Source organism: Microchirus variegatus, assembly GCF_963457635.1.
Source record: "Microchirus variegatus genome assembly, chromosome: 3".
Classification (NCBI taxonomy): Eukaryota; Metazoa; Chordata; class Actinopteri; order Pleuronectiformes; family Soleidae; genus Microchirus; species Microchirus variegatus.
In genome coordinates this window covers 14,101,224-14,162,171 of record NC_139804.1, presented here as the reverse complement: position 1 = coordinate 14,162,171, position 60,948 = coordinate 14,101,224, and the positions used below count along the sequence as shown (strand labels likewise).

The following is a 60,948-nucleotide window of genomic DNA, read 5'->3' as shown; positions in this document are numbered from 1 at the left end:
TTAAACGACTTGAGGCAAATGTCAAAATTAAACACAATACAGAGACATTTTGAGCCACGAGCACCGGACACACCGAAGAGGCTGTGTGACGTAAGCCGGGCTACGTATTATCGCAGTCCATTCACACATGTAGCTATTTTAGTCGAGATCAAAATGATGATGATGATTGAGTGATGTTGCTTTCATCACTCAATCATCATTTTGGGCTGTATGTTAACACCTGCACAGGGATCATCTGCATGTACAATGGTGGTGGCCATGGTAGATGGAGACATGGAACTCACACAGACCATAGCTTGATCTTGAGTGTGCCGGCCTTTTGATTGTTATGTAACTGTCAGTTGGCTAAAGCAAATATTAAATCCCAAAAGAACAAATGAATGACTGTATTGTGGTTGTTCTTCACAAACTCCTTTTCTTGAAGTTTGCAGATGGGATAAGACTCTATCCCTTCTTTTTCTTCCATCTACATCTCAGTGCCTGAACATGTTGCTGACAACAGCGAGGCAACAGATCAGATTTGAATTCCACAGTGATGATGACAGCAGCTACATAATTTAAATACAAAACTATTCCACAACATATGACTATCAAATCAAATGTTGTGTCACCACAGGCTGAGCTAATCCTGTATTATATTCCCAGCTTTCTACATTTAGAAGTATTTGACCTATTAGCACTGAGCCACAGCTCATGGCTATAAAAGCTGTGGATTAGTTAGATGTATATGGATTTGTTAGAAGGGATAGCATCAGCTAATGTGAGGTAAAAGTAATAATGTTATGATGTTAATAATATCAGAGCCCTGTTTCTGAGCTGAAAACCACAAGAAGGATTCCATACAGCAGATGCTGTATATGAGATCAGTTGTTTTTATCATTTAAGGATCATGCTGCCGTCAGATGGTAGTGGTGATTGTCTTTTTGTCACTTTTATTCTATTTTGTTGACACAATAACGATATGTCATTAATTTTGCTTCCCGATTCATTCTTATTGGCCACAACGCAAATACACTCAACTGGCACGTGCTCAGTGGTCACAGTATACTTACTGATACAGAGGTGAAACACATGTTTTCAAAGGAAAACATTGTGGAATTCAACATTATACTCCTTACTCTGTCACGACTGTTGCTTTACTGCAGTTTACCACTGCAGTGACCTAGACAGGGGTGATGGGGGGGTCACAAGAATGTGACGGCACTTGGAGCATCAAGTTACACTGTTGTCCATGGACACAAAGAATGCCTTGTCTGCACTAAATATAGTGTTGGGGTTGAAACTAACTGTTATTTTCTTTATCAGTCTGTTGATTATTATTATTCTCACTTCATTGATTTGTAGTGTTGGCCCATATTGAGTTTACTGTCAGAGGAACTGAAATCATTCAGGTGAATTGAATTGCTTTAGAAAATGACGATTAATGCATGAATCAGTTATTCATCAATTGTTGTACCCATCTGTTAAAGGCAACAGGTCTCTTTCTATTTCAGAGGAAATGACGAGGAAGAGGATGGTGATGCCCTGATTACACAGAGATTGAACCGTTTTTGTCTTGATGACTTAACACAGAGATAACAGTGTGGTAAGGATGAGTGCATGGGCCTGTGCTCTCTCTACCACCTGTCTGTCAACCCCTACTTGCTTCCATAAATGCAATGCTTACATTAAAAGTGAAATATTTGTCATGCTCTGCAATCACCTCACCTGTGTCAGGAGCAAACCTGCTCTCAATCTCCTCATCACAGCAGCCGTCTTATTCCCTGGCTCTGCGCTCACTCGTCGCCACATGGTTACAATCTAACATCGCCGAGTTTAACTCTACCGTCTGCTCGTCGGTGGTGTTTTTGCCAGTTAACTCCCGTGTCCTCGTTTGCATGCTGCCTCTGACGCTTATCTTCACCACCGCTTGGGGCTGATTGCATCGTCACATTATTTGCAGGTCAAAATCAGCTATATTTATGGCCAATAATGAAGCTGCAAGTATTGGATTCACAGATAATCTGTCCTGTGATCTCTATACGTACATCTCTGAAACTCTCTGCTGATAAGGACACGTCAGATTGTGTTCATTATCTGACTCTCCTTTGGGCCGAGCTCATGTTTCTCACAAAGCATATCTGCAAAAAGCAACTTCTCCACACCACCACGGTTCCATTCATAGTCTATCTACAGTATATACTCGATCTCATATTCCGTTCCAATAGCAGGTTTGCAGTGTTGTTGCTGATGCTGGAGTAGCAGTCATTACACCAGGGCTGTCAAACATAGGATGAATTTTCTTTATTTTTCACGTCCAGTGAATGTTGTGTGTTTCTGTTGTCGTTCCACTGTGATCGGTAAGTTGTAACGCACATGTGTCGGTGCTAAACCTAGGCATAATATTGTTGAAATTGCACTTGTTTTTCCTCAAGAGATGTCAGGTTGTTCATGATACGATATTCAGTGTTCTTGTTTTTTAAATATATATTATGATGCTATTATTTTACTGGTCTGGCCCACTTGAGATTGTGTGTGGCACCTGGACTGAAATGAGTCTGACAGCCTTGCATTACTCCAAAGCAGGGATTCTTAAAGTTTTGATACCTGAGGGCCAATTTAGGAACCCAACATTGGACTGAGGGCCGCCAAAGGAAAAAAAACAGAAAGAAATCCCATTTGTAATAATTTTAATTACCAGATTGCAGTTCTACAGTTTAGAGTTAACTAATATAAGCGTTAATATAATGTAATTTAAAGGTGCCATATGTAAGAATGTGGCCAAAAACGGTTACTACATTCAAATTCAAAATACAGAGGTCTTTTAGGTTTCGTTTTCTGGCGTAACTGGCAACCCGTGGTTGCTCGGCAGCTGAGACTCTACTGACTGCAATGATTGCTAGACGGTGGTAGGTGGCGCCACATGTCAAAACATGATTTCAAAACATAAACATCATTTGCAGTTTGCAAAAAAAATGTTTTTAATGCAAAATAATTTGTCTGTACTGTTGTTGTTGGTGAGTTCAGTTTGTTATATGAACATTATTCCTGAGTCTCTGTGACATATTAGGAGGATTTTATGACCAGTTGATTTAGATTTATTACATAATGCACATTTAAGCATTAATATAATAACGCTTTATAATTTACAGGGTAATTACCCAATATTTTGGCCATTGTTCTTACCTTCTAATTACAGGTTAATACCAATTAACACATTTCTGTTACCATATTTACTAGCTACCTACTTATTACCAGCTTATAACCCAATAATACACTAAAATTCACCATATAGTAACCAGGTAAATACCCAGTATTTTTGTTTACACTTATTGGTCTGTATCCAGTAATGTCCAATAAACATTTAACAAGCTTAGTAGCTCCTGGATTAAAACTATCAACTGTAATTCATTGCGGGGCTGCCAGAAATGTGTCTGCGGGCCGCCATTGGCCCCTGGGCCGCACTTTGAGAACCAATGCTCCAAAGGGAATTATAGTAGAGCAGCAGCAACAGGAGTGAATGTTCTCTCTCTCTGAACTGTGACTGCTTCATGCCTCCTGTGATGGGACAGATGGTGGGAAACACCATTCTGCAGGTAGTCATGACTCCTGCAGGATCAAGATCCACATCTTATATATGAATAATAATAAAAAGAACACATATACATAAATTTTTCTTTATAGCCCAACTGAAGCCGATGCTGCACATGCTGAAATTCTTCTCTTCTCTCTATATGATATTGCAAGGTTTAGATGATGTATGCTATGATTTGGCAAATAAGGAATGAAAAGGGCACGTGTCTCTGGTTTGATCGGAGACCTAATGTTCAGGAAGCTCATCATCAGTCTCAGGAAAGGAATCTTGTTTTTGATATAATGTCTGAGAAGTAAGTTCATCTGGCATCATCTGCATTCTGGTATGAAGTGTGCAGATGATTTTCACGGATTGCAGGTGATTATTTCAGTGGTCATTCAGCCAGGGACGATCATTAGATTTTGGCTTTTTTTTAGTCGTAGTGTGGCAATCTGGTAAATCTGCTCAGTGATCACTGAAAAGGTGAGTAAGTCATTTGGGAGACAAAATAGTGGAGGCATACAATAAACATGCTGCTATAGTAGTTTGTATTTGAATTGTATTTGTGAAGATTGCACTGCCACTGACAATACTGCTACACCTCAAACTAAAATACTGCCTGTGTTACTCTTTATTCTAAATTTGGACTCTTGTTTATAATATTGACACTTATATGACTGTTAAATTACAGTATGCATCAAAACAACCTTTATTACATATGGAATTGAAGATCATTTGCTTAAAGAATAATTCCTCTTGTTTTTCTCTCACCCGTGAAATCAGTGTGATGGGTGTTGTGTTGGTGCTGTGCCCACCCACAGGAGGAAGATTTCAGGCAGGGAGGGAGGGACTTTGCCTGACAACATTTAACCAGTGAGCAGCCTGGTCCCGGTGACACAGAGAGGGCTTTTTAAAAGGAGAAACTCACAAACCCAAGCAGACCTGTACTGTGATCCCAGTGATGCTCGGGGTTTTTCTTTTAAACTGGATAATTTATCCAGTGGTGCTGCGCTGCGCGGACCTCTCCACGAGCTGTGCGCCCTGCAGTCAGCTGGATCAGGAGCTTTGAGAGTAGACAACTGCAGTATAGACACCGTGTTACTGTGGATGGACAGCGCACAAGTGCATTTATCTCTGGATTTATACTCAAGGATTATCTGCCTCACCAATCCGCTTCGTGGTCGGATGACATTTCTTTAAAAAAGGAGAATGTATGGAATAAACCAGCGCTGTATTTACATGTAAGGCCACGAGTTAAAGGAGTGTGACTGCAACTCTTTGATTGAAACTTCATTCATTCATTCATTCATTCATTCATTCATTATTATTTGTTGTTCCTCCTGCAGATCGTTCCATTTTTTCGTGCTGTGGTGTCATGCTCAGGTAAGTGCAGAATTTGACACAATAGATTTGTTTTGGATAAAATAGGAACAATAGAAATAAATGATTTGTTTTCAATTCTAAGACGAGTGAATTGGCTTATACACATTGACACATTCCTTAATCCCAGTTTAGAAAGGAAAAACATTACATATTTCATTTTTCCCATCACATAAAAAAGGGGGAGAATCACCCGTCTCCTAATTTTAAGCAGTATGTGAGGACGCAGGGCGCAGTGACGGACCAGCTGAGCCGCAGACAGATCCGGGTCTACCAGCTCTACAGCCGCACCAGCGGGAAACACGTCCAGATCCAGGGCAAGCGGGTCACCGCCACAGCTGAGGACGGAAACATGTACGGTAAGAGCTCAACTTTAACTTTATTATTAGAACAGTATAACATACCGTTAGTGTTTAGTCAAAAATATTGGTCTAAATATAACCATCTTCTTTTGGGATGTCACAAACAATATGCAGTTATAGCCTATGTGTTTAAAGTTTGGTTTATTTATGTAAATAATACACCTAAACAAACATCAAGTGAAAAGATTGTAGTTTTCTTTGTTTCTCAGTTAATACAAATAATTTTGTGGACAAAACCATTATATTTGTAATTGTAATTAGAAACAAAGAATAAATAACTAATTTACTGACAATGAGCCCTACTGTATATGTCATTCTAAGCATTATACTTGTTTGGGTTTGGAAATCTGATCAAAACGAAAACTGGCATTGTGATTCTTATGTTTTAGTCTTCTGAAGAATGTTGTTAAACCTCACTAGAACTAGTTCTGTGACTTGTTATTTGAAAGGCTATGACACACAGTGTTTTTTTTAAATTATTATTTCTTCTTGGTGAACAGTGGATAGGGCCGCAAACAAAACATGTCTCATTAGGAAGTTTTGTCTGCAACAAATGGTCAAAAAATGTGAATGTTGAGCTTTTCTTCATGGTTTGGTCTCTGACACAAAGTCTCTGCGGGAGATTGACTGACGTCCTCAGGCACCAGCAGCAGTTTCACCTCTCGCCTGCTTGTCCCTCTCTCTGTGAGGTGTTTTCAGGTCTATATGCTAATTCAGCCTCCCTGCTGTATCCATGAATCCATCGTCTGGCAAATTAGCGGCTGATTAGAACAAGTCCTTTGTCTCTTCAGCCCCAATACACACGGCTGTTGTAATGCCCAGTGGCCATAATTAACTGCAAGACAAATTCAGCTGAGGATGTTTATTCTGCTGCCAATACAGCACTTTAATGTCCAGCAATTCAGTGAAGGAATGGTGGTGATTATTGTTCAATTATTAATTGGGTCACTTACTGACTGATAATAGTGCCGTGATAAGAGCAGATAAGTGTCTAGTTTCAGTTTAGCAGATGAAAGAATCTGTTAACTCCAGGAGGAAACAAATACATGTTTATTTTTTAAGTCAGATCATCATATTATAGAGAGAAGAGAAAGCCAACAACAGGCCACACAATGAACAAGCACTATAGGTGTCAGTGGAGAAAAAATCTCTGACAGACCCAGACTATATATTTTCTGTGTAATATATTAATACACACTGATCTTTTCCGTGCAGCTCGCCTGTTTGTTGAGACAGACACCTTTGGCAGTCGAGTGAGGATAAGAGGAGCAGAAAGCAGGCGTTACCTCTGCATGAACCGGAAGGGGAAACTCGTTGGAAAGGTACAATACACACGCATTCTTCTTCTTTTGTCTGCACATAATACACATTTACACCAATGTTTGTTAGCGTTGAACAATGTAGAGTCCATGCTTTGACAAAATGAAGTCAAAGAGAGACATTGCACAGAGTGGCCATATTTGCAGTGTGTCACAGAAATGGAATAGAATATTAATATTGTGTTTTCATTCATTCAGTATTACCTGAACTTAAGAAGTGTTGTGGTTTTGTCTGCCATGTTGTTACATGTTTGTAAAGTATAGCCTGGGTTAAATAAAGTGTGTTGCAATACATAGCTTCATCCTTAGATGCAACTAAACCCTTCATACTGTTTATTGAAATATATCTAAATTCAACCAGGGTTCGGCCCAGTTTCTATTAAGGAACAACTTTATAAAAAAGTGTGCTTTTGAGGATTAACTAAAAACATTTTGTTAAAATAAAGAAACTTACCCACAACATATTTACTGCAGAGAGATCCTCCTGCCTGCAGGTGTGGAGACTTGCATCATTTTCAAGTGTTTTTCTTAATATTTTGTGATATTTGCAGTGCGTTTTTCTTAATGTATTGTGTTGTGATATTTGCACCGCATTGTTCTTAATGTATTGTGTTGTGATATTTGCACCGCATTGTTCTTAATGTGTTGTGTTGTGATATTTGCTGCATGTTTTTCTGAATGTGTTGTGATATTTGCAGTGCGGTTTTCTTAATGTGATGTGAATTTTGCAGTGCGTTTTTCTTAATGTGTGGTGTTGTGATATTTGCAGCACCCTGACCTCTCAGGGCCACCGTAGTAATCTAATCTAATACATTTTGATTCACTAGTGAAGTGCCTGTAGGAAGTATGTATTCCTATAGTGGTAGCTGAAGAAGATCTTTCAGTTATGGTAATGCGTGATAAGGAACGTAAAAGGCTAACATTATACAAACACTGTGCAACCTCAATAGGCACAACGCAAATGTTTTCATTTTCGATTAGCATTAGCGTAGCTAGACGTGACAGTCACAAAACAGCTAACATAATGAGGTTGCATAGTGTTTGTATTATGTTAGCCTTACCCTAATGCTTATCGTAGCCATGCTAGCTTACCTTTGGAAACAGGTTCACCAAGTTAGCCGCAAAGTAGTAGCATGCTAATGCTAAATAAATATGTGCTCACGTATTGGTGAATGGACACCTCGTCGTTTCAGTATAACACCATGTTCTGCGGTGAACCGTGTGAAAATGTCTCACCCATCGTGAGGACAGCCTTTTCACTCCCACCTCCCTGCTCCAGACAGCGCAGCTGCTGCTGATGAGCCACTGCCTGCCTGGTGTAGCGTGATAAATCAGCGAAAGTGCAGTGTGATAAATCAGTGAATATTAAAATTGATCCAAAACATTTGAAAATCAATGATGCACACCATCGGGCCATGCTCAACCCATATTCACAGTCTTAGGGCAAAATGACTAACAGTCAGCAAGATATGCCTGTCACAGACAGACAACCACACAGCATGCTTTATAGATAGATTAGAGTGGTCGGCTTTATTAGCTCATCTTCACCGTTCATATATTTCACTCCCCATGAGATGATTCACGTTTTTACCTGATGCCTTTTATCAGCCAAAGTGTGCAGACATGGATCAGTTGTCATTCGTCTGAGAGCTAGATTCTTCTCAGTTGACCACTAACATACACACTGAAGCTACTGGATGAATACTTCAATCTACTGTCATTGTTTATTATAAGTTGTCAGTCACCACAGGATATTATGTGCTGGGAACAAAAGGCAGATCCTCACAGTCATAGTTGACAGGGATGAAGGGAAAGTACCATCCCATCATGCATTGCTCGCCTCTGTGTTTGGTCAGAAGTCAACTCTCTACTTCCTTCATGGAAATGGAACAGATGGGCCCACACATCTGGCTGATTGTGGCTGCTCTTGGTTCAGAGGTGTTGAAGGTGTGGCTGCTGTAATCTGTGACAGAGACATAAAGTTGTTTTTTTCTCTGATGAGCATTTACTCATTTCAAAGTATTGTGAAAGTAACTTTTTAAGATGCCTGTTAACAACTACACACTTTAAAGACCACACATAGAGAAAATCTGCATTTTTAGCTTCCAGGGTCACAGGAGCAGCTGGTCTACAACTCATGTGTGTCATGACGTAAAATCACAGTTTTTCTCAATGGACTTTGGTGGGGGAGTTAACAGTATACATAACAACGAGATGAGGCAGCACACATATTCATTAAGCGCAGGATAGATTTCATTAAGGGAGTCGCGCATGTGTCAGTACCTCATACAACCTCACACTCAAAAACTGAAATAGAATTGACCAATGGCTGGACCCGGATCAGGTGATTTACACATGTCGATGATATAGTTACATAGCTATGCGTTTTTTGTGTGATGTATGTGTGAACGACAACTTATATATTCAGTGTGAGTCTGTCTTGCTCTAACATGATCAACCTTTTCTGTTTCCTCACGCAGCCCAATGGCCGGAGCAGGGATTGCATCTTCACAGAAATAGTGCTGGAGAACAATTATACAGCGTTCCAGAATGCCAAGTATGAGGGCTGGTATGTGGCTTTCACCAGGAAAGGGAGGCCTATCAAAGCCTCCAGGACGAGGGAGAACCAGAGAGAAGTCCATTTCATTAAGAGGCTCCACACAGGTCCGCCTCCCTTCCCCAACACAGACCAAAGCAAACACTTTGAGTTTATCCGATTTCCATCCCCACGTCGAGCGAAAAGGAACAGGAAATCACATACTTCTTCCTAACATGCAGCTACAGAAATGAACTGATGGAAGAAACAGATGCTATTTTATTTTTGTACATTTTGATAGATAAGCAAAGGTTAAAATGCCATAAATCTAAAGTAATATTGCTGTAAAATGGTCATGTGTAAATACTGAAAAAGAGTAAAGCAGATGGATTATTTAATTCTGGCCTGTGTGTATGTGTTGACTGGTGGGGAACTGACGAGAGACACACAAAAAAAAGGATTTCATAATCTGCATGAACAACAAGGCAAATTCACTGGTACGTAGTGTAAGTTTCCAGCTTGTATTACTATTATTTCCAAATAATACAGCCCATATTATTATCATTATTATAACAGTGGTAGAACAACAGATTTGATTATTAAATGATCAACCTTAAAAACAAATAATCTGAGCAATTTCAATAGGTTCCTCGCCACCTTTGTGTGCGAGGTCCCTAAATATATTGATGTATTCCTCCAGCATCCGATACAATTGCATACATTATGCAAATTAGATGATGCCGTCATTTAGCAAACTTCTAGCGACCTTTAGGACAGCCTCCAATTGCTACTTTCCTGACTGACAAGTTGGCGACACTGGTTTCACAGTGTTCCATTTGAGAACTCATATCTATTTTTACGTAATGGGTCACAGAGGTTGTTTATGCACTTCTACCTCCATTAGTAAATTATTTCAGTGTTAAGTGTTTCAAACAGCAGATTCTGTGTCCCTCTAAGCTCAAAGCAGTGATTTTCTCTGTGGACTTTCTCTGGATGTCTTCTCTGAGCATGACTCCTGCAGGTTCTCGGCACAGAGAGCATGCACAGTGCAGTCAACACATGATACACATGAAATGAGTTTGCATGTGGGTTTTCTCTGAGAACAAAATCATGCAGATTAGGTGAAGTGGGCACTCCAAATTGAGCGTAGATGTGAGTGTGAGGGTGAATGGTCGTTCGTCTCTGTAAGTTGGCGACTGGCAACCGGTCCAGGTTATCCCACCCCCATACTCCAGCTCCCAGCGACCCTCATGTGGAGGACAAAATGGTAGACGATGAATGAATGAACAGTCTCCTTCTTGGTGCTATAAAGAATCTGGAGTCAGGGGAAGATTCATGTGACTCCAAAACATCCACCATCTACCGCTTTATCCTCCACCGGAGGGTCGCAGAGGGTGCTGTGCCTATCTCAGCTGACATAGGGCGATAGGCGGGGTACACCCTGGACAGTTCGCCAGTCCATCGCAGGTCCACATATAGAGACAAACCATTCACTCACACTATCATGCCAACAGTCAATTTCCTCACATTTGCATGTTGTTGGGGTGTGGGAGGAAGCCGGAGAACCCGGAGAAAACCCACGCACACATGGGGAGAACATGCAAACTCCTTGCAGAAAGGCCTGTGTTCCAACCCGGGGCTCGAACCCAGGAACCTGGGTCTTCTTGCCATTCCATTGAAAAGTTGTCGAGGTTCAAATACTTCAGAATGTTGTGATGACGTGTTTGATAGCCTTGTCACATGTTTTTCTTGTACACATGTAACTTTTCCCATGGTTTGCTGGAGACCAGGGTGCTCTCAGAGCCAGGGCTGACAAAAATATGAGAAAACAATAGATGATGATGTTTTGCTCAGGACCAGCTTGAGACATGGGAACAGTCAGTGGAAAAAAAGACATGGGCAGGATGAGAGGATGAGTCGCTGTCTTACAGCAGTTGTGGAGTGTTAGAAAAAAGCTAACTAACAGATACAGAGGGGGGACAACATATGTGGTCCCAAACAAATCAAAAAACAAACAATGAATATGTGAAGTAAACATAATAATAGTTGCCACACTTTATAATGATGAATCTTTTGTTAAAATTGTGTAGTAATCATGATATTACATGCACGACTAAATATTTATTTCTGTTATCATACCTTTAATGAATGTGCACAACATTATCTTTAATTTCATATCCAAGCCTCTCTCGGATCAACAACGCATTAATCATCGCCCTCTCGTGGTCATGATGGAAACTAACACCGGGTCATGTGGAAAGTCAGCTGATTCCACCACAAACAGGAAGTGGCGTTCAACACACTAAGAAACACCCGAGTGTCCTTGTTGAAGAATAAATCGGCTTCGAGCTGAAGAAGAACAAGAAGGAGAAGCAGAATGTTCGGCGGAGACGACGAAGATAGAGATTTCTTGTCTCCATCAGGAGGGTGAGGACGTGTTTACGTGGGGTTTGTCCATCAAGCAGCTATAACTCTCTTAGCATGGGAGCTAACTAGCTTGCACAGTGCAGCAATGGTTATAAGGTGTGCTCGTTCATGAGCTACATGTCACACAAAATATATGATAAGAAAAGTCCCGGGCGACTTAGTGCAGCCTGTTCGCTTGTGTTTTAAATGTTAAACCACTGCAGAATGACGACATCTCTCATGATGTGCACCTGCTTGCTGTCAAGTCATTGTGTACTTATTGTCCCGCTGGATATGAATGGAAGAGAGTTTAGAGACAATGGTTGTCGAAGTTAGGACTGATCAAATCACTACTACTGTAGAACAGTTTCAAATCACTGTCTATATTTTAAATGGCTGCTGCTAATGAAGATGTGATGAACACAAATGTTTTTGTTTCGTTTCAAGTTCCTGTTGCTCTGATGTATTATTACTTGCGTGCTTCCATTTGTCCATTGAATCTGTTGTGAGACATGCATTTTATTTATTTATTTTACAAATGAAGCTACCTGATATAATAGTTAAAGGGGTTCCATCCTTAACAGATGAGAGATTGTTGAGAGAGGTTGTTATACAATTATACAAATACAAATGTTCCTCACCTGGATGAACCCACACATAGTCAAACACCCACTGCATATGTACATGGAAATGAAGAGGGGTTTGTCCATGACAATCCTAAATCACACGGAAACTGCATTTTTGGAGCATTGAAATGTCATTTTTTGAATTTTCATGTCGAGAACAAATATGCTACTTTGGGAAAATTATGATGTTATGACCTCTTGCACCTCATTTGCTATCACTTTTCTTCGTGCATGCATTGCTCAACCTTATTCTTCTCTGTACTACTGTGAGTGTTCAGAGTCATTTTGGGATGAAGACCTTGGCTGAAACAATGCCATGTTGTTTACAGAAAAGAAAAAGACAGGGCCTAAAGCTCATCACAAAGTAGATGGAGATGAATGGTCCACTTCTTTAGAGTGATCTCTTAAATCTGTAGATTCATGTGTAAAATTCCATTTGAGAATTCCCACCAGACGGCTACATAATAAAAGTGTTAAAGACTTCATTTTTCTGAAACAATAATATTGTGAAACTCAACCCTTTGTCTCAGGGTTATGGGTTCTCTGTTCTGTTTGCACGTTAACTTCTCTTGAGGGAAAGGGCAAACTGTTCTCACACTGCTTTGCTGACTTGACTGTCACAAGGTTGTTATGCATCCTGATGTAATTAACAAGCCTCAGTTTACTGCAGTCCTCATCGCTGAGATTTAACTGGACCAAAGTAGTAAAATATGTGTACTTTGTTATATTGCCTACATGGAAAGCAGCCTTTGTGATGGACATTTGTGTTTTTTTATGAAATGAAACTAAGGAGCTATGGAGTTGTGTTTTGTGCCACTGCACGACTTAGTAGCCAGTGTAGGTCCTGGGTCAGAGGGAGGAGGAGTGATCTGGCAGCTGATTCCGCTCACATGCTCTTTGTTAAAGGAGTAAGGTTCTCTGCCCAGTAGGGTCTGAGCACCTCACTGTTTTCTGCTATGCTGCTGAATGTAACACCGTGGTATGACTTCAGCCGACGGATCAGAGGTCAGCGTTGGCTTAGGGTAGGAGCATTGGATTTTAAATAACGCATGCAAACCGGTGGCTCCTGCTCATCCCGCGTCCTTACAACTGGAGATGAGGGCCTTACTGTAAGGCCTTCAACATGTCCATTCAAGGAGATGCCAGTGATTACCAGTGGAGGGAGTTCCAGGGGTTAGTACAAGGCAGCAGGGCACTTTTCCACAAATATTGCTCTTGACTTCAATGTTACTATGATGCCAATGCCTTATTTTTCAGTGGATGAAGTTTGTTTGTTTGAAAGACAAAATTCACCGTTGAAAGTTTTAGCAGTTTAAATTTTGTATTTTATTAGATGTTATTCTGCTTGTGTTTGGTCTTTCTGAACAAAAACAATGTACAATTATTTGTATGCCACATCCATCCTTTGTGTCGAGCAATACTGTCAGATCTGACTGAGGGAGCCTTTGTGTGTATACAGCAGCAGAGCAGGAGCGGGTGGGGTCAAGAAGCAGTTGTGGCAGTAGAATTCACTTGTGAAAGTGTTGAGGACGCGTTCTTTGTGTTCACACATGGCTACACGAGCCGCTCACTTTGAGTTATCATCAGCAATAATCACATTTCTGACTGAATGATAGCATTCACAGTGGATGGCTTTAATAACCTGTGCATTGTGTTCAATATGCCATTCTAAATTGTAGAGCTGAAACAATTCATTGATTACTAAATTAATCGTCAACTAGTATTTTGATAATCGATCCATCGGTTTGAAGCTTTTTTCATGAATAAAGATTTCTGATTATTTTAGCTTCTTAAATGTGAATATTGTCTTGATTTCTTTGCTCCACATAACAAAGAAATCATTAAAACTGAATCATTTTCGTTTATGGACAAAATAAAGACATTCAAGAACATCGTCATTTCCCGTTTTAACGTTTTCTGACATTTTATGGACCAAACGATTAATCGAGAAATTAATTGACTGATCAATCGATTACGAAAATAATGGTCAGCTCTACTTAATTGTAAATCCTGGTTCCAAAAAGAAACATTTTGTCCATTTAATGTCTCTTTGAGATAAAGACATCCCCAAATGTCTTTTTTTGTTCACAAACCCAGTTCTATTCGATTTAATGACGTAATAATAGAAAGTGTTTCACAGAACATGCTTTATTTTATCAGACCCACACAAAAACGAATGATTCATTGATTTATTAAAATAGAAAGGTTCTATGCACGCCTGCAATGGACTGTTCAGGGTGTACCCTGCCTATCGCCCTATGTCAGCTGAGATAGGCACAGTACCCCCCCGCAACACTCTGGTGGAGTATAAAACGGAAGATAATGGATGATAACCCAGACTTCTCTTTGCAGGGCTAAGTTGGCGTCTTTGTTTGGCCTGGACCAGGAGGCCAATCAGGGGAATGAGTCATTTCAGTATACAGCTCCCAAACAGCCCAGAAAGAGCTCCAACTCAGGTAAGAGCATTACAACGTGAGGCAACAATTAAGATGGCATGTTGATGTGGAAATGCACAAGTGCATAATAACTGTATGTATTTACAGCACCAGCCTCACAGAAACAACCTCCTCCTCCATCCAGAGCTCCAGCAGTGTTATTCGCCACAGCAGTCCAAGCCTTCAGATAGTGAGCACAGTGTCTTATCAAGTACTTTTTGACCTTATTTAAAAACCAGCATGAAGAAAACGTTTCTGCTCGGCATTAAAAGGAATAGTTCACATATTTTGAAGTGTGGTTATGTGAGGTACTCTGACATATATTGATATTTTTAGGCTATATCCCCTGTATTCGAGATATATCTATATATATATATATAGATATATCTATATATATATAGATATATATATATATATATCTATATATATATGATATTAAGCTGCACACAGGTTGTTTTTCTGAGCTCATGAGCTGTTTGTGCTTCAACAAAGGTGTTCAACAATATGTTGTAAATACACAATACATCGACTGTTTATGATCTATATTAGATGCTTAAATTACAGTTATTACCTTTCATTAAAGATAATACCTGGCTCATTTCCTTGGCTTTTTAATGTTAACGGAAACAATGTAATTGCCTACCCAGCTCATTAGGGGAAAGGGACGCAACACAAAGAACAAGATGGTCATTTGTTAAACTATAATTTAAATCTAAATAAAATTAAAAGTAAATCAGTGAAACAAAATCATAAATAAAATAAAATAAGCCTAGAAAACCAAAATACACTCGAACACTCATGCCACCACACTTCAATAAACCCAAACTATTACATAAAAAACAAATATGCTAATCCACAATCGACCAAATCATCTCATGGTCCTAAAGTCCATGTTTGTCTCGCAGCATTAACGGACAGTATGTGAAGCAGGGGAAGCTGGGAGCAGCCACACTGGGGAGCCACACAACTAAAGAGGTACGAGCTGTGCTCACTGGTCACTGAGAAGAACCATGCAGACTTCTGATGCTTTTTTATGAATAAAAGTCCTCTTTTTTTTTGCAGTACAAGCTGCTCCTGTACTTGAGCCAACAGAAACAAGTGGCCACTGCCAAGATTCATACAGGCTTTGTTCTCACAGTGAGTACAGACAAACATCAGAGCATCACAGCACTGTCTACATAAGTCCACATAAGAGTCATAGGGGGGCACTGGTACCAATCCCAGCTGACATAGAGCAAAAGGCAGAGACCAATATCGAATTAAAAAAAAAAAAATGTATCCATGATTTATAATGAAGGGGAAATTGAATTGCCTTTGGATAATGACGTTTATTGTGTTTGCTGTGTCAGGGACCATGTGGCCATGGCCATTACTGTCTCGACAGCTGGGCTTACGTTATCCAGTCCTTCCAGGATTTTGTGTGTTGTTTTTGTGGCTCTTGTGATCAAAAAATATTTTTATGGCAGTTCAATCAGTCATCTGTCAAGAAGTGAGCCAAGGCTGCCATAGATAGTCAGATAATCTCAATGTTGTATATGAGGGCTTCTCATGAAGTTTGTAGAGCTGTTCTTTGTTTTGTTGTTAACACATCAACAGGAACATTATACCAACGGTCATCACAATATTTATTGTGTTTGGGAGTACAGCCTATAGACTTTAGGAAAAAAAAGGAAATGTTCACGTTTAAGATGCTGAAATAAATGTTTTTTTATGAATAAAAATTCATTTAATACTCGGTTATTAATCAATAAATCCTCATAGCCTGTGTGAACAGAGAATAGATAACTGGTGACAGTCAATGCACTGATTGTTCCTTCACTCCCACAGGTACAACCAAACTATTACTGCACTTTTTATGATGACCAGAGGCAGAATTGGTCCCTGATGTTCGAATCAGAGAAAGCTTCATCGGACTTCTGCAAAGAGGTGAGTCACACTGATACTGGTTGATATACTAAACCTCTTTATCAGCCTGACCTTTATGACTTTGACTTTGTGCCTCAGGTGTGCTTGGCAAGAGTGAACAGTGCAGCGTGTTTAGATTGTGTGGTGGTTCAGGATCTGAGTCCTGGGGAAGGCCAGGGGGTGGAGCATGGAGACTCTCTGGAGGTGGTGTACACAGGCTGGCTTTTGCAGAACCATACCCTTGGACAGGTCAGAGAACACCTTCGCTGTTACTCATCCATGTCATTGTTTTTCTCAAGTTCTGAAAGTTCTTGGTGTGCAACACAAAACACATGAGATCTCACTTCCCACTGCAGATGTTTGACTCCAACCAGAACAAAGACAAGCTGTTGCGACTGAAAATTGGAGCTGGAAAAGTGATCAAGGTGAGCACAGTATACACACACGTATAAGCAAGCTGTTGACTCTCAGAAACTTGTCTTCTGATTCTGTTGTGGCTTTGGGTCTGTATAGAATTGTTGTGTATATATATATATATATATATATATATATATACATATATATACATATATATATATATATATATATATATATATACATATATATATATATATATATATACATATATATATATATATATATATATATATATATATACATATATATATATATATATATATATATACATATATATGTATATATATGTATATATATGTATATATATATATACATATATATATATATACATATATATATATATATGTATATATATACATATATATATATATACATATATATATATATGTATATATATGTATATATATGTATATATATATATACATATATATATATATATATATGTATATATATGTATATATATGTATATATATATATACATATATATATATATATATATGTATATATATGTATATATATGTATATATATATATACATATATATATATATATATATATATATATATATATATGTATATATATGTATATATATGTATATATATATATACATATATATATATATATATATATATTTTCTTGCGCTCATGTTTCATACTCACTCACAAACACTACGATAGTCACACACACTGACTATCATACACTCACACAAACACCAGTATAGTCACACACACTTATTTCTATAGTCACGCACACATACTATCATACTCTCCCACATACACTAATGTACTCATTACTAAAACAGGAAGTTAGTTTGTTTAAAAAGGAAATCGTATAAAGCCTCATTTGTCTATTGGTGCACAGCTCTAGGAGCTTACTGCTAGCTGAATGGAAGCTGTGAGGGAGAACTAAAATCAAGGAGGCAACTTTAGTATTTGTAAGTACAACTTAATAATTTCATAAGTAGCTGCTAAGTTTAAGGGCTGTATCGCCCTCAATATTGAGATTTTCCGAGACCACCCTTGGGAGCAAGGACTACCCAGAATGCATTGCGTGTTTTGAAAAAACAAAGATGGCGCCGAAAGCAGCGAAACGAGTATGCTACAAATTAAGTATTTTCTTTGTTAATAGAGATATAAAAATGATGTTATCTTAGTTTAGGCCCATATTATGGATTACTGACGTAATTGTTGCATAACATTTATTTTTATTTTACAATCTTTTGTCAATAGCCGGCCGGTGCGGACAAGCGATCGTTTGCTATCGTTTACTTTTCAATAAGCCGTGGTGTGTGGTAACTGTCAGCTGAATATGTCCGTGGTTGTGGTATTTGTATGAGTATCATCTTATAACTGACTGACAACTTAATAACTTGACTGACAAACGGATCGTGATGAATAATCGTGACGTAAATGTGTTCTTCTTCTTTTTTGGAGTTGACAGACTGGACGCAACTTTCACGTTATTCTGCCCCCTACAGTCTGAAGACGTATCTGCATTTAAGGGGTGTCCCATTTCTAAGTGAGAAAATAACCCTCAACACTTGATTTTGAGGGCCAGTTAAGATTAAGGGTTGAGCCATGAGGGTTAAGGTTGAAGGTTAAGATAGGCATTGGAATTGGCCCCAAGTGTGCATGACTATAGTAGTGTTTGTGAGAGAGTATGATGGTAAGTGTTCATGACTAAAGTAGTGTGAGAGAGTATAATGGTAAGTATGTGTGTTTAACTATAGTAGTAACTGTGTGTGACTATTGTAGTGTTTGTGAGAGAGTACGATGTAACGTGAGCGCAAGACTGAATTATTTCTCAAACGGTCTCTCATAAAATAGACTAAACAGTGACTGCAACATGTTGTAACATCATGTTATTTCCTCATTTTCCTGCTGTGTGTGAGCAGGGCTGGGAGGAGGGGATGCTGGGGATGAAGAAGTCAGGCCACCGCCTCATTGTCATCCCACCACACTTAGCTTATGGATCTAAAGGAGTCCCCAACCGTGTCCCGCCTGATAGCACTCTTGTTTTTCAAGCAGAACTTCGGCGGGTACACTCATTTTATTTCATCATCAGATCTTTGTCACATGAATACGTCAGTTATTTCTTTGCTTTTTGGGAAGTGAAGATTGTTGTGCTCATTTTGTGCGATAGGTGAAGTTTTCCAAGGACAGTGGTTCTGAGCGGGCCAGTGTCAGCTCTGCTGCTCCTTCTCCCTCGCCTGCTCCGTCCCCAGCCCCCAGTGTGGAGAATGTGACCCCAGAACCTGCAGCACAGACCAGTGCACAAGGTCAAGGCAGACCAGGGTAAGTTATAATAACATTAACATGTAATAACATTGTCCTTACTTTTAGACACCAGTGTTATCTTTTGCAGGGAGCCTCCACTCCGTGCAAAGTCAAACTCTCTCAGTGAGCAGCTGGCAGTAAGCACCCTCACTGCATCTTACTTCTACATAATGTAGAATGTTTAAAGCTATGAAGCCTCATGTGTGGTCTGATTTTTTTCTTTTCAACCTTCAGAATCCAGATGCCACGAAAGCCAAGCTGATTTCTCGCATGGCAAAAATGGGACAGCCCATGTTGCCCTTTCTGACAGGAGTGAGCAGCCAGCCTGAATCCAGTGACTCTGAGCTCGAGGTGGGATTTTCAACAATGTTTTCTCTCTTTAGACGTTTATATGCATGGACTGTCACTTACAACTTCCGCTGTTAGTTTACTTTTTAAGCCAGCCTCAGAGGATTTATCTGTCCAGTGGATGCATGTTATATATGACGACAATGTGCCTGCTAGAGCCTGCAATCACTTTTCCAAATGCTAACTGCTGTTAGCTCCCAGTAGCTTCTGTGGCTGATGTCATTTCATGTCCCTTAAGTTTCATTTTTACTTTTTTTTTTTTTTTAAGCTGGACTTAAAGAGATACTAAACCGAGCATTATGACCAGGGCTGTTTTGGCAGGGTGATTGAACTGCTGTGGCGCTTCATCCTTATGGTATTTTTGACCAAATCATGTCTGGACTCCTTTAAAAATAAAAAATCTGGGTTTGTATATAAGCGTTGATATTGAGAACTAACTAAATGACAACATGGTCTTTTCATGTTGTTATTTAGTTAAAACAGAGGTGGGAGACCCGTCATTGCTGATTAAGCTCTGCCTCTTTGCTGACGAAATATTCAAAATAATGCTGTGAAACTGTTATTTGTGCATGGATCTCCAGGACACCACTGGTAGCAGAGTGAAGGATCAGCCTGTTGCATCATCTCCAGTGCAGATCTCTACTGCTCCTCCTGCTGCAGCACAGGGTTAGTCAGCTTCTTCTACCTCTTCATATCGACATTCTTTGTGAATTACAGCGGACACGGTGACTGTTGACACTTCTATTGTGTTGTTTCTCGTGCAGTACATCCTCATCCTCACACTGTGCCACCTTCCACCTTACTTCCGGTCATGACCACTGTGGCTGCACTACCTGGGTTGTCAGGAAACTGCCATGCTTTTCAGGTAAGTTTTCCCCAGCACATGGTCATTGTGTATGTTTAACATGACAAAGCAAACCTGGTAATCGGTGAGTGCATGATGTTTTTTTCCACAGCCCTACTCCTACACACAGAGCTCTGTGGCTCCATCTCAGCTGCAGCCTGTTGGACAGGTGTACCCTGCTCAAACTGTCCCATACATGGGTAAGAATTATAGTCATAAACTCTTTGATAGCAATTCTAAATAGTGGAACTGTTTGATTGTTTATGGTTGTGCTGTTTATTTACCAGGCTCCAGTGATGTGAATTCCTTCTTAATGACGGAAGCACGACAGCACAGCACAGAAATCCGCTTAGCTGTCGGTAAAGTCACAGATAAAGTGGATCAACTGGCCTCAAAGGTATAAATCACATGGACAAGAATGTGTTTGTCAAGCACCTTTAAAACAAAGGACTTATTGTAATAATAATAATGTTTTTTATTTTTTATTTTTTTCGACAGATAGATGATCTTCAAAGACAAGGAAGTCTTTCCATGGGCGTGTCTAATATGTCCATGGAAACCTCCATGATCATGCACAGCATCCAAAGAATCATGCAGGTAAACATTGGAATAATTATATTATAATAATAATCATATTAATATGTCATTTAAATCCCATGGTTGTGTTGCTGTACTTCTTTATTTAGATTTTTTTATTAAAACTGTAAATGAATTACAATTGTAGTAATTTCTAAAGATCTTCCATGCCCACCAAGGGCTACATACTGTTTTTTTTACTGTTGTTTACATGCTGTCCAAGACAATTTTAGTTGAGTCATCTGTTTAATGAAGTAAAAATTGAGAGAAAATTGTTCTGTGTTTGTGTTTTTAGGAAAATGAATGTCTAAAAAAGGAAATGTTTGAGAAAAGCTCTCGCATTGAGGAGCAAAACCGCAAGATTGGGGATCTTATTAACCAGAACCAGAGGTGAGTCAGAAAATCCAAAACATAACGGAGACAGTGTTGAGTTTGTGGGTGTTTGAGGTGGACACAGTGTGGAAGTGTTCTGCTTGTCCAGATATGTGGAGCAGAGTAACCTGCTGCAGGAGCAGAGGAATGACTCCTTAAAGTCCACCAGTGAACACAACCAGGCCAGATTACTGCAGGCTGAACAGGACAAGGTGAGTGACATTAGAATATGTAATATCATTATAATATAATAATAGAAGACCTTGCTTCCTCCAGCAATATACAAACAAAGATGGAACTGTGAATGGAGGAAAAGGCTGAGAACACAAGCAGACAAGTAAAAGACTGACATTCAGATTTGATCTGCTGGTGTAAGTCAGTCACAGATGGGGATGGTACATTTGGGTTGTCCCTGAAATATTTTCTTTCTTGTAAAAATTTCGATCCCCTCATTTAACCGACCAGTGTGTAGGCGGCACCTAGTGGTGAAGTTGCATACTGCAACGAACCACATACCAAACATGGTGGTTTATGTCAAGGACCTGGGTTATATTAAAGGCTCATTCTGAGGTCATGAAAAACAAATAAAGAAGACATTTAAATATATATTTACACCCCTCAACCTTTTTTTAATAAAAGAGATAAAGAATACTTTTTAATAAGTAATAAACCGGCTGTATGATTGGATGAGAAGATATTCCCTTTCATTCAGATTCTCTGGAATTTACTGCTCTCTCTTCTCAGCCTGCTCTGTCTCAGGACCTGGGCTCTGGCCAGGTGAGCTTGTATTCTTTGTGCACTGCTGCCAGTTCAGGGTCAAAGAGTATCTGCAGAATAAGGACAATTATTAGCACATTAGCATATTTGGTTTTGAGGCAAGCAAGTCCAACATTGCTCCTGAGTTTTTTTTTTTTTTTAATGAAACGTTGGAAGATAAAGCTGCTCTCACAATGATCACTTTAGTTCAAGTCACATGACTGACAAAATCTGGAAATAAACAAGTGATGTGATAATCTCTTCGTCATAGTTACCGACTTGAAAATGATGTGTGCAACTACTATTTGACCCAACTCTAAGTGGAATAATATCACACTTCATTGACCTCATTGTAACAAGCTGTCCTCATTTTTCCATTTCTCTTTCTATCTCCATCAGTTAAGCTTAGTCGTCATTCTTCTTCCTGCACAGGGCCATGCTGTTCACACCAGTGTCACCCAGGCTGTGTCTGTTATGTTCCACTGTCTGTCTGTGTCCTGGCCTTTGTTGCAACATATATTCCACACTGTGTCCTCTTTTGCCCCTGAAGGTTCGTCTGACAGAGGATTTGGCTTCGTCCACAGCACGGCTGTCTGAGCTGCAGCTCGAGGCAACGTCTCACCAACAGAAGGCTGTGGAGTTGCAGAGTAAACTGAGTTCAGTGCTGCAGGACAGTGAGAACCATTGCCAATGCATCACCTCCTTAGAAACACAGCTGGAAGGTTTGTTTTCATGTGCTTTTACTAGGAATATTATATTGTTTTTTTAATTGTACAAAAAGACATACTTTGTGTTTTATTATTTTGTTGATTCATTATTCTTTCAGTGTTAGATTTGACGTGATATATTCAGTTCACATCAGATGCAACTTTAATATCATCCATATTTAGGGAAAACATCGTACCTCATACTCTCTTTCTGACTAGTGTTGCATAAATTTTTCACGAATATCTTGTATTGATGAGTCATGGGTCCACTGTTCAAAGTGTTCTCCAGCACATCCCTAAGATTCTCAATGGGGTGATCTGGAATGGTGTGAAAATTATGTCTCATGCTCCCTGAACCACCAATGAATCCTCGCATTTTCATCTTGGAATATGCAAAACTCCATTGATGGAATAATCGGGTCATTCAGTAGGTTATTCAGGTTGTAAGCTGACCTCATTCTTTGCACATGTGATGTTGCTGAACCTAGACCTGACCAACCCCTCACCTGTTTGCCTAGTTAAATCAAGGTGACGACTGTTTTTTTGGGGCCAGGCAGTGTATTTTCCCATGTGTAAACTGAATGTAAAGGACACAGTTTCACAGGGAACTGAAAGTCCTTTTACACCTCAGGTCTGAATGTAGTCTGTTTGTGTTCATTGTAACCATGTCATTTTAAAACATAATTGGGCTCTTATTTCTAAAGCCTTTTTGATAACATCTGCATTTTTAGGTCGTTCAGGTATGAGGCTCAGAATAGACCTGTGGTTCATAGACCTTACATGCTCGGAAATGTATGCTGCCACATGTTCTCATCTGTGGTTGGTTATTTGAATGCATAACAGGTCGTTATAAATGGTTCAAAAATGAAATGACAAATCCTTGTCATACAGGGCTGCAGCAATGAATCCATTACGTTATTATTACTAAATTAAACGACAAAATTAATTATTATTCCATTTATTCTCACAATTATTTATAACCAAAACAAACTGAATATGCTTGTTTTGTCTAAACATTGGTGTCCACAAGTCACATTTTGCAATAAACATAACAAAAATAGTATCCATGTAGTCCATGTACATGTTGTATTTCTGTATGCATATCTTTCTAGAAAAACTACTCAAACTAGTGAATTCAAATGTTAATGCTGTCAAAATAGAACAATGCATTTACAAAAACTTTGACATTTTGTCACCCCCCCCCACGACACTCACCTGGAGGATAAAGTGGTAGAATTGGCAAAATAACTGTCGGATTAATCAATAATAAAAATAATCCATCCATCATCTACCGCTTTATCCTCCACCAGAAGGTCGCGGGGGCTGCTGTGCCTATCTCAGCTGACATTGGGCGATAGGCGGGGTACACCCTGGACAGTTTGCCAGTCCATCGCAGGGCCACATATAGACAAACAACCATTCACTCACACTCTCACACCTACGGTCAATTTGATGAGTGTCCCCATATCACATGTTTTTGGACTGTGGGAGGAAGCCGGAGAACCCGGGGAGAACATGCAAACTCCTTGCAAACAGGCCCTTGTTCCGGAGTTGTTCCAAACGGGGCTCGAACCCAGGAACCCAGGTCTTCTTGCTGCAAAGGCAAGAGTGCTCACCACTACACCAACCGTGGGCCCGAATAAAAATATATAGTTCCATATAATCAACCATCGAATCCAGGTAACTCCGTGATGGAAAAAAACATTATCCTGCAAAATAAAGGGCCACATCCATTGGTCAAAACTGAAACGGAATGATGTATTCAAACAAACTGATGTTGTTTGAGTTGGTGTTAACATCAAATAAACAAAGCTGTGTTTCTGTGATCCAGAGCTGAAGGAGACGGCAGAGAGGGCTCAGGCTCAGTACCGCTCTGAGAAGCAGAGACGCAAAGAGGTGGAGCTGAGGCTCAACGGCATGGATGAAGAGCTGCAGGACATGAAGACTGATAAAGAAGCTCTGGAACGAGTATGTACTTGTTTTTGTCCCCTCTGTCATTGAAAGGCCACTGAACAAAAGATTTATGCTTAAAAGTGCATTAAATGTTCTTTTGCTGTGATTTTCCCAGAATGAAAGACTAATAAATAATATATATAAAATAAATAAATAAAAAAAAAAAATAACTTTTATATATTGTCTTGTCAACAGTATTAACCTGAGAACATTTATTTTCTCCTGCTTTTTACCAGTAAGCTTTTCTTTTTAAGCCACTGCGCCCCCATGTGGCCCACATATGACATTACAGTTCGTGATAAATTGACAGTGATATTCTTTCTCTTGAAGACACTTTTGGAGAGGAAGAAAAAGTGGCAGGCTGAGCGCCAGCATCGGGACGAGGAGGTGGAGGAGATTCGCAAGAGTAACCAGCAGGAGGTGACCAACCTGCGAAGTCAACTACGCAAGGCCAGGGCCAGCACTGACAATGCTGCATCTGAACAGGTTCAGAGTCATATCAGACAATCATTTTCTCTTTGGTATATCTATTGAATTAGAGGTGTTCAGAATTTATGAGCTCTAAAGATGACCTGTATGATTTGTGTGTGTGTGTGTGGCAGTTGTCTCAGCTGCAAGCAGAGCTCGAGGAGGACTGGAAGAGGAAGTGTGAGCAGACGTTGATGACGGCCAAAGAGCAGCACAGGAGAGAATTGTCTGAGCTCACAGAGCAGAGAGATGCACTGCACGACAAGCTCAACCAACTCCAGGAAAAGGTATGCGCACTCTTGAAGAGGAAATGCAGTGCATATTCATACATATACATACAGTTGGGTACATACATGGACAAAGATACACAGTTTGTCATTTTGCCTCTGTAACGATCAAGATGTAATTGAAGTGTGGACTCTCGGCTTTAATTTGAGGGATTGCACAAAAAATCGCTCTGAGGAATTATCAGCATTTTTTATACTGTATTATTCGATTATTGTCCATTTTAATGGCCAGGTGCAGCCTGTTACCGCACTAGCAGATAAAGGTCTGCAGAATGATTGATGACTGTTGAGGTCCAAAGAAGACTGAGAAAACACAATAAACTATCAGAGAACAGTGGCCAATCAAGAGTTGTGTATATTCTTAAAAAAAAAGCAATTCAAAGAAAATGCCTCAGACAGAGGTACAGCTGTGAGTAATATGTACATGTAATTTCCTTCATCTGATTCTTTTAGAATCCTTATATTGGACATGACATGGATTTGATTTTAATATACTGAGGTAGTTATTTTCGTTCCTGTTCAATGAGGTAAAAGACATCGTAGAAATGGATTTGGAAGCATCTTTTTTATTTAATGTAGTCAATTTGATAATAGAGTGCACAAACTCAAGGCCCGGGGGCCAGATTTGTCCCACGACATCCTTTTACGTGGCCCACTAGGTCTATGCTACTTTAAGGCGTGTGTTGACCATAAACTGCATTCCCACAATGCATGGCGATTGTGTTACCCGTGAAGTGACGGCATCCCGCCACTAGTTTGCAGTGTATCATGGGAAGAGTGTGAATAATGTAGTGTGGTTTCCTGATTTTGGCCTTGTTTCCTCTCAACAGTTTACGACTGTAAAGCAGTCGAGAGAATCGGAGGAGCAGCGTTTGTTACAGCAGCGTGGGCACACGGAAGAATTGCAGGCACTTCAGGATAAAGTAAGATAGATGTCCAGCCATCATTCTGAAGTGATGTCACTTCACCTGAATTTACTCAATTGTTCTTCATTCCTGAGACAAACACTTTGTTCTCTTTAAGTACGCAGCACTGGAGCAGCAAAAATTAACGGAAAGAGAGGCGCTCCAAGGAAAAGTGACTGAACTGGAGAAGAAAGTGACAGAGCAGGAGAGCTCAGGAGACACTGCAGCAGAGGTACACACACACACACACACACACACACACACACACATCCTAACCATACAACTGTTGCAACCTTCTTCACTCTTTTATGAAGAAAAACAAATATATCATGTAGATAAATACATAATATATTATGATAAATATAATATATCCTGAGAACAATAATATAATTATTTCTTCCTGAGAATGCGTATCACACCACAAACGTATTTAATAATTACAACATTCTTGCAATAACAGATAGGTCCTATCAGTCTGCAAAGTGTGAAAAAGATGACTCACTCATGTTTTTGTGGTCTTCCTCAGTCTAAGTGCAGGAGATAAAACATGCGATGTTGACTTCCGCACTCACTGCTACGTCACAATGCGCTAAATTCCTGCAATTGCTGTCTCACGTAGCTCCACTTTGTCCGTAAAACACGCGAGAGTGCTGACGAGGGCAACGGAAGTCCGCGAAGTCTGCGTAAAAGCGTAAAATTTCCTGTCCCTTAAGTTTTTTTTTTTTTTAAAGAGATACTACTAAACAGAGCGTTCTGAACAGGGCTGTTTTGGCAGGGTGATTGAACTGCTGTGGTGCTTCATCCTTTAGGTATTTTGACCAAAGCATGTCACAGACATGTTCATTAGGACACCAGGGAACTAGGTTAACTTGGAGAAATAGGGTATAATGAGTCCATTAAACAGTTTTTATTGCCATCAGAGTCGCAGGTTCACCTGTCCTGTTTATGTGTGTCTTCCATGAGGTTTTTATAAATCCTAAACTTTGCATAGAAACTTGTTTTGTGCATAAGCAAGCTTCATACATAAGGCCCCAAGATTTGGGGAAAACACTGTTTTAAGAACATATACAACTTAATTAACACACATGATAGAAGTACAGTACGGTAAGCAAGTTACCTATCCAGGAAAAAACATAGTGTGTGTGCTCTGTGCACCAAATGTCCAGATTATTTGTGTAAATTCATGACTCTGACCTCTGACAACTGCTCATGATCTTTATTTTTATGACTCATCTTTTCTCAGCTTGACATTGAGAAAACTGCTGCATGTCATTGCAGGTGAAGCGCGTGATGAATGGAGTGTTTCATTCGCTGCGTGGGGAGTTTGACCTGAATGAGTCGTACTCTGGCCAGGCCGTGCTGGCACTCATCGTCACCACCATTAAAGTAAGTCAACTATGAACATCTATAGAACAGCAGTCACACAGTGTTGAGTTTGTATTGATATATAATTTTTTTTTCAACAACAAAATATGTGAAGCAAATTTTGGGTGAATTTCTTAATCATATAGATGGTTCTTCTTTTCCCAAGAATGTAACACTAGAGCTGCTCAGTGACACGAGCGCATCTTCATCCCTGCCTCAGAGGGAAGAGGAGGAGGAGGAAGAAGAAAAGGAGGAAGAGGAAAGGGATAGTGTAACACACAGAGAGGAGCAACCTGATGGAAATGTACATGTGAACGGAGAGGGAGAAAAAGAAGAGGAGGAGGGAGAGCGTGTGGTCGAGTTGGATTCTCATCACAACACTGAGAGCCAGAGGAATCAGGAAGTATTGGAGGAAAAGGAGGAAGAGATGGTAACTGAGTTAACAGGTGAAGAGACAGTAACTGAGTCAAGAGAAGAAGAGACCGCTGTTGAGACAGAGACACAAATCCAGACAGGGGTGTTAGGATCCACTGATCTCCACTCAGCTTTCTCCAGCGAGTTTCCGACACAGCAGGACGCAGCAGCAGCAGCAGACTATGACACACAACAGCAGCAGGAAGGCTGTTCCAAGACGATGTCCAGCGACGCTGATGAGTCTGCACACACACAGCAGAGTTTACCTCCTGTGGATGGACAAGAAAGCGCTGCAGTGAGCAGCGAGGTGGACGACAAGAAGAGCGCAGATCATGTAGAGCCTGAAGAGCAGATGGATGATGCCTCTCAGAACATTTTTGGACCTCCAGCCAACCCACCTCCACCACCTGATCCACTGCAGAACAGCTCACGGTGAGTATTCATGGTCTTTAGAAAGTTCAGCCGTTTCCAGCCACGAGCAAACCAGAAACATGTCGGCCCAGCACAAATCCTTTAAACAAAGAAAAATGTTTTTACAGAATATGCAAAGTGAATTTTTTGAAAAAGACACTACATGCTTCAAACACAGTATTATGGGTCTTAAAACCATAAAATTCTAATGGTCTAAAAGACCTCTGTATTTTGAATTTGAATGTAGTAACCGTTTTTGGCCACATTCTTATATATGGCACCTTTAAGAAAGCACCCCAAACCTCATATTAACCTTCTGTCTTCTTATGGGGTGAGTTTTCATTAAAGCAGACCTTGACCGGAAGTTCCAATTTATGCTATTTTTTAGTGTGTATCTGTGTCCTTACCTTGTTTAAGAAGCCCTGAAGGTTCTAAACAAACAGTTTAGCCACTGCTGTAATCTCGGGTTCAGCGAGATCTCTGAAAATACCCGGTAAACAGCAGATCTTCCTGCTCCGGCCTCTAGTCCGGGCACATCCGGTTGCGTACATTGAACCACAGAAGAAGAAGAATGTCCGTTGTGAAGGTGTTTCACGAGCGACAGTGTCTTCTGACTCTGCGTCTGACTCCGGGTCAAACACATCAAAGGGACTGCGGCTGGGAGTCGTGAAGAAGCTATTTTTAAACATTGTTAAAACAATGTTTTGATAATGAGTAGCAGTGCATCCACCGTTCCAGAGGGGGTGTGCTGAATATGTCACTTCCGGGAACTGGCCAATCACAACACAGTCTGTCTCCTGGGTGTGAGAGTTGAGTCTGAAATATCCTGGCTGGGCAACAGCGTCAGAAAAGAGGATTTCTATCGGCTTGCTACAGCAACTAGGAGTCTTTGACCATAAAAACAAGTTAATGTATGTAAGTAGACCTCCATAACTAACATATGTGCAACAGGACCACTCTATGTGAGCTTTAACGTCATTAATGCCTGTTACATTAGTGTTCATTCGAAGTCACATACAACCCTAACCACTAAAAATGCCCCTCGACCAACTTGTTCCTGGTTTTCTGGTGACTGGGCACATGCCACAACAATAGTAGGGCTGCCACCATTCATTGATTATTAAAACATTGCTAAAGACAAAACACTTTTTGGATCAAATCATCAAGTCATGATGAGCAGCCCTATCACACAGTATATGTCCCCACACACACACCTGTGTTTCTGTGAACTAACCACCTGTTGCTTCAACCACCCTCCTTGTTTGTGCCCCCTCCCCTCTCCCTCTGCTATTCTCTCAGCTTGACTGGGGGGATTAGTGAGGAAAATGGTACTGAGCCATTTTTCCAGATCACTTCTCCCGTCAAATGTCCCACAGCAGCCAGCGAGGAGGAGGCGGAGGAGGAGGATGAGGAGGAGCTGGTAAGGAAGGATCTGTAGAGTCCAATCACAACTCTCAGATTAGATTCATCATCTGCCTCACCCCCCCCCCACACTCCCATCTTTTGTCTCCATGTCTACTTTGTCAATAAAAAGGTTTACATATGCATCAATACAACACTGATGTTCCCGTCTGTGTGTGCAGAGTTTGAAGGGCCGCCCCCCTCCTGCCCCTTTGTTTGGTGATGACGAGGATGAAGATGATCTGGACTGGCTCAACTGAGATGGAACCAGAATCATATCAATCTGCATCTTGACTTTGGACTGTAAAACAAACACAAAAACAAAGGTGTAGTCTCTGCTGAAGCCTGGTGGAGCTGTGACAAACAGTTTTCATTGATGATGCAGTTTGACACATTTTACACGACACTGGATCAGCAGTACACAGTGATTTCAGAGACTTTACCATGAGTTTTAATCATTCATTTGCTCGGGTGGAACTTTTACACATGATTTGTTAGCCTGAAATTAGTTTCCAGAAAATAAATAGTACTTCTCTTTTCCTCCTTGTGTCCAATCAGTTCATTGTTTCTGTCAAGATTTGCATTTCTTTCACAGAGTTTTGAGACAACCAATAGTGTGTATAAAGGGGAAGTTCAGCTACTGACACACAATACTGTGACAACACCGGTACTGAAACAGATAAAAGCATGACTGCAAAGCACACCTATTCAATGTTATGCCTGCTTAATTCTTAGATGTGTGTATGCAGCTCACTCTCCTGCACCAAAGTCCATAGAGAAAATCAGTGCTTTTGGCCTGTGTATATCCACACATTGACTGTATAATAATAATAATATGGTATTTATAGGTATTAAGGTTCTCAGTAAACCAAAAATTTGGGTAGCTTCAGATATAGCCGCAAGAATGTCCACAGCCAAAACTTCAGGTTTCAAAGAGCCCTTTGAATCTATGACCTCAGTTCAGCTGAATATCAACACAAACACTGCTGCCTAATTTTGGATGCGAGTAACACTGTGAATGTTTGTCATGGTGGATAAGGGTGCTGAGAAAACACATGAAACGGCGAGTGGAGGAAAAACGCTGAGTGTTAGCAGACCTGTGTCTCCCTCACTGATACAATAGAGCCTGATCAAAGGTGGCTTCATTTCCATTTTAGTCGACATTTTTAGGTACAGTGAGCTTTATGTGTTTGTGTTCCACTTCCCTGTACAGAAGCTGTGGAAGGTTTTCTGTTGACGTCTTTACTGTGATAACATTTTCCCCTCTGAATCACAGGCACCTCTCTGTGTCGTGGTGCTGCCTCGCTCCTGACCACTAACAGGACACTCTCTGTCCGAGAGTGGCTGCACGTCCAGCTCCCACACTAAAGGCCCTTTGAAATACCACTTTGCTTATTCTTGTGTACAAAAATGTGCGTTGAGACTCCTCGGATTCACCAGAGTGGAATGGCAGCATCTCTGACCTCTGTCACCTTCTTCTACTGTACTGAACCCATGTCCACTCGCAGTGGTACAACAGTGCAAATGTAAAATAACCTTAGTTTCTCCCACAATGACTGTAAACACTGTAGAACATGACAGGCCTGTAATATCCAGTTAAAACACAGGGACGTTGAAAAGCTTTAGTGCATTGCTCTCAACTTCTTTCACAATGAGCCCCATGCAGCCCTCCCATTGATGTCATGTGACCCGCCACTTAATATCAGGTTATTTATGTATCATTTTATTAAAATAGATTAGAGGATTCATATTATACCCTATTTCTCCAAGTTAGCCTAGTTCCCTGGTGTCCTACTGAACATTTCTGTGACATGCTTTGGTCAAAATACCATAAGTATGAAGCACCACAGCAGTTTAATCACCCTGCCAAAACAGCCCTGTTCAGAAAGCTCTGTTCCGTAGTATCTTTTTTGGTCCACCTTAAAAAAAAAGTAAAACAAACTTAAGGGACAGGAAATGACATCAGCCACAGAGGCTACTGGGAGCTAACAGCAGTTAGCATTTGGAAAAGTGATCATTTGCAGGCTCTAGCAGCACATTGCTGGCATATATAACATGTATCCACTGGACAGATAAATCCTCTGAGGCTGGAAGTTTGTGTAGGACTCTGTGCTGCACTGTGGAGCCAAGAATAGAACTTTTTGCGGACTTCCGGTTTTTAAATACCGTTGCACCCGCCAGCACTCTCGCGTGTTTTACAGACAAAGCAGAGCTCCGCGAGACAACAATTCCAGGAATTTAGCGCATTGTGACGTCCCAGTGAGTGCGGAAGTCAACATCGTGTGTTTTATCTTAGACTTATACTTAGACTGAGGAGGACCACAAATACATGTCATCTTTTTTCCCACTTTGCCGACTGACAGGGCCTCCAGAGTCCCAGATATAAGGATTTAAATGATTATAAAGTTGATTTTGCATAATATGGGACCTTTAATGTTGCCTCATAAATACTATGTTAATGCAAACTATGCAACCTCAACTGTTTTGTGTGCACAGTCCCTCATGGTCGGTGTAATGGTTAGCACACTTAGGCCTGGGTTCACAACCCACTCACAACAAGCGCCTTTCTTCATGGAGTTGGCATGTTCTCCCTGTCACCCTATCGTGAGTTTAGATTGGCACCAGCACCCTGTGACCCTCATGTGGAGGATAAAGTGGTAGAAGATGGATGGATGGAGTCCCTGAGATGATATTAAAACTGTACAGATTGAGAGGTCAGAGCCAAAGTGTACGCATGTGTATGGGTGACCTCACCCTCCCCTGCTGCACACCTGCTCATGCCAGAGCCACGGTGGTCAGGTTATTGCCAGTGCGGTCAGTGATTGTCGCTCTGTGATGCCATCACTCCTATTAGATGCAGTGGAGGAATGTGCATGCTTCCCCACGGTCCTGTGAGCTGGCTGCTGCTGCAGAGCAGCCACAGCTGCTGCATCAACATTCAACATACAACATATAACATACATACTCAACATTTGAGCGAACACATTTATTGGAAACATTTTGTGGAACTGCCTCTTGCAGATCAGTGAAAGACTTTCAGTGGCATTGTGGCAGAGATTATCAAGATTAGATAAGATTATCAAACATATATATGCAGTCAATCTCATCCAAGCTTTTCCAGCTGTCTTAATTTTTTCTAAAGCCCTCGGAATTTGTCATTAATTGTAATTAATTAATTAATTGTAAATCACCTGTAGGTCTTAGTGTGAGTGAATGGTTTGTCTGTCTCTGTGTGGTGGCCCTTATGATAGACCTATGATGGACCGATGACCTGTGACCCTCATGTGGAGGAGAATGTGACAACGACACCATCTTTAGCCAGGTATGTTTGTATGTATGTGCTCAGTGAAGTTAATTTTTGCTGCAGCTTCGGCTCATTTTCAAGTCCATTTCTCCAGGTTTGAGAAACTAATGGTAAAACTGACAGCGTAAATGATTCTGGTTACGAACAAATCAGTTTTATCGCAGAGCTGCCGTGTGATAAAGGAGGAGCGAGCGCATGAGTGCAGAGGACGGTGGACAAAGTCTTCATACCTGAGAACAGCACATTCCTGCTGCTGCTCACGGGGAACCACATGCACCGCAGCTCATGACATAATCTGCTCACACTTATCTATGAAATGTAATCCTCAGCGTCACTGTGCACGATATATGAACACATGGAGGCCCTTCACAAAACAATGGCATGAGTGATGGCTGCAGTGGAGCAGAAGGCGTTTAAGGACACTGGTATGAGGAATGTTGCAGAAACCCTAACCCTAATCATGAGGTTATAGGCCCTGTGGAGTGTGAAAAGCCTATGTTTGCTCCCGTACTTTTACACAGAATATAATACACTCAGTGCTGTGGGTCTTGTCTGACTTCCTGTTGTGTCTACCCATATCTCAGTGTTGGACCCAGGCGTTTTACTTCCTGCACGCTGCACACACACTTCCTGTTTAACGTGAGAATTGCTGTGATGAGTGTGAAGCTAATATTGAAAGCATGCAACTGTGCCGCCATTGGTACAAGCTGCTGTGAATGTCCTCATAAATATGTTGATATATATGTCGAGGGAGGACCCAGAGCAAATCAATAAAGGTGAAATTCACAACCAGAGGTTTCCCTCTCAGACAACAACAGTGTGATGACTCTTGACCTCCATGTATTTGGAAACGTTTGCCTGGCTGACAAACAATGGCTGGCACATGGCCATGCAGGACGCTGCAGAACGGGCATCACACACACACACACACACACTCCTCCATCAGTGTGTGACGCAGCATGGCCAATACACACATCCTGCCTTTGTAGGCCAGGAATGCTACGAATCCAGACTGTGGCCCTCGTCTCCTCCCCACCACCGGCCAAAAAAGGTGCTCTTCCCCTCATGTTCCATCTCACACACGGACACATTCTCTCATTTACAGGACATAATAATGACAAATCCCTAGAAGTCATAGATATATTTTGTTCAAACCAAAATTGTAATGCTACTTATGAGGACATTAGCTATGTTTACATGGACACAAGTCATCAGAATAAAAGCCTGCCATGCCAGTCTGAAAACTCTGATCTAATTCAGTCCATTTGGAAACAAATGTCATTCTGAACAAGAAGGCTGGTACATGCCGATCATCATCCAGGACAGTGTTGATCCCATGGTCACTTCCTGGTTTGGCGCCCTCAGGTGCCTGATCCATGCTAAAGTCACGGACGTGAAAGAAGAGGAAAATAAGACGTGGACAACAAGAGGACGAGCAGGCATGTGTGAAGCCAACGTGAAGATTCAGAATAGTCCATTCTGACTGATACTGCATGTGTACGCACACCGGAATCAGATCATTTAAGTCTGAATTGTAAATTGTAATCAGAACAAACCTTTTTGGATGAATGTAAACATAGCTCATATCAGGTTTATGTGACATAACATCACACACTCTTATTTCATGTTTTGTTGAAGTGAACTGTGAAACCCATAGTTACACACAATGTGTTCAACATTATGTGACTTATAAAAGGGGACCGTATCTATGTTCCCCGGGTCCTATGTTCCCCGCTTTGTATGTGACCGGGGAACATAGGACGCTTTCTCTAAAAAAGGGTCCTATGTTCCCCGCAGTTCACCCAAAGGGTTCTATGTTCCCCGCTGTTCACCCAAAAGGAGCCGGTGAACATAGGACCCTACCCCTTACCCTAACCCCAACCCGACCCCAACCCCAACCCCAACCCCAACCCTTACCCTAACCCTAACCCTAACCCTACCCTACCCTAACCTAACCTAACCCTAACCCTTTACCCTGGAGCTCCACACCCAGGCTTCCACAAAGTGGGGAACATAGGACCCTTTTTTTAAAAAAAGGTCTGATGCTCCCTGATCAGGGAACATAGGACCCGAGGAACATAGGTACGACCCCCTTATAAAGACCTGGTAAGGATGAATGCTATAGATGTATAATAGTCATGCTAACCAATCAGGTAACCTATAAATATCAGATATTCACAGCAAAAGTGAGCTGTATTGGTGACTTAAAAGGGCATTTAAGTTGAAGTGTTGCATTTATGAATTTAGCAGTGCACATTCAAGTGAACCTGGGAACATGTTGCTTTTTTAAAATGGAAATGTAAACAACACCCAGATTAGATAACTGTGCAACTCAGTATTCCAGAATCTTGCCCTCCTCCCCACTGCTGTTACCCTCATGCTCCATCTCACAAACTCCAGCGACATACACTTGAATATTATTCTCTTGAATATGATTCAAGTGTGATGAAGTTTACAGGGTCAGGGCCAGGCTGTGGCGTGGCACTAAGGTTACCCTGTAACCTTCATTTCAAGGGAAACCTTCAGCAGCTGTGTTTTCCCGTGTTCCATGACACTGTGGGCCAACACTTAATGTGAGGACTTTCCTGCTCTCCAACAAAGCCCCCGAGGATGACAATGGGAATGCAGAGTTTTTCACACACCAATCATGGGAACCTGAAGATTGGTCTGTATTTCCTGGAATGTGGCCCATGAGGAAAGCGATGGAGGGAACACAGAATGTCCTGAGCACACAGAGTTGTTGATTTTCTCCACATTACCACTTCCCCTTTTATATGGAGTGGGATTCCCGTGTCAGGTTTTCCATTACACTTGTCCTCCACAGCTTTTTTCTTGCAGATGCCTGTTATATACACTCTGACCAGACTTGTGTTAAACCTTGAGGTATGTGCCACAGGGTTACTGTTACCATTAAAGGGATAGTACAGTTTTTTTATGTGACGGCATGAGGTACTGACACCCAGGCCTCACCAGAGGTAATATGTTTGCATTTTTTATTACACAATATGTTTGCAAAGAAAATGTCTTTCTTTTGCTACACACAATGTGACATTTGGAACTTAGTAAAGGAGGTGGCAGTGGATCACAAACTGCTGTGTGCTGATGATATAAAATCACTGATATAAAAGCACTCATTTTGAGCCGGAGAGGTTTATTAACATCTGTCTTCAGTGATCTGGTCAAATGTGGGCAACCCTAAATTCAGGTCTGAATGCTCCCAATCCATCTCAAATGCATACTCATGTCCAGTTGGAAAATTTTTTAGAGGTTTACTGTAAAACGTGCTCATGTGGAATTTAAAGCGGACCTAGACCGGAAGTTCCAATTAACGCTGTTTTTTCGTTTTTTTTTTCGTGATGAAGCTATTTTTAAACATTGTTAAAACAATGTTTTGATAATGAGTAGCAGTGCATCCACCGTTCCAGAGGGGGGAGCTGCGCTTCTGAGAGCTGGTGTGCTAATGATGTCACTTCCGGTTATTGGCCAATCACAAGACAATTGGGAAGGCTCTACGCTGGCTGGCCAATCACAACACACTCTGTCTTCTGGGTGTGAGAGTTCAGTCTAAAACACCGCGGCTGAGGAGAGCGTCAGTAAGGAGAGATTTCTATTGGCTCATTTACAGAGACTAGGAGGTTTTTGACCATAAAAACAAGTTAATATATGTAAGTAGACCTCCATAACTCACACATAATATATGTGAGTATGTGCAACAGGATCACTCTATGGGAGCTTTAATACCAGAAAACTCAGAATTCATGGATGGGGAAGCCAGATCTGATGATGCATCCGAGCCAGATTTTAGTAGCAGATCACGGAGGACTTTTAATTTAATTTGAATGTTTGAGTCAGAGTTGACTCTGTCAGTAACTCACTGAACCACACTTAAAAACATTCACTACCCCGTGAAGATCAAAGTGGAATATTCTTTGAATCACTGCTATGTCGCCTGGAAATATGAAATAATGACACATATTTTGATTCCTTGAAGTCCCAAAAGTCCACAAAAGTCCACAGTGTGTGAGTGTTTCACAGCCGTATACCTGCCACCTCCTCCCCCCTGGATGAGAGTCAGTGATGTGACAGAGTGGGCGGTGGCCTGTGTGTCTATAAGTACACACACACACACACACACACACACACACACACAGAGACACACAGAGAGACCTGAGCTGTGCTGCTCACACTAAAACACTGCTGATGAGCAAACAGTCAGCACATGGATTTCAATGGTGGATACATTTTCCTCCTGGAGCTTAATTTCTTTGATGGATGCCAGACATTTGATGTGATCATCAGCCTCTGACTTTTTTAAAAATTAATTTGGAAGTTTTTCCTTCTTCTTTGTTGCTCTGCTGTGATCAGGATGCTCATTCCTGTGACTGCGCAGCAGCAGATCATCTCCACCCTGTTTGTGCTCGGCAGTGCTGTGGTGATGGTGAGTTGTGTGACCTGTGACCTGTGACCTGTGACCAGAGGCAACAGGAAGCTGCCTGAGCTGAGAGAGGTGCACCTGTCAATGTGATAGTTCAGGTTTTTTTGAGATGTGCTTATACAAGGAACTAGAAGCAGCCTCTGACCCACTGTAGTTTCACAGCTTTCTGTACTGTAACCATAAGCTACTTTTAGCCACCACCACTACATCAACATTATATCAGCCTGAGAAAATCTGTTTAAGTATATGATAAATTAAGAACATGTCTCACTGCTCACTGTAACACAGCCTTTTACTTTTAGCTAAACTTAGGACTCTCCTGCACCAACTTAGTCCAAACAGAAAACCAGGCCCAGTTATTTATACATAACTTCTTCAACGAACAACTAGAATGAGGAAATGCTATAATGGTGTAATTTATTTACATGTACTGTATATGATCAAACAAAAATGGGCTATATTAACACCACAGATGTATATACACGAGCAGCTATTTGTCGACACACTTCCCTCACAGAGTCCACACAGGACTAAGGCAGAAAAGGCTCTCTCTTGTATGTTTCATAACTGGTTCCACCTTTCAGACAGTTCCTCCAATCATCATGCAGAAGCTCAGCATCTGTGCCCGCTCACTGCTCCATTGACTTCGAGAGAAGCTGAGCTTCCGCGGAAGTGATGTTTTGCTGCCTTTGTCCAATCACCGTCGAGTTGCACTGAACCACACTGAGAAAAAACTCTGTGCTGTGCTGGTTATGAAAATCACAGAAGACGAACAAACAAATAGTGACACGTTCTAATCGCGTTCTAGCGCATGTTTAGCATTGAAATGTAAAGACATTTCTGAGGGAAAGCTGAGCTGCCCTTGCTGTCTTAGAGCAGTCGCCACCCTAATCCTAACCCTAAATCTTAAAGTAACACATTTGAATTTCCTGATGAAGGCAGCAATGGATCTGATCTGTTCTGTTTTAAAGGCGCCATATGTAAGAATGTGGCCAAAAACGGTTACTACACTCAAATTCAAAATACCGTGGTCTTTTAGGTTTCGTTTTCTCCGCCATTGACGCTCAGATGTAACTGGCAACTCTACTGACTGCAATGATTGGTAGACGGCGGTAGGTGGCGCCACATGCCAAAACATGATTTCAAAACATAAACATAACGCTGTACTGTTGTTGTTGGTGAGTTCAGTTTATTATATAAATATTATTCATGAGTCTCTGTGACATATCAAGAGGATTTTATGGTCAGTTGCTTTAGATCTATTACATAATGCACCTTTAAATTACAAAGCAAAACAGACTTAAATCAAGTGGTACAGAACAAACAAACCTGTTCATTTATTGTGTCTCCTCTGGCAGCAATATTTCAGTGACTGAGCCTCCTTGACTCACACTGGTACTCTCACTCACGCTTACTCATTATGTTATACAGCTACAATTCAAAAAGCCTGAACTATTGCTTTAAATTCTATTATTGGCTTTTATGCTAGTCACTAGATTTGCGTGAGTTACGATGTATGAACCATGAAGTTCTCTAATTCATCAGAGAATCACTGAAGAAAGTGAAGGTGGTGGTCAATGAGATTCTGTTCTGTTCTATTCATTGAATATTTCTGTGTAAAGCTTCACATTCTTTTATCATTTGGGCACATATTGGATGAGCCGCCATGAACTGATAGCTCAAACCTTGACTTGACCTCTGACCCTGACCCAGTCTGCAGAAGGGAAGTGCCCAGCCGTGTGCTCCTGTGGCCCCCCGCCTCCACTGTGCCCACTGGGTGTCAGCTGGGTGACAGATGAGTGCGGCTGCTGCAGAGTTTGTGCTCGACAGTTCAACGAGGACTGTGGTGCCACTGAGCCCTGTGACCACATCAAGGGCCTACACTGCCACCTGGGGGTCGGAGGAGATCCTGAGAGAGGACTCTGTCGAGGTGAGGGAGGTTAATATTAACTCACAAAACAGCTTTGAGTTGTATCATTTAAAGTATGATCAATAGCACTTCTTGTCTGATACAGATACTAATATCACAACCTTGAGTATCTACTGATAACAATATCAACAATATCAGTACAATACTGTTTTTTATTCCTTTAAACTTGAGAGAGCAAACCATCTATCGGTTTATACCACTGTACTTATAATTATGGTGTTACTTTGAGAGCTCATTATTTTCTCAGGTGGTGACTTGATATAAAATGTATATGTAAATAATTTTTATGCCTCTATCAACAGAAATTTAATCCAGTACTTGAAATATTACAATTCCCTGAATTTAGTGTCATATGAAGGTCATTTCTTTTTTTTTTTTCCTTAATATGACGCCACAGTGGGTCATGTAGTGCAGCATGTTGTGCCACCATGTTATTCAGTTTGCTGCAATGTGCAACTTCACCCCTAGATGTCACTAAATTGTTGGTGTTCAAAAGAATTCATCATCTTTTCTAAATGACACAGTTCCCTCGGTTTGATTGTGCAGACAATAATATTATTGTGATTTTCAAAGGTCATGCTTCACATATCTGTTTCCTGTCTGTGTGTGTTGACAGCTGAGACCCAGGGTTTGCCCTGTGATTTCAGTGGCCAGGTGTTCCAGCATGGCGAGGACTTTCAGCCCAGTTGCCAGCACCAGTGCACGTGCATGGATGGAGTGGTGGGCTGCACGCCCCTGTGTCCTCAACACATCCCCCTGCCTGCCCGACACTGCTTGTGGCCCCGGCTGAGCCGACCTGAGGGCGGCTGCTGTGAGGAGTGGGTGTGTGAAGATGACAACCACATCAGTGAGGAGCCACACGAGTCGACACGAACCTCCCAACACGACAGCCAGCAGCTTCCCAACCACATCAGTGCGCTGCTGCAGACCAAGCCTCGACACCCAGGCCTCACCAGAGGTAAACATGGTGGTGCGCTTCCTGTTGATCACCACTGACAGTCAATATGGTCTGGAAGATGCTTTTCATGTTGATGTCCAGGACAGGACATGACATCAAAACCACTGAAGGCTCATTAAATCACACCAGACTTCATAAATAAATGTAAATGATTCTCATAATGTATAGTGATACAATAAGTGAAGACATTCAAATATTAAAGCTCCTGTAAAGTGGCTCGAGCTGAAAATAACTAATAAATATTGGTCTAAATGTGGAAAAAGTTACTTTTTTCAAACATAGTTTGAAGCTTAATGTGGCAAAAATGTTGACGTTATTTTCAGCTTGAGCCACTTCACCAACGGCACCTCGTAAAGCCCAAGATCAGAGGAAAGGTATGAAACCATTTCAAAATACTGAAATGTTGAATGGCCTCTGCGGCTGTGGAAGAAGTTTGGACAGGACAGGACTCATCAGGCAAGAGTAGCCTTTGTCTGGGAACTTAGCATCAACCTAACAGTTACCATAACTGGAGCAGTGTCTCAAACGCTCAAAAAGCTCTGCTCTTAATAGTCTAATTTTTAACATTTTAAATACATTCAATGGTTGCATGGTCAATGAGTAAATACATTATGAAAACACTAGATTTAGTCTCAGGATGACAGGAGGAGACCATAGTGTACATTTATCCAGTGTGGCCCTGTTCTGAGGGTTACACATGCGCAGGTACAGCTTGATTCAACTCCTCTTGAAAGCGATCGAAATGGTTAAAGGTGCCATATGTAAGAATGTGGCCAAAAACGGTTACTACATTCAAATTCAAAATACAGAGGTATTTTAGGTATCGTTTTCTGACGTAACTGGCAACCCGTGGTTGCTCGGCAGCTGAGACTCTACTGACTGAATCATTTGCAGTCTGCAAAAGATTTTTTTGATGCAAATATTTTGTCTGTACTGTTGTTGTTGGTGAGTTCAGTTTGTTATATGAACATTATTCCTGAGTCTCTGTGACATATTAGGAGGATTTTATGGCCAGTTGCTTTAGATTTATTACATAATGCACCTTTAAACCTCAGGGGAGAATGAAAGTCAACAGAAAAACTGCAAACATTACACCAGGGTTTGATATTTTTCTTTGGCACAAGTGTGCATTTTCATCATAACTATGTGCTGTAGTTGTTGAAATATGAAGCTCAGGAACACTCAACTACACATCGATGTATCCTTGATCGAATATATTCTGTGACATTTAGAAAAGTAGCTGATGAATTCATGGATTACTTTCCTTTAAAATGAAATGTGTATATGTAACGCATGGTTTTGTCCCACAGAGACGGTGTCCTTCCCCGTGTCTGAGGGACCACACAAACCCGTGTGTTTTCCACAAACCACTGAGTGGACCGAGTGTTCCACCACATGTGGCATGGGCGTATCGAGCCGGGTGACCAATAATAACTCAGACTGTCGACTGGTCAGAGAAACAAGACTGTGCCAGATCCATCATTGTGAGCAACAGTTTCCTGTGCCTACCAAGGTACCAAATTATATCCATTTACAGGTGTTACATTACAAACCCTGTATCTCAATGACGTACGACAGTGGAGACGTACAACAGTGTTACCAATCACAATAACAAACGTCCCTCCAAGTAACATCCGACAAGTTAGTAAGCAGCTAAAGAGCCAGTGTTGGGACATATGATTTTTGACTGTTTTTGTGGAGAGGGAGCCCTTAATGAATATGATTTTGGTAACACTTTATTTGGATAGTCCATTGTTGCTTCCCTTTATCAGTAACCAAGAAGTTTTCAGTATCATGTCAACAGATAATCGGTTGACAGCTGAAAAGATACTGGATACCTGTTGATTACTAGTCAAGATTCAACAATGGACTACAAAAATAACGCCATACTTTATCATAGTTTTTGTGTCTGAACCTAACCACAATTCTCACTGTGTCCAAACACAACAACCACCTTCATAACCACGACATTTTTGTCACAGTCATTTCCCCATTTCAGTCAAGAACGCCGCAAGCAGTTTAAAGACGATCACTTTGATAAGCACACATTTGCACGCATGTCATTTTGCTTTAGAAAATGCAGTACTGTGCAAAAATCAGCCCATGGCCAAGTGAAAGGGAACCTAGTTTGTATGTGTTCATCGTGTGTAAAAAGGATTCAATGCAGCGGTCAAATTCACTATCATTCATTGGTGTGTGTGTGTGTGTGCAAATAAAACTAATTTAGTCTTAATTTTATTCTCAGGCCACCATTAGATTGGTTGTGTTAGCAATGGAATCATGATCATACAGGGTATGATTATTAGATCATTCAGTTCTTAAGTAACAAATAAACAGCATCTACAGGTTAAAGTGTTTAATGTGACCGACTTTTACACTTGAATAACAATAGCACAACCCTGGCTCTCTTTAACCTGAAGTAGAACCCTGATTAGTGTTACTGGTAAAACTTGGTTTATTCAAGACATGCTTGAGCATGAAATACACATATGATATACACAATAAACTCATTGACAGTTTGACTTTCAATCTCATCGTTCCAATCCAATGTTTGTGTTTGACAGACCTCAGTAAAGCTGGTGGTGCCCAGGACTTTTGCACAGTACTGCATGTTCCTTATCAGTTCAGTTGTTTGGAAAACTTTACTTTAGACAATGAATGAGCTCTGAGTGGTTTATTGACAAATCGTCTGTTCCTTTCATCCAAAAGGGAAAGAAGTGTCAGCGAATGATCCGCCTACAGGAAGAAGTAAGTATCACCTTTGCTGGATGCTCGACAGCACAGCGTCACCGGCCTCGCGTCTGTGGAACTTGTACTGATGGCCGCTGCTGCACACCCTCACTCTCCCGCACCGTGCGCCTCCGCTTCCACTGCCCTGATGGAGAGGACTTCTACAGAAATGTCATGTGGATCCAGCGCTGCAGCTGCACCACAGACTGCCACACACACAGGGGGTCCCTGCGCCCTTCTGTCAGTCTCCACAATGACATCCACGTCTTCAGACCCTGAGGCTGCATCGTCATCGCCAGGCTTTGGCAACTTCCCCTTTGTGTGAATGTTCCATTCATGCCATTGCATGACAGAATCTATCAGTCAATCTCATTTCTAGCATGCTTGACATATTTGAACTGACTCAGCGATGACTGATGGCAGCTGAAATCCAAACAGCAGTTCATCAGAGGGAGGAGGGGGGAGGAAGAAGAAGAAGACGGAGAAGAAGACATATTTCATTAAAGATCTAAATTCAGAGGAGCAAGAGCAAGATTGTATAGACACCTGATCACAATGAGCTTGTTGTGTGTGGTGTGTGATGCACAGTGACCCTTCATGATTGTCATGAAGAGTGAAATTGGCTTTACTCTTACACTTAAGCTCTCTGCATACTGAAACATTGGCAAATCTAAAGGTGTGTTGCCTTTCTATTACCACGGCAGCACTGAGGAAAACACACAGCATGTTGCCAGTGTTTACTGTTTTTTATGAGTAGCTTTGTCTAATCACCATATGTGGACATGTGACCCTGCATCATATAGAACATTGGTTCTCAAAGTGCGGCGCGTTTGCAAATGGCGGCCCGCAGAAACATTTCTGGCGGCCCGAAATGATTTACAGTTGATAGTTTTAATCTAGGCAATACTAAGCTTGTTTAATGTTTATTGGACATTACTGGATACAGACCAATAAGTGGAAACAAAAATACTGGGTATTTACCTGGTTTCTATATGGTGAATTTTAGTGTATTATTGGGTTATAAGCTGGTAATAAGCAGGTAGCTACAGCCCCCAATTACTAGCTATTTACCCAGTAACAGAAATGTGTTACTTGGTATTAACCTGTAATTAGACGGTAAGAACAATGGTCAAAATATTGGGTAATTACCCAGTAAATTATAAAAAGCGTTATAGCAATCTGGTCATTAAAATTATTACAAATGGGATTTCTTTCTGGGTTTTTTTTCCTTTGGCGGCCCTCAGTCAATGTTGGGTTCCTAAATTGGCAGGTATCAAAACTTTGAGAACCCCTGATATAGAATGAGGTGGTTCAGACCAGAAAAAGTGAAAGATTCTTCTCCCGGCATCTTTATGTTCTGAAATAGTGAGAAAGGTCTGGATGACTGAAGACTATAACAACTGCTTGTTCATTGTGTCATTATTTTCTATGTTAATGTGTGTACATGTGTCTGAGAAGGAGACCATATAATATAATATATATAGAGGGAGATTAAAGAACCTGTTGTATGTAGACTTCACTCTGAGCTGTGGAGTGGTAAATTCTAGGATCACCTCATTTTTCGGGGTGTGATTTTACTTCATGTGTGTTTGTATGTGCGCGCATGTGCAGTTGGACAAGTCATCCTCATGAAGACCAAAACCTGGTCCTAAGGAGGCAGAACCTAATTTCTGAGGATCTGGTAATAAGTTGAAAGCTAATTTGTGAATTGTGGTGTGTATGGGCGTGTGAGTTTCCCACAAATTGTTCATCTAATTTTTTTAAATTTCATTTTTTTATTTGAAGAGGTGAAATGTTACTCTGTATTTAACACATTATCTACTATACTTGATGACTGAAAACTCCTGTAAATATATGGAATAAAAACACAATTGATCTGCACTACTATTAGGGTCATATTGATATTGATATATTTATTTCAAACATTAATGTATTTTAGAATTCGCCCAAACATTATTTATTTAAAAAAAAAAAAAAAAAAAAAAAATTTGTCAGAAATGTTCAAAATATGATATATTGATATAAATTTACGAGAATAAAGGTGGTTGGCTAACGGCTATCTGTGGTTGCTCAGAGTTTCCGAGTTGGAAATTTCGAGTCCCAACTACAAATGGAACGCAGGTGGGCGGAGATAAAGTTAGTTAATCCCGCCGGTTTTGAGCTGCAGAATTCACTTCTGAAATTTTCTGTGGAAGATTATTTGTATTTTCAGTCAAACTCCGACCTGTTTGCAGTCTTCTCACTTTCAGCAATGCCACCGGGCGACACCAAACAGCAATCTATGAATTTTTTGCCAAAATGTGGACGACATACTAAAGTATGACTTTTTATATATTTTTTGAAAAAAAGAAAACAAAAAAACAATAATAATAAACATTTTTGGACCTTTTTTTTTTCTTAAAAAAAAAAAAAAATCATGGACAAAGTTTGAAGAAAAAAAGAATTTTTGAATAAAAGTTTTTTTTCTTTTTGATAATTAGAATTTTTAGACATAGTAAAGTATGACGTTTTTAATACATACATACTGACTACATTTGAAAAAAAAAAATTGAACAAAATGTATTTTTTTAAAAATCAAAAAAAAAAATCATTAAAAAAAATTAGAACAAAATAAATTGCTTAAAATAATTTGAAAAAATAGAAAAAAATACATTTTTGAGAAAAATATTTTCTTGAAATTATGGACGATTTTTCTTTTAAATTTTGGATGACATCCTAATGTATGAATTTTTTTTGTAAAAATTTGGACCAGCCTAACCCTAACTCTAACCTTCATCCAAATAACATACAGTAGGTCTGTACATACTAAGGGTTTCTGTTTCAAGACTCGTCTAACTTGCGTCAGTGCATAAATCACTGTCTGCGAGTCACCTCAAAACTTTCAATATAGATCAAACAAACCTTGTTTGCATCTAACACTGTTGATAAGAATGCACCTACAAGTGTCTCCTCCCAGCATGATAGGATGCTGTCCTCTAGAGGCTCTCATCTGGAAGTACAATAGCTGATTCTGTTCAGCAGTGCTGTGTTTACATCATATTCCATAAACCACATCCTTTATCAATGTATGAAGCCTTGGGCTCACTAAATGATGGATCCCGGTCTGGATCTGGACCCAGTCCTTTTTCCATAAATCACTGACAAGTGTCAGGTTTTAACGTTTTTACTTGGTGCAAGCTTTCCCAGCTTTTAAAAGCCCTAGAGGTTCAGGAAATAGACCAATGACCACATGATGAGCCAATCAGTGAACTGGAGCCTCACTGGGTGAATGAACAGAGCATCTGCTTTCACTGGCCCTACTACATTATAATAGCTCAGTATTAGATGCAAGATAACAGGAATGTTTATGCATGGCAGTGACGTGGCCACTCTATAATAACTGTACCTTACACATGCTGTAGGCCCACGATATTTGTACAACAAGACACAGTTTCTAAACTAAATAAACAATGAACACAAAATATGACACATTTATGACAGAAAAGGTCAAAACAAAGTCCACACACACTCTCAGTCTGTCTCTCTCTCACACACACACACATGGTAACACCCTACGGGCAGCTTAATGGAAGGGTTTGTGCATATTAATAAGCCACTATAAAACTCATAAATCATTTTGACTGTGGACACGCCCCCATGTGCTCCCATTGGCTGCCGCGCGCTTCGGGCTCTCTCTCTCTCTCTCGCTTATTTAAATATCCCTTGCGCAATTTGAAGAATAACGTCGCTGTCAAGGAGTAGACGGAGGTGTGTGTGTGTGTGTGTCTGTGTGTGTGTGAGAGAGAGAGCGAGCGAGGAAGAGAGAGAGAGAGAGAGAGAGAGAGAGAGAGAGAGAGAGAGAGAGAGAGTGAGAGAGCCGCAGGACAGAGGTGAGGACGAGGAGCTGCGTCACGTCTCTCCTCCACGGCTTCACAGTTCTGTGTCTGGACGTCAGGAAGTTTCGCTCTGCCTTTTGTTTTGTTCCGACATGGAGTCAGAAGAACACCGCATAAGTCAACGTGCTGTCGTCCAACTCTGAGCGTCTTCTCCGCGTTCTTCCTGGTGAATAAACCCTTCCGTCGTGTTATCAAAGTTGAGCACAGGAGGAAAAGCGTCCGCGCCACAAGGTAACTACTTTTTCTTATTTCCTCTTTTTTTTTCCCCTTTCCCTCTTCCGCGCGCTCATTTTGGACTGACATGCTTCCAGGTTACAAGTTTCCCATATAAACTGGTGCTAAACAACATGGCAGTAGAAAAGTAAGTTTGAAGGGAATGCTTATATATTACATTTAGTGGCATTATGGTATGGCACGCTTCCAAAACTCTGATTTGGCGACTTTGTGAACACACACACGGAAATGCACAGGGACGTAATGAACTGCATGTACTCGTCTATTCATTCGAATGCACTAAGATAACGTTGTAATGCACATTTGACTTCCTGCTGCTAACGTGTCACTCATTCTGCGCTGCATTGTTCAGTGTGTGTTGGTGTAAAGGTCAGATTGTTACAGGTGTGACCTGTGTGTGTGTGGTCTCAAATAAAGAGGTGCCCCTTTGTATTTACACTCTCCCACACACAGGTTTGCGACACTGCATTGACTTCCATTCACTTTTTTTGTTTTGAATGAACAAAAGCAATAGCCCTAATTCTAACTTAACCTCACGTCAAATCTACTTAACCACAGAAATTAGGCTTTCTGTCAGAAGAAGAGCTATCAAATAGAAGTACACACACACACACACACACACACACACACACACACACACACACACACACACACACACACACACACACAGTTTCTAAGCCAAATGAGAAGATTTGGACATGATCACCTCTGTGGATTTAGAACAAACCAAATAAATGAATCTTTCACAATGAGATTATAGTTTATGTAGTTTATAGTTACTGGGTATGTGAGGTACATGAGAAATAGGGGGGGGGGGGGGGAGGGCTATGTTGTCATGACGAAAGATAACTGTCATGGTCAATGTCACATCATCGGAGATTGAAAGTTGTCAAACTTTAAAAATCTTATTTTTGTGTTTGTGCAATGGGTACATGTCATTTTGTCATATTGCTATTGAAGAAAATGATATGGTGATAATTGTTAGGTTTGCATATGATTTTTCTTCATCATAAATAAGACATAAGAAAATAAAAATATCTCTGGTTCTTGGACAAAACATTTGGGGACACTGTCATTTTAACAATGGATATATTTGACCATGCTCTGATATTTTATGAATTAAACGGCAAATTGATTTGAGGGCTCCAACTACGAATCGTTGTTTACCGTTTTGAGTTTAATTATAAGAAGCTTCCTGATTTTGTTGTTCCTTTGCTCCATATAACTAAGAAATCATTCAAACAGATTCATTTTGAGAAGACATTTTAGAACATCATCATTATATCCAGGTTTGGGATACACCTTTCTGACATTTTATGGACCACCAAAATTGATTAATTGAGCAAATACTGATCAATTTATGGAGACAATATGGAGTCAATATTATGATCATTAGGTGCAGCCCTATAAAGCTGTGCTATCTGCACAAAAACATTGCAAATACCAGCTGTTACAGATGTGGCCTCTCTGTTCTCTATGTGTGTCCAGGAGCTGCTGAGGGCCCTCTTCACCATGGTGAACAGCCAGGCATCAGGCGTTCTGCCGGCTCCCAGGTCGTGTGCAGGATGCGGAGGGAAGATCGCAGACCGCTTCCTGCTCTTCTCCATGGATCGCTACTGGCACACCCGCTGCCTCAAGTGCTCGTGCTGCCAAGCCCAGCTGGGGGACATTGGCACCACCTGCTACAGCAAAGGGGGCATGATTCTGTGTCGGAGCGACTACATCAGGTAAGAGGAAGCAGGACGTGGTCGAGGAGGAGGAGGAGTTTTAGATGTTAGCAGCTGCACAGACTGAGCAATCGGTGTGTTTTTTGCATTTGCTTGCAGACTCTTTGGGCACAGTGGGGCGTGCAACGCCTGCGGACAGTCAATTCCAGCCAACGAGATGGTAATGAGGGCACAGGGAAATGTTTACCACCTCAAGGTAAATCCCAGGCTAATGCACCTTTGTCTCCTGCTGCTTGTTTGACAAAAATGTTAGGATTTTGTGGTCCCCATAGTCTCATGTACTCATTTTAATCAACATTATTCATCCATATTTAGCTGGTGACAATGATGAGATTTGACTTTCGCTGACCTCACGGCCTTTGATCTCTATGTCCCCCCACAGTGTTTCAGCTGCGTCACCTGCAGAAACAGACTGATGCCTGGCGACCGCTTCCATTACATCAACGGCACAATCTTCTGCGAGCACGACAGACCCAGTGCTGCCTTGCTCAACAGCCACCTGCCGCCACTTCAGAGCAATTCTGTGTTGACAGACCAGAAGGTAACTAAAAGAGCTGCTTACAAATTACGATATGACAACAAGAGCCATGTATATTTACAGTCTGTTGGCAAATGAGGCCATAACTCAACCTCATTGGTGGACATAATTGTTATCATTCAATAATAGAATTCAGCTGACTGTAGTATTTTGACCAAAATAACACTTGTCACTTGTGAAATAGAATTTTACTGTGTTTAAACATAGATGCATGAACGTGATTTGGTTGACTATCTTCTAAGATTACCTGTGCTAGAGTATTTGCTTAACACATCCTTCACTGCTGAATGATATGTGATCAAAAATCCTTAATGCTTTGTCACTGAGCCAAACATAGACTTTGATTTGCATAATAACTCTGTGGTCGGGTTGAATCGACAGAATGTTGAAAGTGAAGACATCCAAAGTATGCGTCACTCCATCATTACGTGCAACACGCCTCACCTCATAAGCTTTAGCAAAGATGACTGAGTGAGAGCTATCGCTGAAGCTGGAAAATCCAACGAGCACAATCTGGATCAAAAGCTGGAGAAATGGTGGCTACTATGAAGCCTGGCGAAGAAGTGAGCTGGACAGAAGCCACACAATATGTACGCTGTGTGACACCAACCTAAAATACTATAGTCACAATCACACATATATCAGTATATTGTGTCCTGTTTGAAGATGATTGAAGCTCCATTATTGGATTTGATTTCTCTGTAAGCAATGCATGAACTCGATTTAAATGAGAAGCAAACAATCAAACGTAAACACAGCTGTGAATGTAAAGAGTGACCCTCCTCCTCCTCCTCCTCCTTGTCTCTATTCTTCAGGTTTGCTGAGTGGCAGCATGGAGCTCTCAGAGCTTCACTTCTCCTCACCGCTCTCCCCTTCTCCCGCCACTGTCACCCATGTTGTGGATCTTCATCACTGCCTTGCCTCTTCTCTAAGAGGGGACACTGTTTTTCATCAAGACGTCCCACCTTTTCTCCATATCAGACTCAAATGTATTGCATAGGACGTCCCGTTGATCTTGTATTTGGTGTTAAAGTGGTCTGTGCGTCATGCAAAGGCTTGAAGCAATGTGTGTTTGCGTGTGTGGACAACACTGGCAGAGGAAGAGGCTTCGTCAGGACAGAAACAAAGCTGGAGGATGAAACTGACAGAACGCACACAAAAGAAGCTTGAATGAATATTTGATGGACTGCTGTTACATGACTGCTCAAACTTTGCTCATGCAAACAAACTCTTGCTCTCTCTCCTCTCCTGTATGTGTTCTTCTGATATTGCTCACACTGAGGACTGAATGTAAATGCACACAGTGGCAAGAATATCATTATCATACGGAAACCTTTGACATATTTTTTAAGCACTCGAGGAAAACATGACTCTAATGTCGCTGATGAGGCAGTGGGATTTTATTTCTATTGTTCAGTGTATGCAAAAACATTTGGAAGACAAAAAAATCCTATTAAAATGATTTTCCTGTAACTTGTTGCAACGTGAGCTGAGATCATTTCACTGTGTTGCGTGGTACCACGCGTGCTCTGATACTCTCTGTTTTAACCCTGTGGTGAAAACATGCTTGATTACCCCATGGAGTGGAATTAGGAGGCTTGAGCTCTGACCATTTTACGGAAGCAATTAAACGTGAACCTGTATCTGTGCATGCAGCGCTCCTGCGAGGCTGAACTTAGGGCATATCCCGTGGCTGAGTGGCTCAGTGGCTGCCAGCCTCTAATAAAGCAGCCTAATTAAAGGGGAGTGGCCGCCTTTACATCCACAGCATAAGAAACAATCTGATGCATTTACTGTTTACCGTGTTCTAATTAAAGAGCCCACACAGCCCCGGTTGTTTCCCGTCACTGCTCTTTGTTCTCTGCCACTCTGCACTCGGCTTCTGAAAATCATTTCTCCTCAGCTGCATCACATTCACTCAAACTGGGTGTGCCTTTTTCAAAAGTCTGAACATACCATCAGAGGCTGGGAGTTAATCTGAGTGTGATAGCAGTGGTGGAGCATGCAGTGCGTGCAGGAAGCAGCAGATAGCATCTGCTCTACTTTCACACCTTGCCTGGGAGCATGGCAGCCATCAAACTTGCACCTTACTGCGCTTAGCTATTTCAGAACGTCCCACTTGTCATGGTAGGTGCTGATACCGCATCAATTATTTATTCCACGTCTGATCGAGAAGCGTCATGCAAATTCATTAACGTATGCAAATGATCACAATTACAATTATCTTTGTATCATGATGGCGAAGAAATAAAAACCTCGGCACATTCACGAGTCCCTGCACGCCACAAGTTACACTTTGCATTCAAACTAATCAAGCCTCATCTGCTTTTTCCTAATTAGCCGGAACATTTTCAGATGCCAATTAGCAGGTCTCATGAAAAGGCTCTTTGCCATGAGGCGACGTCTTTTATCAGAGCTTCTGCAGGTGTGTGGCTCACCATGCAGCCTGTGTCATAGGAAAGTGTTTATTCCTGCTAATTAATCATATTAACACATGCAGATGAGTGTAATTGCCTGAGCTCCTCCACCTCACACTGAGTGAAGACAGGATGATGCCAGGATATTTTTACATGCTCACGACAGAGATCCAGGATGGCAGCCTTTACGTAGCCATCCCGCTGCTGATCTGCTGGTTTGTTAGTGTGTTTCTAGATGTTCTAGGTATCACTGATGTGGGGGAACAAAATCTGTTTACACGCTCAAATTATGGGGACGTCCTCCACACAGGCCTCAAAGCAGCTTTGAATAGCACTATATAAATATAGACCGTTCACTTATGTCTCCAACACGTAAAATAAAGGCATTTTAAGGTGAAGACATGTTGTCAGGATGAGGTTAGGATGAGGGTTAGGGTTAGGTCAGAAGCAGTTATTGTTAAGGTCAGAGGAAATTAATATAAGTCAATGTAGTTAATATCTAATATGTATCTTATTGTAGTCTGTGAATCTCTGTTATTCTCTGTTCTCGGTTGGAGTAAAAAATAGCATTAATAGCATTATTTACAGTGTTATTTGCAGGTAATACCGAGGTAATTGCTTGGTAAAGTCCCACAGACATTATCCCCTTGTTATTACCAAGCTATTACTCGGTAATTACCATCTGTGACCAACTGTCACTTTTCACATTGCAGGTCGTGAACTCTCTTATTTCAGCTCTGTGCAGAGATTTTGTAAACAGAAACAAATCTGTGTCTCAAAAATTATACCCCCCCCCCAAAAAAAAAAAACAACAACAACAAACAAACTGTTTTCTCAATTAGACATAATATCACAAATAGTGACACAGCCATAAGTATTTCAGTCAAATTTATTTCCAGAGCGTCGAGGGTTGTTATCCATGAGTCGTTCGTCAAGTAGGCTACAGTTTGAGAGCAAATGTTAATGTTAAATGTTGAAAATCCTGATGTTTTTATGGAATCTGCCAAGATTCAGCAGACCACCAGTGATTTTCTTCCGTAGCCCAAGCCAGGTGTTTGTTTCTGTTTAACCATATTCATAAACAGGAAATATTTGTCATGTCTCTCATTTCCTCACTAAAAACATTCTGTATGACATGCAAATATGAAATGGTCTAGGGAATATGTGCCTTCCAAAGTGTAATTGAGAATGGAAGTTGAGTTGAGTATGTACTCATATATTATAGCATACAGTGCAATTATACAGCACATTTCCTCCTGTGTGAGGATGTTTCTTACACTGCGCTGTTACATCTGCGATCAAACTGGGAATAGAAAAGAAAAATATGTTTGCTCACAGGAGAATGTCATCGATCATTACTTTGAGCTTAGATCCTATCATTTGAAAATGAGATCCTAATGTTTGTCTAGATTTGAATACAATTAGTGTTCATGTAGTAATAGCTGAGCAGTTGAGCTGTCGCTGTGAATGGAGGATATATTATGTGGTGTCTGTGCTGCAGAATGTTGATAGACAAGTCTTGTCCACCCTGAGGCACTGAGCTCAATGTAAGTATGCTCGCTGTAAAACCGCCATCTGGTTGTCACCATTTTCAAAACCAGTGGTTGTGTGTTGAGAGACGTTTATGACATTAAACCCTGCTCAGAGCTGATTGGGGCGTCTGAAGCTATTTTTGGTCGAGCTTCTGATCCCTGAGCTCACGATTGTCGAGAACGAGCAACAACTACTTAATGTGTCATATGCAGGTTGTGTTAAATGTTGATGCTGATGTGGTCTTCACTGCTGTGCTGCAGTGAAATATGAGACAGTGCTGGGACATGAGTAGGAAGTGAGGCATGTTCATGAGCCATAATTCACTCTGTTCAGCATGGGAGTAGAGGAGTGTAATGACAAAGACAGTGTCTTTAGAACTCTAAGCCTCATACAGGAATGTCAGGGAGGGGAGAGCGAGGAGAGAAGTTCTCCCGGCCAATCAGAACGCTTTGAATAATTAAAGTGATCGGCTTAATTAGCTCAATTACGTTAATTTGACCACGGAATATGGCCATATGGTGAAAGGAAACAAAAGAGGGGGGAACTAATTAAAAGTAAAATAATGAGGATTTTAATTAACTGGCTCCCCAGACAGCAGAGCACGGGGATCAGGAGCCTGCTACCATAATTAAAGTGCTGTAACGCTGGCAACATCGCTCCTCTCTTTCTGATATCTGTGAGGGCTCTATCCATCTAATTAAATCTGTAAATAAATTAGCAACATTGAGGGTTCCTGCTTGACTTAACACCGCCTGCATTTCACCCCCCCCCCCCACCACCACCACGCCAACCCTCTCAATAACACGCTCTCCTTACTTTCAGCACAGTGTAGGCAAAGGTTGAGCTGAGGTCTGTCATTAACACAAAGATGTGTGCGTGTGTGTGTGTTTGTTCCCGTCCATGAGCTCACATTCTGTTTTCCAACTCTCTCTGATGGGAAGACATGAGGCCAGAGCGGAGGTGACGGGCATCCCCTCACATGTTCAGGCACCCTATGTGTTCCATACATCGCCTTCTGTTCTCTTATGTGTCCTGAGTACAATGCTGTTCACGTTTCATTCATGTGATATGGTGACTATTGGTGACAAGAAAACAACAACAACAATGCGCTGACAAAATACATACCACACCCAAAAATGCACCGTATTCTACCAAACTGAACCTTTCCTTTAGTTTAAAGCTCACATAGAGTGGTCCTGTTGCACATAAATGTTAGTTATGGAGGTCTACTTACATACAACTCAAAAACCTCCTAGTTACTGTAAACGAGCCGATAGAAATCTCTATTTTCTGACGCTGTCCTCAATCGCGATATTTCAGAACTCTCACACCCAGAAGACAGATTGTGTTGTGATTGGCCAGCCAGCGTAGAGCCTTCCCAGCTGTCTTGTGATTGGCCAATACCGGGAAGTGACTTAATCAGCACACCCGCTCTCAGAAGCGCAGCTCCCCTCTCTGGAACGGTGGATGCACTGCTACTCATTATCAAAACATTGTTTTAACAATGTTTAAAAATAGCTTCGTCACGACTCCCCGCCGCAGTCCCTTTATGACTTTGACCCGGAGTCAGACCCAGAGTCAGAAGACACTGTCGCTCGTGAAACACCTCCACAACGGACGTTATTCTTCTTCTTCGGTTCAATGTACGCAACCGGATGTGCCCGGACTAGTGCCCGGAGCAGGAAGATCTGCTGTTCAGTAGAACCGTTGTTTACCTCATGTTCTGTCCAATAAAAGATATTCCCCTGCTTTGGTTTTTCACCAACAGTCTGAAACTAAGCAAATAAATGCAGAGGAGAGAATCAGCTTCCTGTGAACAACACTCACAGATATTTGTCGTTTGAAAACACATTATTCGAAATGAATACTGTGTTACATTTAATTGACTGTTATGCATAAAGCGTAATTTACAACTTCCTGTACTCCTGGCAGTTATCATTTGAGGGAAACCTTTTAAGGTAAAGTTAGCGATTACAATTTCTGACAAATATTTAAAAAAATATGTGACATTATATCTTTTAATAATAGTTTTAGTGGCGCTAAAATGAAAAGGGTGTTTAAATTGAAGTGTCACGAGGGGACAAATGGAGCACTGCTGCATCCCGCTGTGCTCAGCCTCGTCAAAATGATATCATTTGTCCAATCTCTGCATCTTTAGCTGAAAGTTCACTGGAAATAGTTATCTTACACGTAGACCTATGTTTGTGGCAACAAATACATAAACACTTCTCAATGATGAACACAAAAACGAGTCAAGGTGAATTACTGATCATCCAGGTTTGTTTTTACTGTGGCGTTGTCAACATCAGTATGACTGAAGTTCTCTTCGTCACCTCTAGGCTCATGAATGACGACTGGAGTGAGGCTGCAGCTCCTCTCTGTGTGACATTGAGGGCAGCGCTGAGTCAGGTGAGCGCCACAGGTGTTTGAGCAGAGCCCACCTCACAGACATCTGTGGGAGAAGCTCAAGGGAGGGCCTCTCACCGCTGAGACTCAGCTGAGCAGAGCGACAGCTGCATCAGTTCGTGCTCCCCTTTTCCCCTAAAAAAAAAAAAACCAGACATAAAATTGCCACACTATCACACTGCTAAGCATGAGAAAAGCTGGTGGAAAAATCCTCATGGAAGAAAGAGAGTTTGAACAATCCTACTAATATTAATAAACTAGAGCAACATTCAACATTCCTCTCCTGTTGAATCTCCTAACCAAACATCAAATATCAAATATCAAATCAAACGTATAGACTATATATCTGCACTTATAACAGAGAACAAACCTGAGACCCAACACTTGCTCTCAGTGAAAACACAGCTGCCTCACTGACTCAATCTGGTCTGGTCTAATGAGTTGTTATTGTTGAGGAGATTAAATCAACTTTCAGAACCACATTTCCTCGACTCCTCTCAGGTCCTCCTCTGTTTTTTTTTGTCTTTCCCAGGTGAAGTCACACTCTTGCCCAGCACTGCCACCATCGAGCATCACATTCATCATTAGAGGAGGAACTGCCAAACTGTTGTCAGATGAGTGTCTGGGGGATCACGCTCCCCTGCTTGTCTTGAGACAGTTTTTTTTTTTTTTTTTTTTTTATGATAGGAGAGCGAGTAAAGGCCAGGCCCTCATCAACCCCCCACTCCACCAAACCAGGTGGAAAACACGTGCGTTCATTAGCGCCCTTTAATGAGGAGCAGATGCAACAATGCTGAGTCTCTCACTCTCTCACTCACTCACACACAAAGATCTGAGCACACACACACACACACACACACATGCACACACGCTAATTCCATCAAAAAAATATGTGAAAAGCTTTAAATCTCATTTTGAAACAAATAGATCCACACATGAAAATACATACATACGTGTGTGTGTGTGTGAGTGTGCTCCCCCACACACACCCACTGGGCCATTCATTTGGTCCTACATGGTGTGTGTGTGTGGCAGGGGGGGGGGGGGGTGTCATTCACAGCTCAGACGTCTGGGCCTCATTTGTCCAATTTAGATGAATGACTGAGATCATATATCATTCCCCGTCTGTCAGACCATTTGTATCTCGGAGAAAGTTGAGCCGCAGGAGTCAGGCGACAAAATTCCCCATCTGTGAATTTGACTTTTACTTTTGTAAAGAAGTGAAATTCTATTATCGAACAACAGCAGCAGCAGCAGCAGCAGAGCTGTTTAGTGTGTACAGCTGATGGCTGTATTGGATTGGAATGATGTGACTAAAAGTTGGTCTTTCAGTTAAACTCAGGCAGCTCTTGAATAAACCTGGGGTAATAGAACAAAGACAGGTTTTACCAGTAACATGAATTGGCTTTGCACTCCAGGTTTAAGAGAGCAGGAGTCATGCCATTGTTCAAATGTAGGTCACACTGACTTTACTGTATGGTCATTAAAACATTGCGACAACAACACAAAAACACACTCACCAAACATGGGACAGATTACAGACACAGGACAAAATGTAAAACAAACTCGAAAGCACTGCTTCTTGGTGACTTGAGCTGGTAATGGAGCATCATTGGAGTATCATTTGGGTGGATTGAACCTTTAAAACATGAAGTATTTAGACTAGTGTTTTTTTTATGAAATCAACCTTTAAAACGGGAAGCATTTATCCACAGTAATATTTGGGTGAAATTAACCTTTAAGCCCTAAGCCTTATTTTGTAGGTCTCTGCTTGAAAATTGCACAAGTGAAGCAAAACAAAATCAGAGAGGTTGTTGTACAGAAAGTAAAGGCGACGTCTCATTTGGCGTTATGGCGTTGTGTTAGGGTTGCCATTTGTATTTTCTCTTGTATGAAACATTAGTGTTCTATAAAACATGTATTTATTTCAAAGTTTCAATGAGACTTCTATATATTTCCCATTCCAAATATGAACACATGGTGGCTGAACTGAGCTGTATCCCAGTATAAGCAGGGATTGGCCAATTTGACGACGCCTCATTTGAATCATTAGAGCCAACAGAAAAAGTATAGTTGCCGAGGAGAGTCATCTGAGCCTCGACCCGTTGACCCTCGAACCGGCTGACAACCCGACTCCCCTACCCGACTCCACGCCATCGGAGTTTTCCAACCTTGACTGCTTTCCTACAAGACGACCAGGCTTTAAGGGCGCTTTCACACCTATAATTCGATTGCTTTGGTCTGCACCAGTCAGAAAAATGTTACAATGTAGCAAACAGACGTGGGTACGGTTTGCTTTCACATATGCATAGTTCTAAAACGAACCAAAATAGACCGCAAAAAGACCATCGGCACCGGAACCAGACTAATGCGCCACTTCCGTTAAACATGGAGGAACAGCTTTGCGTTGCGCTCATGGCGCTGATCCTCACGCATTACATTGTACGTATAGGTCATTTTCTCCAAACAATTAATTTCGAACATGATTCACAGCTGTGACGCCAAACAAACTTCATTGATGTATTCGACTCGTTTCCATTGGTCTATCAACACAGCCTAGATACACATTTTTCATCTTTAATGTGAATACAGAGAGGCATAGGCTTGTTATGAAGTTGTCATACAAACAGCAAGCTTGCTAAACAGGGCTAATGTAAGCGTTGCGCGGGTGTGACGTCAGGGGAAGGTGACATGTTTGTGTTGTCAGTTCATGGCATGTGAATAAACGGAGTGTTGTTGTGATGCATGTATTTATCAGACCGTTTCGTCCCGTTTGGCTTGGTTGCTTTCACACCAGAGGAATCGTACTAAATAGGGCAGGTAAAGCGGTTTAAGACCACCCCTTCAGGCAGGTCTCGGACCGGTTGATTTGGAGCCAATTCCAATTCCTATCTAAACCCTCAATCTTAACCCTCAAGCTCAACCCTTAATCTTAACTGGCCCTCAAAACCAAGTGTTGAGGGTTATTTTGTCACTTAGAAATGGGACACCCCTTAAATGCAGATACGTCTTCAGACTGTAGGGGGCAGAATAACGTGAAAGCTGCGTCCAGTCTGTCAACTCCAAAAAAGAAGAAGAAGAACACATTTACGTCAGGATTATTTATTTATTATTTTATTTCAGTCAAATTATTAGGTTGTCAGTTAGTTATAAGATGATACTCATACAAATACCACAACCACATATTCAGCTGACAGTTACCACACACCACGACTTATTGAAAAGTAAACCATAGCAAACGATCGCACCGGCCGGCTATTGACAAAAGATCGTAAAATAAAAATAAATGTTACTCAACAATGACGTCAGTAATCCATAATATGGGCCTAAACTAAGATAATACAATGGTTTTCATCATTTTTATATCTCTATTAACAAAGAAAATACTTAATAATAATTTGTATCGCACTCGCTTCGCTGCTTTCGACGCCATCTTTCTTATTTGAAAACACGCAATGCATTCTGAGTAGCCCTTGCTCCCAAGGTTGGTCTTGGAAAATCTCAATATTGAGGGCAATACAGCCCTTAAACTTGCCCCTCAACTTAATTTTTCTGAGAATCAGGACAGCACTTGCACTAGAGGGAGCGCACATTTTTGAGATTGAGGGTTAAGATTGAGGGTTAAGCAAGGAATTGGAATTCACCCTTGGTGCGCAAAGTACCAATATTGCATTCACAGCAACACAAACGAACTGGACCAAGGGACCAAACACGTTTGGTGCGCACCAAATGCTGTAGGTGTGAAAGCGCCCTTAAACTACTGTCCTCCGAGTGCTCATTAAAATAAACTCCTAAAAGAGGTCTTGGAACATGGGGAACAGGCACCAGGTTGAGTTTAGACCCAGCCCCAGGAGCTACGCTCGGTGAAGAATACACTAAAATAATCAACTGTGTATGCTGTGGCCCAGGATTGACATTGAAAGGAATGTGATAATGGCATATCATTTGTTTATCTGTCAGAATGCATCTGATAACTGTCATCCTCGTCAATTTAAGAAAATGACTTTGTTATGTTTACACAATAAATTTGAGATGCATTTTTGAGACAACAAGCATGTTAATGAAGGCACAACCCAGAGAATTCCATAACTTAACACCATTTTGTCAACTGGGGACCAGTTAGTAAGCTGACACTCAGTGGTGTTTTATGATTGCTGAGCAGGAAAACACATTTAGAAATGTGTTTCATTATATAACTAATATGTGTGATGGTGTACGGTCTGAAAATAGACGCATGAGCAGGGGAGTCGGCACAGTGTGCAGCAAGTTTGTTAGTAACTTGTTTCCAAAACTGAAATTTAGGATAAAGGAATGGGTTTGGGTTACTTACACGACAAAATATGTGTCAACAAATGTGCTTGTTCTAGTTTTCTAGGAGTGATGGCAATCTAGTAATGGCGTCTCTAATTGGTTTAAGCAAGGCAGCCAAATCTAAAACTGCTGATAAAGGCTCAAATGTCACTCAGTTGCCCTTTATAAAATAAATATCACTTAGAAATCCCTAAGAAAGTCCTCTTGATGATGAGTGTTACACATTCTTTTGATAGCATATTTGATGCAGAGATAACCTAACACTCTACCTACAAACTATACGCACACACTGTGTGTGATCGGCTCGCTCTTGAAGCCAAGTGCAAGAACAAAAACAGAAGCAGCTGAAATGTCAGTGTGTGTGAGTGTGTGTGAGTGTGTGTGCCTTGGCATTTCAGACAGAGATATCATTGGTGAGCAGGGTAGAGAGAGAGGTGTCACCCTGACACACTGACACAGGTCCACTGTGGTTTTCCACACTCGGGCAGAGCCTTGCTGTCAGACAACAATGGGCCGGGATGGTTCAAGT

At 41.1% G+C, this 60,948-nt stretch overlaps 4 protein-coding genes across 4 annotated transcripts; all 4 read left to right on the top strand.

Annotated features, from left to right (window-relative positions):
* Window positions 1–4,762: 4,762 nt before the first annotated feature.
* Window positions 4,763–9,385, top strand: fgf17 (fibroblast growth factor 17; the record flags this gene model as incomplete). The annotated part of the gene is made up of 5 exons (XM_083886272.1): window positions 4,763–4,794; window positions 4,900–4,936; window positions 5,115–5,292; window positions 6,511–6,617; window positions 9,095–9,385. The coding sequence occupies 5 exons, from the start codon at window positions 4,763–4,765 to the stop codon at window positions 9,383–9,385; spliced, it is 645 nt and encodes a 214-aa protein (XP_083742398.1).
* A 2,054-nt stretch (window positions 9,386–11,439) lies between these two features.
* Window positions 11,440–30,560, top strand: fkbp15b (FKBP prolyl isomerase family member 15b). Its single transcript, XM_083885974.1, has 29 exons — window positions 11,440–11,577; window positions 14,535–14,638; window positions 14,726–14,807; window positions 15,523–15,592; window positions 15,680–15,754; window positions 16,445–16,543; window positions 16,622–16,771; window positions 16,879–16,947; window positions 18,833–18,976; window positions 19,081–19,232; window positions 19,303–19,351; window positions 19,449–19,565; window positions 20,144–20,228; window positions 20,327–20,427; window positions 20,519–20,606; window positions 20,694–20,803; window positions 20,905–21,003; window positions 21,278–21,372; window positions 21,464–21,566; window positions 22,661–22,832; window positions 24,649–24,785; window positions 25,101–25,256; window positions 25,373–25,525; window positions 26,356–26,448; window positions 26,549–26,662; window positions 27,709–27,816; window positions 27,962–28,641; window positions 29,920–30,040; window positions 30,204–30,560. Exons 1-29 carry the CDS (start codon window positions 11,528–11,530, stop codon window positions 30,279–30,281), a joined length of 3,654 nt encoding a protein of 1,217 aa, XP_083742100.1. The 5' UTR covers window positions 11,440–11,527; the 3' UTR covers window positions 30,282–30,560.
* Window positions 30,561–37,563: 7,003 nt separating this feature from the next.
* Window positions 37,564–43,657, top strand: ccn1l2 (cellular communication network factor 1, like 2; the record flags this gene model as incomplete). Its single annotated transcript, XM_083886837.1, has 5 exons — window positions 37,564–37,763; window positions 39,474–39,690; window positions 40,307–40,648; window positions 41,959–42,161; window positions 43,358–43,657. Exons 1-5 carry the CDS (start codon window positions 37,692–37,694, stop codon window positions 43,655–43,657), a joined length of 1,134 nt encoding a protein of 377 aa, XP_083742963.1. The 5' UTR covers window positions 37,564–37,691.
* Window positions 43,658–47,211: 3,554 nt separating this feature from the next.
* On the top strand, window positions 47,212–51,135 carry LOC310925400 (LIM domain transcription factor LMO4-B). The gene is made up of 5 exons (XM_083887348.1): window positions 47,212–47,484; window positions 48,976–49,214; window positions 49,314–49,410; window positions 49,597–49,755; window positions 50,568–51,135. The coding sequence occupies exons 2-5, from the start codon at window positions 49,000–49,002 to the stop codon at window positions 50,574–50,576; spliced, it is 480 nt and encodes a 159-aa protein (XP_083743474.1). The 5' UTR covers window positions 47,212–47,484; window positions 48,976–48,999; the 3' UTR covers window positions 50,577–51,135.
* Window positions 51,136–60,948: the final 9,813 nt, after the last annotated feature.

Excerpts from the sequence above, each read along its gene's own strand:
- fkbp15b (XM_083885974.1), top strand. The coding sequence starts at position 11,528 with ATGTTCGGCGGAGACGACGAAGATAGAGATTTCTTGTCTCCATCAGGA. Across the intron at positions 11,578-14,534 it reads TTCTTGTCTCCATCAGGAGG|GGCTAAGTTGGCGTCTTTGT; the intron begins GTGAGGACGTGT and ends TTCTCTTTGCAG. Across the intron at positions 14,639-14,725 it reads CAGAAAGAGCTCCAACTCAG|CACCAGCCTCACAGAAACAA; the intron begins GTAAGAGCATTA and ends ATGTATTTACAG.
- LOC310925400 (XM_083887348.1), top strand. The coding sequence starts at position 49,000 with ATGGTGAACAGCCAGGCATCAGGCGTTCTGCCGGCTCCCAGGTCGTGT. Across the intron at positions 49,215-49,313 it reads TGTCGGAGCGACTACATCAG|ACTCTTTGGGCACAGTGGGG; the intron begins GTAAGAGGAAGC and ends ATTTGCTTGCAG. Across the intron at positions 49,411-49,596 it reads GAAATGTTTACCACCTCAAG|TGTTTCAGCTGCGTCACCTG; the intron begins GTAAATCCCAGG and ends GTCCCCCCACAG.